Raw genomic sequence first — 60948 nt, forward strand, 5'->3', positions numbered from 1 at the left:
CCGTGCTTAGGATCGGCTATATGTGAAAAGATTAGCACATTAAGTGCATCACAGGTAGAGTTTCTAATACCCAATGATAGCATCAAAAAATTCATGTTCTTAATGCTAATACGTGAAAAGTGAATGTCATTTACACTAACTATTTCATAAAACAATTGGCCAAAGAATAACAAAACAAAAGATTAAGCAGTATGTCAAAAAATTTGACCACCCACAGCTGCTGCTAAGATATTGACGCTTTATTAACGGTCAATATGACTTAGCAGCAGCAGCAGCAACAACAACAAGCCTTAAGTCCCACTAGGTGGGATTATGAGTCTTAGCACCAAATGTGATATTTTTATGAATATATTTTCAAAATGTTGGTTAGAATACATGGTCTATTTTCTAAGATGTCCCCACATACATTATGTGCCAATATGATAAGAATTCAATATTTCACCAACTAATCAATAAAAAGATTTCAAAATTCACTAGAATTTATAACAGTTAATGCCCCCAAAATTGTGCCAAAATGAAATTGATATTCAATTTTGAAAATAGGAACTTCACATAATTGAAGTAGATTTGCACATGCATCAAGCACAGGTAGAGTCAAGGTCTTAAATTTTGATTTTGACTAGCTCAAGAAGTACAATGTCAATGTAATTTTATTTTTTTAAAAAAATAATCAAAATTGACAATAAAGTATGCAATTCTTGTACGAAACTTCAAAAACTATTAATTAGCATAATAATGCAAAATTTAGAACGTTAATAATATAAACCGAATACATCAAGGATAGGTATGTAGCGTACAAGGTGTAATAAATTTAACATAATAGTCATATTAAATATATTCAATTAATATAAATAAAATTCATGAACAGGTCTTAAAAATATTAATAATCAATATTATACAAAAACAGATAATTTAAACATAAATAGTCAATTGTAGCTAATATCTAAGTTCAATTTTTCATATAATTTCAAGTCTGAAAGCCGTTCATAATTTCATATCCTTCTTATAATAATCTTTAGTTTCAATATTCAATAAAAAAAAAAAGATTAATTAAGAGAGAAATTTCAATTCGGTTTTTGAATCTCAAAATAGAATTTCAAGGAAATTTCATTCTACAGGTAAAATTTGGACAAATAATTGAAATTTTTATATTTTCAATATTTTTTAGGTGATTTCTGGAAATTTTGTAAAACAACGATTGATTATGATTTCAATTCCCAAAGGTGGTGGAAAGCATAAAGTTTGACAATGTTGCAGAAATTTAATACAGTAGGTACAGAAGAATTGAGTGAACATCTCATAAAAGATATAAATGCATGGCCCAGTGTCACAAACCCTACTTGTTCAAGGCAATTTTACAATGCTTGCATATGATCATTCATCTTGTGCGAATAGGGTGGGTAAACACAATGTACGTACTAGTGTAGGTTTTAATCTTTGAGCACAATAATGCCTTAGTGAAAATAAAGACTATGACTCCTGGTCACAATGATGTTTACTAGTTATGGAACATAGCAAGCTCTTTGAGGAGGGGTGAGCATTCATCAATCGTTGTAAAACTCACTAGCTATTATAAATGTGCTTAGCCTATCTGCCTCCCTCGCTAAACACATATTGCCTATAGAGGTGTGATCAATGAATTGCATTACTTTCCAATATAAAGTGTGACCCATGCTTACTTTTACATTGCTTATTGATTCCGCTTCAATGTATTTGATGGTTGTGAATTTGATCTTGTGGTGAAACCGTAACTTACTTTCAGCTAACTACTTAAGTTTGTGAGCTAAAACTAGTGCAGCATGGCTCTCCATGTGGTGTGAAGTGTTAGGCCCATGACACCAAGGCTTCCGCTTGCCAAACCCTACCATGACCTAAGTTTGCATAACGAAAGCAAGCCTAAGGCAGGGGGGCGATTTGCATCTCAAGCAAGCGAAAAGGAAGCCTATGCTTTTGTGTCTATGCACCTATATGTGAAACCTAAAGTATTGCAATAGCAAGTAAGCTTAATACTCCAATTTAGAATAATTAGAATGCAGCATTGAACAGGATGGAGAAATTATAATGATTTAATTATTTGGCAATAAAAGAAAAGATAAAAGGGAGAGTGAGCACATAGCAAACTAAAATGCATTATGCTTTATATTTAGGGACATCGACTAAGATTTCCCCACAAATTAGATTCTACCAAAACATTACCACAACCTTCAATAACCACTGATGGAGCAAGGTCATGCCTCATAGCCTCCCCTACAACAAGCCTATCATGCCAAATGGCAACTATCACAGTCAATGCAACGTCACACATGAGGGCCATGATTGTGCATAACCTCAAAGGAGGCCAAGAACAATTGCTACTGCTTTTATGTACCGTGTTAGGATAGCAATGCTAAAAACATGCCGTAAATAGAATCAAACACATATATGACTCAACAACACTTATTCTACCTTTAAAGGGTTGTGATAGTACTAAATGAGAGTTTTTGGAACTAATACCTCCTTTGCTAGTTCCCAGCCAAGTAGGGTTGTGCATATGGAATAAACTGTAGCGAATTTATGCAAACTGATTACTTTGAAATTGAGTTGTGCTAATTAGGGTTTTAAAAGAACTCAAGGTAGAGAAATGGACAAATCTTGAAGACATTTTCAAGAAATTTCATTATTTTCATTTGTTTTTATCTTAGTAACTTCTGAGTAGTAATATGTATAGATCACCTAGAAAATCTTGCAAATGGCACAAAAGTGATCAAACCAGGAAAAAGAAAGGAAAAACATTAATGGAGACTGATCTGGGCTCACTATCTGGGGCGGTCAACCGGGACCCCTAGGCTAGTTGACCAACCATGGCAGAAAGGCTAGGTGGTCAACGGCCTCCCCTGGGCCAACCGAACAATCCAACCTAAGAGCTAGGGTGGCCTGGTACAAGAGATAGATTGACTAACCTTACTTTTCAATAACTCCAACCATCTATTTAGAACTCTAACAGCTAGTGAGAGGGTCAACCAGTCTCTCTCGTGCACTCCTTTTGCAAGATTGTGCAATTTAAGTTTTGAGCTTTAAATTTAATTTTTAGGTACACCAACTTCCCCCCTTTTCCTCACAGGTTGCCTTTGGGTCAACAGGGTTGTGCATATGGAAGAAACCAAACAGAATACCATCCTCTAACAACTTCGGGCAGATTAGATACTCTCAAGACAATCTTATACATTTGTTATTGAATGCCCAACACATGCCCTGCTGCAACATATTGCTAAAGCAACTTACCTTCCACAAGGTTGTGCACCAACAAGCATGTCAGGCCAAACCACCAAAAGGGCATGCCAACAGGTCTCACCCCTAGCATATAATACAGCTGCCTCACATTATTGAAGCCACTCCAAACTAATGATCACATGCTGTGTTCTTAGCCTCGTGCAAACTCACAGATGGCATAAAAACGCCAGAAAATTAATTGATTTACTACCCCACAGAAAGAAAATTAACATAATTATTTATTTTAAAGAAAAAACATGTCCCTGCATTTTTTAATACCAATTCCACTACAAAGCTTCTTAGAGATTTGAATGCTAGGATGGGATATTGAGTGCTAGGGTGAGATACACAGAAACTGATGGCCCTGCAATCAGTTTATTGTTCAGTTCCAAAGAAAGTCTAACCAAGGAATGGAAAATTGAATGTTAGAATTGAAAGAGCAGAAATGGGAATTTCCATAAACAAAAATGAAACATTTTTTTTTCCAACCCCACTCCATCCATCATCAACCATTAAACCAAAGAATTCCCACTAATTCAACAAGCATTCTATTTAACTGAATCATGATTAAACTTGAACCATATTGCTAATTAACACTATAAACAATTCTTCATGACTCATTAAAACACAACTATAGCTGACTTTCCCTCATCCTATCACCAAGCTCATTTCACTCAAATGCAGTATATGTAATTGCATGGGCATGGGGTTCCAAAATATTGTACCACATCACATCATTAACAGTCAATTTATAATTTGTTTCTCCAATTTGATTGCTAAACATCATCATTCAATCACCATTCAAGAGCAAAACAATAAAAATAACTAGTAATTTCTAAATCCAGGGTCAACACATAGTTGGCCACTTGATGTGTGAAGAAAGAAAATATTTGAGAGTTGTTTTTCACTCCCTTCCCCATTGGTTCTGCATCATCAATATTCTCAGAAGTCAGCAAAAGATTGGCATCAGCCAATACCACATGAATCAAGACAAAGTGTAGGTTAATTCTAATTTTCCAACTTTTTTTAACTTGTTCCTCATACTTTCATTTCCAAACTAGGAAAAAAAAATTGCGAAATCCTTGACAACCGAAAGAACACTTGTGACGCTTCTATTTCATGGTATATTTTTTAAAATTATATTATGTTCTTTATCATATCAAGTGTTAGGAATTTGTTAGAGATATCTTTCTTTCTTCCTTTGAAAGATACAGGATTGGAAACTCTTAAAAATTTCAACAGGGATTTTTTTTTATTTAAAGCAATATACTAGTCATAACAGCAGCAACAAAGACTGATTTAGGCATCAATGCATCATAAATTGAATATTTATCATTTCAAAAGCAAGGAATGTTTGTGCATACATGTCCAAAACAATGTTAGACTTGTAAATGGGCTTTTAGTCAAAATAGATGGCCCATGATTAATCACAAATTAGGACTTTAGGATTGATATCCCCAGCCCTCTCTAAAGGAAGATAGTAATTTGTTTTTTTTTCATTTACTTCATCCAAATATATAGTTTTATGCATTAATTTTGACAAGAGTATACTGTCTGCAAGCAGCAAATTTATAGCTATGGCACCTACTCAAACAAAGTGCTCATAAGAGGCTTAGAAGTTATTTCTACATGTGGCTTTGGGGCATTCAACCTGATTCAACATAAAAGGATAGAATTAACCACTTGAATCCAAATGGAGAGCATTAGAACATACCCAACGCACTGGAAAGTTTATCTCCTGCCCCCTGAAATAAAAGAGTTTCCAAATTCAGTAAAGGTAAAAGGAATTTAATTTCCAACATCTATCGTATATGCTACCAGTAACTGTCAAGGAAGAAACTACCTGTGAATAGATTCTCCGGGCTGCTTCCAACTGAGACATCTCTGCATCATATGTATTGACTAATTCCAAAACCTCTGGAGTACTGACAAACCGCACAAATCTGAAAACAAACATCCAACTGAATCAGAAACTAAACAATGACCACCTCATTGAAAAAACAACAATGTGTGATCTCTAATAATGTTTCACAAGGAAATGTGCATGACCTCTCAAGAGTTCCTTTTGTGAACCACACTTCGGCATTTTTACGCTTCTCTACCTCAAGCTTAATTGACTGCACTGCCAGTGCAAACTGTTCTTCTGCAACCTTTAAATGAGTCACAAATGGCTTTACTAGTCCTGATGCAAGCTTCTCAGTATTTCCATTACTAGAAACGAACAATTCACACCTAAAAAGAAGGAAATGCTGTGAATAACAGAAAATGGATAAAGGAAAATGAGCAGTACAATAATTATACACACACAAATCAAATGATACACTCACCGCGATCGCTTTGGTGACAGTTGGAATACAGCATAGTCCAAAAGCGTGTCAGATTTCATTTTTGTTGAATTATATTTACAATATCACTTCCCTGACTTCTTTCATATAATTGGGTGTGCTTATCAGCACTTAATATTCAAGATCCTTTGATTTAAGGAAGACCAGAAACCATCAAAACATAAACCAACAAAACTTCAAAGCCACAATGCAGATTCTGCATAGAGAAAATAAATGAATAAATAAACAAATCACCACTATTTCAGGAAAAATAAAAACAATGAAACAGGATTACTCATGGACATGAATTGCAAAGGATACTGAACGCAAAGATGAGAAAGAGCAGTCGCTGATACAAAAATAAACAACAGAATCTGTAATTTATTAATTCACATTTCCATTAATATGTATAACCACACAGTCGATTGCACCAAGTATATGTTTAGTAACCAGAACTTTAAACCCACCAAGTTCGACTTTAAAGCCAATCAAAATTACTCCCCAGATCTCAATTCTAAACCCCAGCATGAAATAAACTTCTCCACCAAAATAAGCACACGTGCCTTAGATTCAAAAACCAAAACTCTCTCAGATCTGATTGCATACAAAATCAATTGAAATGCAAAATCAAACAAAGCCCAGGATAGAGAAGTAGAGAACCAGAGAAAGGAACAGACTTCGAACTGTAGCAGCGAGCAAGTACACTAAAATCAAACTAAGCCCAGGAAAATCCGAAGTAGGTATTCAAGGGCAATGACGAAAAGTACTGAAAATGGGCAAATCACGAAACCGGAGTGATTCAAAAACCCTAGGGACTATCGGGCACGAAATTGGGACGAATGCGAGGGGGATCGTAGGAACGGAAACGTACCTTGAGGTGCGAAAGCGAGAGATCTTGGATTGCAGAAATGGATCGTCCGAAATCGGGTCATTTGGGGACCAACATTTCACCCTTACCACTCTTTTTTATTCGTTTCTTCCTCCGTGTGCGTCTCTCAGCGCCTCTGAGATGATAGCTTTCGAGATTTTCCCCTCTTTTCTTGATTATCTTTAAAAAAATTTTCCCCTGTTCTACGAAAACCCTACAATGTGCTCTTCGCTTTACTCCTCCATCAAATGATACTCTCTCTCTCTCTGTCTCTCTCTCTACACTCCCTCTTCCTTTCTATCTCCTGCTTGCGACTGTCTCTCTCTACTCTCTCTCTCTACTGTACCTCCAAGAGAGAGAGAGACGGGAGAGTTGGGGGCGGAGAGTGGTGTGTGCTTCAGACAAATTTTTTGATTTAAATCAAAACTGGAACGAAAGACAATGACCCAGTGGAAATGATCGTTCTGGAAATGACGAGAATGCCCTTAGGAGGACTTCAGTGGAATTACCATAATACCCATGTGCCCTTTAACCTGCAATTGTAAGTTACCATATTCTTCCCTTTCTTCCTATGTAAGGTTGGGAGCAAAGGACAAACTTTGTATTGTTGTTTTGATTTGGTGTCAACTGCAAGTCACCATTTTTCTATGGAAAACAAGACAATAGTAAGAGCCATGTAACTTTTTCTCCTACCCATTTACCCTTGGTGAAAAAAACTAAATAAGAGACCATTTGAATTGGGATCTTGTCCAACCTCGAATGAGCATAATGGCAGTAGTACATAGATAGAATTTTATTTATGGTTAAGTTTTTAGATCGAAAGTGTAAATTGGGTACTAATTTTTTTATATTATTTAACATTTCAATCGTATTAATTTATGATCATTTGTTATTATTTTTTTAATTCGAAAAGTTAAAATGAGAAAATTCGATGACTTATTTAGTTGTGTAAATAATCTAGAAACTCTTTTATTTTTGGTATTTTTTTTTTGGACTTCAATACAAGGTAGATGAAAGAGGCATTTGTTTGATCTGAATGACATTTGAAGAAAGTTTTTGTCTGCATTAATTTTCTAAATAAGTGAAACGGATAGACATTAGAGCATTTGATGACTGTTCTGAATTTTCTTAAAATTTCTCAGGTAGAATCCATTTCTAATTCAAATTAGAGATCTTTTCTTTTTCGATTGTGTCCCTTATGAAAAAAATGAAAATGATAAAAATCTCAATATCAAATTGACAAATTAAAATAATAAATTTTAAGTTTATAAAATAATGAAATATATTGTTTTTATTTTAATGATTTATTAAATATATGATAAAAAAGTATTATTTATGTTGAATTAAAAAAATAGTTTATGTAATTATTCGTTAATTTTATCAAATATTTATACTCTTAACCCTTGAGAAGGTTAAAATTGAAAAACACATATTCCAATATTAGATAGCAAATAGTTAAAATAATTCAGATTTTAGATTCAATGATCCATTCAAGCTCAATTCATAACAGTTCATAAAAATATATTTGAATTCTATGTTCAGCACTCAAAGCCTAATTTTCCCAAATGCCCCCAAGGATATTTAAGATTAAAAGATTTGTTGGTTCATGGTAATTTGTAGTAAATTTTCATCTTCGATACCTAGTAAGCTAATATATCCTCTCTTACCTTTCTTTTAATAAAATAATATTTTTTTACACAACCAAACATGCCCTAATACTGCGTTAAGAGGGTTGAAAATTAGTTATTATAAGCCGATATGGAGCTACTAGCGTAGGTGGGTAGGCAAACAAATTTTAAAAAGAATAACATAAAGTGATGAATATGGATATTTCAAAATTTGGTTGGGTGTGCAGCTAACAAAACGTCTAAAATTAAACTACCTTACTAATATGTAATACGAAGCATATTCAAATTAACGTGCATTTTTTGTACTTCATGTCAAAAGTGAATAATGTGATAATGATTCTTTAATATATATAAATTGTCGTTGACGCAATATCAATCAACTTTTAGTACAAAAAATATAATATTTATACTCCTTATTTGCACAAAAAAGTACTCTGATGTTGAAGAACTTAATTGATTTATTGACTCATAAAACTTAGGGTTCAACTAAAAAAATTTGTTCCATTTTAATCATTTCAAATTTTTTACCTCTTTCATTAAAAAAGTTTGTATGGATAATTGACTACGTAAAATTTCACCTTTCTCTGTGAAGAAAATGAAATCTTGCTCTTTGCTTAAATGCCTAAATTTAGAAGAGATAGATACATAAAAATATCCCTAATAATTATCGGCAAGCGACAATTAATTTCTTAGGTCCTAAATTGGGACCATAAACCAATAGTAAGATTTCATATAGCCCACCTACAATACTAACCTATGAACTATATTAGGTTATCAATGTCAAAACAACAATAACTATAACATTTGAACATTAACCTTCAAATAAATAAAAAGGCATGTGGGGTATACAAAAGTAATACTTTAAATAAAAAAAAGTAGTTTAGAAATATAAAGATGGTTGTGTCTGTCATTTTGTGCTTGATACATGCCTACAAAGTTAAATAGTAAGGTAACCCTAAAATCAAAAAAGCCAACACTTACGAAAACAAAGCAAAATAAAATGGAACATCCCAAACTTACAAAAACATATTAAGGGGATGTTTAGTATCATGCTCAAAAATTAGAGAAACGAGAGTTAAAAATCAAAAATAAAAACTAAAACTCAGAAACTAACAGTCTATTTAATTAATATTTATAAAATTAAAAAAAAAATTAAAAACTTAATTAAATTTCGTCTTCAAATCAAATAATATAATAAAAATTATGATTAAAATAATAAAATTGCAAATCATGTACATTAAAAATACTATAATAAAAATAATAATCATAATAATTATTTTACTTAACTATTATACTTTCAAATTTTATTAGACATGACAATTGAAAAATAGTAAAAAAAATATTTTATAATTGACTTTATTATTTTCTTAAAATTTAATTATATTTTTATTTCAATTGTATTTAAATTCATATGATCATTTTGTATTTAATTTTAATTTAAAGCTGCATAACATGAATAATTTAATCTAAAATAACTATTTATGAAATAGTTGATCATTAAAACAACTAAAAATCACAAATTTTGATTTTCAATTGTTTACAAATGGTTAAAAAAAATGACAATAGAAACAGAAAATTGACAATATAAATCTATTTGTTCGTTGTAAAAAAAAAATAACAAAGATATCAAATAGATTTTGAATTCTTTAAAATGATGATATACCTTTTTTTTTCCTCATATTAAAATTATTTAAAAAAAAAAAAAAGAGAACTACAAGAGCTATGGGGGTAGGAGGAAGCCAACCCAACCACTTTATTGGGGAACTGATAATGAAAACGACCAATGGGGGAGGGCTCTTTTGGACAGGGGCATTAGTGTCCAGTGGATTGGTGGCAGAGCACTTGATTGGCTGGACCACTCTGCATGTGGAGGTGGTTTTGGTAATTTAGGCTTATGCTTGGGGCCTGGTCAACCGACGACATTAGCTTTGGGTTAGCTTCTTAAGACGATTATTCTGAAATCTGAAATTTTAACGGTTCTTTTACGATAAAAAGTCTGAAAACGAGGTGTGATAGGTCCACACATCGTGCGGTTCAAGCTGCCCCCATTATATTTTTCTTTTGTAAATTGTGCGAAAAGTGAATTTACCATTATACCCCTCAAACAGCTATTTTACACACTTTAAAAAAAAATTGGGATGCAAATAGAAAGAAATGCGATCCACGAGTCATAAAATATATTAAATTATAATTTATTTATTTCAATGAGAGGTTCAATTAACAACATAATGATTTTACGGATATATTTTGAGCAAAATATGCAAGAAAATTTTATTTAGATTTTTTTAATAAAAATTATAGATTTGTGTATAATTAAACATATTTAAATTTAAATTTATAATTTTAGTTTATAATTTTATTTAGATTTTGATCTTGGACAATTTAATGTTTTTTTTTTTTTTGCAGTTTTTGGAGGAATGGCATTTAAAATAAATTTTGAGATATTTTCCTAAATTTCATGGCAAGATAATTTTGTATTAATTTACTCAATTATTAATTAATAAAAATTCATTTAGTAAGAAAAAAAAATGACATGGATTATGTAGGCTTTTGTTTGAAATATGAAATGTGTTAGTGAAAAATAATAAGAAAGCCAGATTTTAATTTTCTATTGTATTTTCTTTTTGTGTCAACTTGACGTAAAAACATAAATCAAAATTAATAAAATAAATTAACGACATGTAAAACGTTCATTAATTTGTTATGTGTTTTGTTTCATACCAAAAAAAATGAATTAAAAAATTTATAAGAACTAACCAAATGTTATTATACGAATAAATTAATAAATAATATAAATTAAGATACTTTATTTGGCTCTTATGAATATATATATATATATATATATATATATATATATATATCACAGCTGGCACATGAATTAATTAGATGTTTTGTCTAGAAGTAATCCTAAATCGGCCATAAATTTTTTTTTTTACATTCACAATCTCATGCGTTTTAAAAGATAAGCTACTCGATGATGGCAAGACTATAAAAAAGTATTTAAAAATTGAATCAAATCAATAATTCAAGTCCTGAAACTCTAGTTGACTATTTTCTAAAATTTTATTTCAATTAACCCTCTATGTTTTTTGGTTATTGTTTTGGTCTTGGATTTTAATCTTCATGAAACAATCATTACCCATACCAAAAATATATATACATATTAAATTTATAATGTACATATGTAGATATGGTTATAAATAATATAAAATGTGTTCCAAAATAACAAAAAATAGTACACATGATTAATTTTAAGTGCAATATTGCAAGAATCAATTCGAATTAAATAACTAAAAATTGATCTGTGACTTACTTAATAAGTTTAGTTCAATTTTAGTTCACAAAAATGCATAATATTTTTTAGTATTTACAGTTCAATTTACTTTTTGTTGAACACCTTTAATATTTTTTATTGCATCGGGTTCCTCTCATTCCTATCACCACCAGCAAACACTCACCTTCAAGGCACACGACCTAGCAGGACCAACAAGAGAGACTAATCTCACACCTGCACGCACGGCACCCTCCACACATACAGGAGTAAATCGGGAATGTGCACTCGGAATGGTAGGGTTCGAACTCTCAACCTCTCTGTCAAGCAGCGTGCGAGAATCCATTCTTACCACCCGTACTTATGCCTAGAGGCTTGTTGAATACCTTTAATTGATAGTATAACAAGCACAAGTACTTATTTTTAATAAATTATTTAGGAATTATTAAGTCAAATTTGCCTCTTCATATAAACTTATAGAGAGAAAAATTTACGTTTAACATTTTTTTTACGATATTTTTAAATTATTGTTTTTATAATAATATTTTAATAATAAAATCGTAACATATGTATATGTACAACACTTTAAAAAAAATTAAAATTATTAAATTCATCATGTGTTGCATAAGTTTTCCCTCTACTAGTTTTTCTTAATTACCAAATAAGAAAAAAAATATACTTCTTGTTATCTTTTTTTTTACTATGTTTTCAAATTCCAAATAGGACTCTATATTTATTGTTTTTAGACTTATTTTATTATTTGTAGACACACTCTTTACGAGTTTTTTTACAAAAATATTAAGAAAAAAAACACAAATGTGTACTAATGGGGCAAAAATTACAAAATTCTGCTCAATCGACTTTTGAAAAGTCGATTTGATATTTAAAAAATAAATAAATAACTTGCACAGACACGGAAAGCAAAAAAAAAAAAAAAAAGGGAAAGAAAGTCAGTTCTTTACGTTAGCATCAAAAGACTTGACATTACGAAAAGAGCACAAAAAAAAAAAACATTAAATAATCAAACCGGCTTTCCAAAATTTGATTTGATCTTGACACGACTCTCCACACTCTTTACAATAAAATAAAACAAAATAATTATAAAAGTGCCTGTTTTGTATCAACAACTAAGGTGAAATAAATGTCAAAACTAATTCTTGACAATTATTTGATAATAATATAATTTCAAAAAAAAAATCAGAACGACAAGAAAATCTCTTATATTTATTTTTCCTAAACCGCAAAAAAATAGACTTATAAAGAAGAGTCTCTGTGCATAAGATCCCAAATCCGTAAATAATGAAATATTATGTCAATAATTAAGCTCACACAAATAAAAGATATATTGTTGACCCTAACAATATGAGTTGTACATCTCTTTAGTAGATCTAAATATTAATAAATGCTATAAAATAATACAGGAATAAATAAACGTGGATAATCAGAAAGTAATGAGTACAAGTAAAATAAAATAAAAATAAATAATAATAAAAAGTTAGACCGAATTTACGTGGTTTAATTTATATCTACTCCACGGACGGATAAGATCTGAAATCCACTATTTTAAGAGGAATTACAAATTTTACCTGACTTTTGTACAAATAACTCACCTTCTTATCTTACAAAAGATCTCATTTATCTCTTTTCTCTCCAGCTTCTTTCTTCTCTATTTTTTGTACGCTCAATATTCTGCACTCTACACTCTATATTTTGTACTCTGCACTCTTCATTTTTCATCTCCTCATCTTAATCAAGTGTCCCCTTTATATAGTTGTGGGAGGAGCAAGTGGGTTTGTCTGATAATAATAATGGATTCACGTGCATGGGAAATATGAGGGGGATGGGGCAAGTATATGGGTGGTGACATCCACCATTCATTTCATAACACTTTCCCTTAGATGTCACTCATATATTAACTTATCTAACTAAGATCTTTAAGATGTCTCATTGAAATATTTTTTTCTAAATATATTTTTTAAAGGCTATGGTATCATAGCAAGGCCTCCATTAGGACCACTCTCATAGCAAACTATCCCCCAACCCTCTCAACTCTCCTCCTACTCCTACCTCAAGAAACCCTCACCCAACCCTGAGCTATTAAAATTTGGGAAAAATCCTCTCGTTGAAGGATTTGAACCCCTATCTTTCCAATGAGGAGTCAGGATGTGAACCAATGGCCAAGAGTGATACTTGTTTCTTAGGTTACATTAGTTTCTTTGCTTTCTTAGTGTAGCGACCTCAATTTTCTTAACATAAAATGTAACATAATAAATGGAAAAGTCAACCTAAATCCATGGGTAACCGGGACACCTGTCAATCACAGCGGAAACCTAGGCAGCAGCAATCATAAAAATTTAAATCATCAAACCATCAAGCATAATACTAGAGTTTACTACAACATCATAATACTGTATTTATATACATCCTCCAAAATAACAAAATAACTCTAAGATCAAACACAACATACTCCTGATCCTAATACAAAATCTTACCCTCCTAACGGGGTACCCTCCTAACGAGGTAATATTGCTGACTCAACGGCGGCCACAGCCCGCCGGTCACTCAGGGTTTCCTGAAAAATTAATTAATGTTAGGGGTGAGACACATATCAGAAAGGGAAAATAAACTAAATACAATTGTGTGTCAATATGAACATTTAATGCATTTATACATATACAGTACATTTCATATTTCTGTAAATATTCATCATCTCATACTAAATTCTCATATACTTTCATATTTATTAATAAATCATAACGTACATAGAACATATGTTATAACTGTAATACTGAAAATATACCCAGGATGAATAGCTAGCTAATGTCATGTATTATCCCCCATAACTGGCTGTGCAACCCTAAAGCGGGACCCGACAATGGCTGACCGACCACCATTGAATCAAATATGTTTGTAAGTACGATGAACTCGCCACACTCTGGTCTGGACTGCCAGGTGGACGTCCACACTCTATTGAAAGCCACATTGACTATTCATCTCCCAACCCCTCGTGGGGTGGTTAACACTAATCTGAACATAGATGTCTGATCTGTATAGCTACGGTACCAAAATCCTGAACTAAACTAAACTAACATCGGGGTTCTGATAACATATAGTACCTGATAATAGAGCATCTTTCATAATTTCATAAATACGGCCTCGTGCCAATCATACATAAATACGTCATTCTGAAAAATAGTCATTTTATCATGCATTTATCAAAATCATATTGTATTGTATACTTCCATAATTTTTCAAATCATACTGCATTCATATCATTATCATTTCATAATATTTCTCTACGTAAAATAATATTCATGCCACACATTTGCTGTATAAGACTATACATTGTATTCTGAAAATCATGATTTCTGGCATCTCATACATATATACACGTTTCAACATAATAATAGTATTTTTCCCAAACATATATTAATTCCATAATATTCAAACATCTACGTATTTTCAGAAAATCAATTTGCTCCTAAATAATAATAATGTGTGTGAAAAATAACTGCTTTAGTTTATTCCCTTACCTGGCTACTGAGAAAGCCCCTAAAATATCCTAACCTAACCCCCTGTAGGATCTCCTGATCAATACACTAAAACTAAAAACTCTCAGTATTAAATTTCAATATTTCTACGTGTACATCACTTCTTATATCCGTCGTAAGACCAAATTTAGCTTTAAAAGTCTTACCTCAATTTTGGGATGAATTCCAACTTGCTTTCATCAACGATCCGCTTCGGTAGATTTAGAGAGAACTTCCCCAGGAACGTCGCGGTGACTTCGGATTGTTCATCCGGCGTAGAACTGACCCAAAATTGATGAGAGAGAGCACCGAAGAGAAGAGAGAGAGGAGAGAGTTTGCTTAAAGATTAAGTTAAAAAATTCGAATTTTTCATATCTATAGAATTGGATTCGTCAACGAGCCACATCATTTTTCGACGAATCCTTCAATAAGTTCATCGATGAAATTCAGTCCTCGTCAACAAAATTTAGTCGGTTCAAACTCTCTCGGTATTTTTTCGTCGACGAAATTCAGTCCTCGTCTACGAATTCTCTTAAACCCTCGTCGACGAATCTCCTGTATTCATCAACGAAGCCCTGATGATTTTCCCTCAGTTTTTCCTTCCAAAATGTAATGTCGTCGACGAACGCTAAGTGTTCGTCAACGAAGTCGACTTCTTCCTTCTATTACTGTTTCCATTTCCCTTCCTCTTTATTATTTAAATCCCATTATTATTCGGGTTGTCACATTCTCCCCTCCTTATAAAAATTTCACCTTCGAAATTTACAATTTACATAATTTATCATCCCTTAGGTAAAATGGTCTACTTACTTTATTACTTACCCTTACTTATGGCGGAGGAATACCGTGGTTACAACTCAAGTTCTAGAAGATTACACATACCAAAATACCTTGTACTACTAAACATTACATGTACCTGCAAAAGAAAACTATATATTTACTCATATTTTATAATTACATCTAAACTTCCTGAAATAATTGTGGATATTTCTGTCTGATCTACTCCTCGAGCTCCCAAGAAGCCTCTTCTATTGCATGATTCCTCCATAGAACTTTTACTAGAGGAATCTTCTTACTACGTAGTTCCTGTTCTCTTCTATCCAGAATCTGTACTGGTATCTCCTTATAGACTAGTGAGTCACTGAGTTCTAACTCACTATAGCTGATAATATGAGAAGGGTCTGGGATGTATTTCCTCAACATAAAAACGTGGAATACGCTGTGTATTCTGGATAATGAAGGCGGGAAAGCTAACCTATAGGCTACCGGCCCCACTTTCTCTAAAATCTCAAATGGACCGATAAACTTAGGGCTAAGCTTACCCTTCCTACCAAACCTCATAACTCCTTTTAACGAAGCTATCTTCAAAAATACGTGATCACCCACATCAAACTCCAAATTCCTACAGCGATTGTCAGCATAGCTCTTTTGTCGGCTCTGAGCTGCATTGATTCTTTCCCTGATGAGTCGTACCTTATCGTACGCCTGTTGTACCAGCTCTGGTCCCACAACTCGCTGTACACCTATCTCGTCCCAATATAAAGGAGATCAACATCTCCTACCGTACAGTGCCTCAAATGGTGTCATGCCAATATTGGACTAATAACTGTTATTATACGCGAACTCCACTAGTGGCGTGAACTGAGTCCAACTACCCCCGATGTCTGAAACATATGCTCGGAGCATATCTTCTAATGTCTGTATCGTCCTCTCAGTTTGTCCGTCTGACTGAGGATGGAATGTCGTACTGAACGATAACTGAGACTTTAGAGCCTCCTGCAAGCTCCTCCAAAATCGTGACGTGAATTATGGGTCTTGATCTGATACAATAGACACAGGTACCCCATGAGAACAAACTATCTCTTGAACGTAAATCTCTGCCAATCGGTTGAGGGAATAGCTAATCTTGATAGGGAGAAAATGGGCAGACTTGGTCAATTGATCTACTATCACCCAGATCGCATTCTGACCATGCGATGTCGACGGCAGCCCTGAAACAAAGTCCATGGATATATGATCCCACTTCCACTCTGGGATAAATAGTGACTGCAACTGGCTCGCTGGTCTCTGGTGCTTAGCTTTTACCTACCGGCACATCAAGCACTGGGCTACATAGTCGGCAATCTCCCTCTTAATTCCACTCCACCAGTAAAACTCTCGCAGATCCCTATTGTAGTGACCTGAATAATAGCATGTTAATAATAATAAGAGGGAGAGAAAATAGATATTGAAACAGAAGAAGTTCGTTGACGACATTGCATTTTGGAGATAATATTAAATAATAAAAAATACAAGAAATTGCCAAAGCTTCGTCGACGAACACAGGGTTTCATTGATGAAGGCCTTCAAAATTTCGTCGACGAACACAGGGCTTCATCGACGAGAAAGTACCGAGAGGGATTTTGGGATAGTCTGAATTTCGTCGATGAATTTAATGAAGAACTCGTCAACGAGGTGACGTGTCTCGTCGATGAGCTGGGCTGTATAAATAGTGGAAAGACGGGATTTTTATTCATTCTCTCGCCGCTCTCTCTCTCTTACGACTCTCTCTCCCTTCTCTCTTCATTTTCGGCCCCACCAGTCGCCGGATCGACGATCAGAAGCTACCACGACGCTCCTGGCGGAGTTCTCTACGCATCTACCGAAGCGGATCGTCGGGAAATTAGAGTTGGAAATCATCCCAAATTCAGGGTAAGACCTTTTAGTCTCCTTTTGGCCTTGTGATAGTTATATGAAATGATACAGGCAAAAAAATATTGATGTTTAGTTCTGGAAAATATTGGTTTCAGGGTGTTTTGTAGGAGGCCCTGAGGGTATCGGGTTAGAGTATAGTAGGGGCTTTTCAGAGATAAGGTAAGGGAAATATGCTATGCTAGGAAAGTTCTGAATATTATGCAGTTTATTTATTTACGAAAATTATGTATTTTAGTATGGTGTGGCTTATGATTATGTATATGGTACGGGGATATGTTTATGAATTTTGTTTCATGATTTTACGAATTTCAGTATTATGATTATACGCATTTCAGTACCATAATTATATGAATTCCAATACCATGATTTTACGATATTTCAGTACCTTGATCTTATGAATTTTAGTACCATGATAACACAAATTCCAGTATTACGAATATGCAGTTCCATGTTATGATTATTCAGATTTCAGTACGTTATACAGTATCATGGTTATTTCAGTACTTCAGAATCATGGTAAATTATATAGACATGTATATAGAAATATATTATACGATATCAGACCCTGTTAGACTTGCAGCTACAGAGCACGGTACCGTTGCTATAGATACTATGTTACTTTATGAGTGCAACCACCTATTCAGATACAGGTGGTACGGTCGACCACCTAGGCCCTAGAAGAGGTTAGGCTCCCCATCCAGATATGGGTTGAGGAGGGCAGGTCGATTGACGGAGTTCAGTGATTTATTCCTGATTGGCTAACCAGGGTAAATCCAGCCTACAGGCCTCACAACCTCATCATGAGGGGCATGTTATGACACAGATAGCCACAACGAACAGTTTCAGTTTCTATTACTTACTCATTGATTTACGAAAACAGGGATCCTACTACCTACACTAGAAGTATTTTAAATTATAACCATAATACTGATATGTTAAACAATAGGGAAAAGGGGTGTTGTGCTTTATTATTTATACGGTAATTTTGTACTCAGTTATTCATGTTTATATGAAACATATTTCATGATATATAGTAGCTCATTTGCCACACACTAGTAATAGCATATTTTCTCTTACTGAGCGTTGGCTCATCCCAGTGTTGATATATTTTTCAGGTGATCCAGGTAGGCGAGGAGATCAGACTCGCAAATAGAAGGGCTTCAGTAGTGCCTGACAGAGAGTGAGTATCGTTTTTGGGGAGCATTTTTGCATTACCCTAGCTAGTTGAGGGCAATTTTGGGAATTTAGTAACACATGTATATATTCTTTTGGGAAACATGATAGCACTCTGGTATTGTACAGTGTGGTATATCACTATGTATGGAATTGTTTGTTTGTATTATGATTCTCGCTGCTTAGGATAATGTTATGGTATCAGAGTATGATAATTATTACAGTGGAAAAAAAATCAATTAATTAAGCAGGTCGTTACACCTATACATTTTCGTACTGCTGGGATGAACTGTATACAAAGATCTGTGAGCCTCATCTAAAATAGTCCTCTTAATATCAGCATCAGTAGGAACACACAGTCTGGAACGGAACTGCAAAGCTCCGTCATCTGAAATACAGAATTCATCTCCCTGAGCACTCTACACTTTGTCCATTACCTCTACCAATTCTAGATCCTCCTTCTGAGCAGCTTTAATTCTTTCCTATAGCATAAGTTGTACCACTAGGCTGACGATACATACTGGAGTATTACTCTTTATCAATTCAATGTCGATTCTCTCCAGATCCATTATGATCGGATGCTGGATCTCCATAGTTGCCAACACAGATACCCCCTCTTCCTGCTCAATGCATCAGCTACCACGTTTGCTTTCCGTAGGTGGTAACTGATAGTACAGTAAAAATCTTTAATCAACTCTAACCACCTTCTCTATCTCATATTCAATTCCTTCTGGGTGAAGAAATATTTTAAACTCTTGTGGTCTCGAAAATCTCAAAAATCTCACACTACTCACCGTATAGATAATACCTCTAAATTTTTAATGCATGTACCACTGCAGCCAACTCAAGATCATGGGTAGGGTAGTTCTTTTCATATTCTTTTAACTGTCTAGACGCATACACCACTACCCTGTCATGCTGCATCAACTCACAGCCAAGTCCCTTTAAGGACACATCACTGTAAATATTGTACCCTTCACCCCTAGATGGGATGATCAGTACTAGCGTTGTGACTAGCCTTTGCTTCAGTTCCTGAAAACTCTGTTCACAGTTGTCGTCCCATTCAAATCTAGCATTCTTTTTCATCAGTCATGTTAAAGGCCCTGACAAAGCTGAGAACCCTTCGACAAAACGACGATAATAACCGGCTAACCCCAAGAAACTCCTAATCTCCTGAACGTTTCTTGGTCTAGCCCAGTTTACTACCGCCTCAATCTTACTGGGATCTACAGAAATTTCGTCTCCTAAGATAACATGCCCCAAAAATACAATTTTCTCAAGCCAAAAGTCACATTTGCTGAACTTTGCATACAACCTTTTCTCCTTAAGCATCTGCAAGACCTGCCTCAAATGTATCTCATGCTCCTTATAGCTCCTCGAATAGACTAGTACATCATCAATAAAAACAACAACAAACCAATCTAGGTATTGGTGGAAGACTTTATTCATCAAGTTCATAAATACCGCAAGAGCATTTGTTAGACCAAATAACATAACAAGAAACTCGTAATGCCTATACCTAGTCCTGAAAGCCGTCTTTGATACATCGTCCGCTCTTACCTTTACCTGATGATAGCCTGACCTGAGATTAATCTTGGAATACAACCGTGTACCCTGGAGCTAGCAAAACAAATCATCGATACGGGGTAGAGGATACCTATTCTTGATTGTTACTTTATTAATTTCTCTATAATCTGTGCACATCCTCATAGACCCGTCCTTCTTCTTCACAAATAGCACTGGAGCTCCCCACGGCGATACACTAGGTCGTATAAAGCCCTTATCAAGCAAATCCTGCAACTGGTCTTTCAATTCTGTCAACTCTGCCGACGCCATTCTATACGGTGTTTTAGAAATCGGCACTGTTCCTAGAAGTAGATCGATAGGAAAATCTACTTCACGATCAAGCGGAAAACCTAGTAATTCATCTGAAAACACATCTGTAAATTCTTTCACTACAGGCGTATTAATAAGTTTTAATTCATTTTCTGACTTTTCCTTCACAAAAGCCATGAATCCCAAACAGCCATTCTGGAGCAGTCTTCTTTCCTGAACAAGCTGAGATCATCTGAGATACAGATTGCACTCGCGACCCTATAAATCTAAATTCTGGTTTCCTTGGAGGTCTGAATATCACGTCTCTAGCACGATAGTCTATAATAGCATAACTAGTTGCTAGCAAATCCATGCCAAAGATAATGTCAAACCCGTGTATATCCAGCACCACCAAATCAGCGGATAAAATTCTTTCCTGAACATCAACTGGATAACCACGAAGCATTCTACTACATCTTACTGTTGACCCGGTCGGTGTCGCCACTAATAACCCGATATCTAATGATTGCATTTCCACTCCACATAATTTACCACACCCCAATGACGCAAACGAGTGTGTGGCACCAGAATAAAAAAGTGTAATAACTTTAAATGAAAACATATTAATAGTACCTGTCACCACGTCACCGGCTGCCTTAGCATCACCCTGCGTCAAAGTGAAAGCCTTGGCTGGGGTCATATTCCCCTGTTGGCCTCCACATGGCGCCTGGTAACCTCCTCGATCAGGTTTAGGGGCAGGAGCAGCACCAAACTGCGTCGGACACTCTTTCATCATATGTCCTGGCTCCCCGCACCTGTAGCAGACACCTCGCCCGACACGAAACTCCCCTAGGTGTCTCTTCCCACACGATGAGCAAGCTGGAAATGGTTGCACACCCTATAAACCGCAATTCTCGGTCCCCTATCTCTGGTTTCTATAATAACCACCTCTCTTCCATGAACCACGTCCAACCCCCTGCTGGGAATCAGAAGGTATGGATCTTTTCTTCTGCCTCTACTCCTCAACCTCCAATCGCTCATCAATTTCTGCTATAGTGGCTCTATCAACTAGCTCGGCAAAATCCTGAACTTCAGAATCGATACCTGCTTGTATATTTCTCTCCTCAGGCCTCTTTCAAACTGTCATACCTTCTTTACCTCATCTGGAATGATGTACGGGGCGAAGCGAGATAGCTCGATGAACCTCGCCGCGTACTACTGTACTAACAGCTGTCCTGGCTTCAGATTCAGGAACTCCTCAATCTCAGCCTCCCTAGAAGAGGCTAGAAAATACCTGTCAAATAATATTTCTTTAAATCGTTCCCATGTCAACTCCACAGGTATAGTCCTCTGCTGCTCTAAAAGCCTCACTGTTGACCGCCATCTCTCGGCCTCCCTAGTCAGTCTATAGGTGGCAAACAGCACCTTCGGCTCCTCTGAAACACTACAACACTGCAAATATTTTCTCTATCTCCTGCACCCAGTTTTCAGTAACTGCAGGATCTGTCCCTCCTGAGAAAGCCGAAGGACTCATCTTAATAAACTTTTCAATTGAACTACCATAGCCTACCGATGGACCACCCGATTCCCTTGAACTCTTGGCAATTTCCGCCATAACCTGCTGTGCCACGCTGCATCTAAATCACTACCCGCAACGCCTGAGGGTCCAGCACCCTCACTCCCACTGGCGTGGGCACTATTGCCACCAAGTTCCATCTTGAAATTCATGTAATTTAACTCAAAATCCCTTCACTATACATATCACTCAACTCATATAGTATATTCTCCTAATTAACTCATCACTCCTGATCTTAATTCAAGATTCAATACTACAACCTAGATATCCAATCCCACGATAGTTTACAATGAATTTCCAAAAATTGTCACCCCAGGAAAATCATATAAACCACCACGGAAGTCCTACATCTAGACTACAAAACTAGACCTCAAATCCCCTTATCCTATACTCTGGTATTATTACTGCTACACTCTAGAGTCTACAGAACCTATTATCCTAGGTTCTGATACCAAATGTAGCGACCTCAATTTTCTTAACATAAAATGTAACATAATGAATGGAAAAGTCAACCCAAACCTGTGGGTAACGGGGACACCTGTCAATCACAGCAAAAACCTAGGCAGCAGCAATCATAAAAATTTAAATCATCCATCCATCAAGCATAATACCAGAGTTTACTACAACATCATAATACTGTATTTATATACATCCTCCAAAATATCAAAATAACTCTAGGATCAAACACAACATACTCCTGATCCTAGTACAAAATCTTACCCTCCTAACGGGGTAATATTGCTGACTCAACGGCGGCCACAACCCACCGATCACTCAAGGTTTCCTGAAAAATTAATTAATGTTGGGGGTGAAACACATCTCAGTAAGGGAAAATAAATTAAATACAGTTATGTGGCAACATGAACATTTAATGCATTTATACATATACAGTACATTTCATATTTCTGTAAACATTCATCATGTCATACTAAATTCTCATATACTTTCATATTTATTAATAAATTATAACGTACATAAAACATCTGCTATAACTGTAATACTGAAAATATACTCAGGATGAATAGCTAACTAATGTCATGTATTACTCCCCATGATGGGTTGTGCAACCCGAAGACGGGACCCGACAATGGCTGGCCGACCACTATCGAATCAAATATGTCTGTAAGTACGATGAGCCCGCCACACCCTAGTCCGAACTGTCAGGTGGACGTCCACACTCTACTGAAAGCCACATCGACTATCCATCTCCCACCCCCTTGTGCGGTGGTTAGCACTAATCTGAACATAGATGTTTGATCTATATAGCTACGGTACCGAGCTCCTGAACTAAACTAAACTAACATCCGAGTTCTGATAACATATAGTATCTGATAATAGAGCATCTTTCATAATTTCATAAATACGGCCTTGTGACAATCATACATAAATACGGCCTCGTGCTGATCATACATAAATATGGCCTCGTGCCGATTGTAAGTAAATACGACCTCGTGCGATCATACATAAATATGTCATTCTGAAAATAGTCATTTTATCATGCATTTATCAAAATCATATTGTACTGTATACTTCCATAATTTCTCAAATCATACTGCATTCATATCATTATTATTTCATAATATTTCTCTATGTAAAATAATATTCATGCCACACATTTATTGTATAAAACTATACATTGTATTCTAAAAATCATGATTTCTGGTATCTCATACATATATACATGTTTCAACATAATAATTGTATTTTTCCCAAACATACATTAATTCCATAATATTCAAACATTGTACGTATTTTCAGGAAATCAATTTGCTCCTAAATAATAATAATGTGCGTGAAAAGTAATTGTTTTAGTTTATTCCCTTACCTGACTACTGAGAAAGCCCCTAAAATATCTTAGCCTAACCCCCTGTAGGATCTCTTGATTAATATCCTGAAATTGAAAACTCCCAGTATTAAACTTTAGTATTTCTACATGTACATCACTATAACTGTCGTAAGACTAAATTTAACTTAAAAAGTCTTACCTCAACTTAGGGATGATTTCCAACTTGCTTTCACCAACGATTCGCTCCGGCATATTTGGAGAGAACTTTCCTAAGAGCGTCGTGGTGACTTCGGATTGTCGATCCGACGTAAAACTAGCCCAAAATTGATGAGAGAGAGAGAGCACCGAAGAGGAGAGAGAGAGAGGAGAGAGTTTGCTTAAGGATTAAGTTAAAAAATTTGAATTTTTCATATTTATAGAACTGGATTCATCGACGAACCACGTTATTCGTCGATGAATTTTTCAATAATTTCGTCGATGAAATTCAGTCCTCGTCGACGAAATTCAGCCAGTTCTAACTCTCTCGGTATTTCTTCGTCGAAGAAATTCAGTCTTCGTCGACAAATTCTCTTAAACCCTCATCGACGAATCCCCTATATTCGTCGACGAAGTTGACTTCCTCCTTCTATTACTGTTTTCATTTCCCTTCCTCTTTATTATTTAAATCCTATTATTATTTGGGTTGTCACACCTAAAATTATCATAAATTAAAAGTGGAGTTTTGAATACGGAGAAGGTCTTTGATTTTACAATTTTTATATGTACAAGTAAAAGGTGTGTATGATGTCCTTTATCCTATATCAACTTAATGTCCTTAGAACTCTTTTATCATTTATCCTATATCAGCTTAATGTCCCTTAGTACTTAAAAAAATATTTGTCACTTATCACTTTAAATAAGTACTTGTAAAAAAAATGTTCTTTGGTTTAAACAAAAACAAGTATTTACTATAAGACATAAATAAATTTCCTCAAATAAAGTTATGATTATATTTTTTTAAGTAATATGAAAGGTTTTAAATTATGATTATATTTATTTCTTTGATATGAAAGGTTTTTAAATATAATAATGTTATAAGAATATTGGTTTCCCAAATGTGAAGAGTCTATTTATAATAATGACTTCTAATGACTTCTCGGAATTTAAGGAGTCATAATTATGATAAGTTATGAATGTTAATTAATTACTTGATGGAAGTGATTAGTATATAAAAGTAATTGGGGCTGGTCCTATCTCATCTTAGGAAGCTTGTGCTACTTTTCCATCAAATTAAGAAAAGCACAAGGAAATGTAAGGAAACACAGCCCTAGGATATTCACTTGGAAGCATGGATCAAGGTATGAGTTTCTTGTTTGTTGTATAAAATTATGAGTTTTGAATATCCAATAATTAAATCATGTTTATATTAAACTTACATGTGGTATCAGAGTTAGGTTTTAGAAACTCATGATTTTTTTATTATGATTAAAGGTTCAGGTTTCGTTAAATTTTGGTTTATGACTCAAGGTATTGGTTAAATTTAACGATGCATGCTAATATGAGTCTATATAAATATTTTGACAACATGTTTACATTACTCACAATATTTTATCATTTTAATGTTATAAAATAAGTGATTAAATCATTACGTAAAGTACTCATATGTTTGATGCTAAAATGATATTAAATTATTATAAGATATCAAGAATTACCCAAAGGTTGATTAATTGTTCTTATAATATAAGGATCATGTTAGGGTATTATTATTATTATTATTATTATTATTATTTTATCTATTTATCCAAAGATAATAGATACTTATAATGATTGCATATAATGTTACCAAAGTAATGTTAAAATTAAAATTTTAATTAGCATCATTTCAAAGCTCTTTACATTAGTATTTTTCCCAAAAAGGAAAACATTGATATATTTATGTTTGTGATCTTATAAATGTTTCATTCAAAGCATTAAGTATGGTTAATTTTTACAATACTTGTGTCTGGATCGTTATATTTGCATGCTTCATCTGTTCCAATGTTTAATGGGTTGAATTTTGCTTATTAGAGTGAACAAGTTCAATTTCACCTCGGTGTATTAGATCTTGATTTGACACTTTTAAGTGATCAGTCTGCTGCTATTACTAATTCTAGCAGTGTTGAAGAAATAACCTATTATAATAATTGGGAAAGATCAAATAGGTTAAGTTTGATGTTTATGTGAATGAGTGTTACAAATAACATCAAGATAGTTATTCCCAAAACTGAAAGTACTAAAGAGTTTTCAAAGTTTTTGGGAGAGTATTCCCAAACAGCAGATAAGTCTCTTGCTAAGACATTAATGGGTACTATAACACCCTGAACCCTTAAACCCGGGTTCGGTGCGTTAAACCTGATCATATCCTGATAAATCATAATCCATAATATACGCAGAGGAAAACATAATCATAATCTCCCAATTATTTAATACCAGAGTTTTCTAAATCCATCTACCAACCATAATAAATTAATCATCCACCTGTATTCAAATATATACATGTCTCCAAAACATTATCCACATATACCAGTATATTTCACAACCATCCATATCTTATAAAATTTAAAACATAAATCATAAAACATAAAATATACATATCAATATTAACATAAAAATATACCATTTTCTCTTTCTATTTACCAAAAATGCTATAAAATCTCGAACTCTCTAAGCTCGATCTCGAGGAAATCCTGAAAAAGATAATTTCATATTCGGGTGAGACACATCTCAGTAAGGGAAAAAACAATATATTAAAAAGTGTGTGGCCAACATGAGTTTATATAACAACATAATATTTAACATTTAAAAATCGTTAACACAATTTTGAAATCATTCTCTGATCCTAATCAAACACATGCAAAAGATTTATCCCATGATATTTTTCAAAGATAGGAGTGATTACCCGCCCATACAAGTAGCACCCCTCTACTCTGATATTTAGGCAACCCAAAGGTCGCAGCTAAAGCATACCAGCCTACCAGGGCACTCACCTTACTCAGTAAGCCCTCAAGTGATAAATTGATCTCGTACTCACATAGTTCATTCAAAAGTTTATCGGCAAAAGTCCTAAGGATAGGAAAATCTACTCGCTCATACGAGTAGGTTCCCTCTGCCCTAGTACGTTATGTAGCTACTGCCACATCTGTAGCTATTAGTGCACTCGCCTTACTCTACAAGCCCTCAGGTGAAAGGTATGCCTCGCTCAATCGTAACATGTTCTACGTACATACATACTTCTAATATCATAATACATCATTCTTTCTATCATTATTCAATCATACACATCCGTTCATATTCATGACTTAACATTGCATTACATTTCACTTTCAGTGACTCTTTCCCATTTTACATTGTTCACATTTTACATTTCATTTACATTTCATTTATTTCCCTTTTCATTTCATTTCATTTCATACCCAGCATCTTTCAGCTGTTTTACCCAACATTTTGCAGCTATCATACATTTACCCAACCACTTTTAGCTGCTTCACATTTACTCAGGCACTTTCAGCTGTGACACATATACCCAGCCACTTTCAGCTGTTACACATTTACCCAGCCACTTTTAGCTGTTTTACCTAGCATATTTCAACTGTTTACCTAGCATATTTCAACTGTTTACATGGTTGCATTAACACACACAAGCAACATAGTCCATGTCATGTTTTATTCACAATACATTACTTACTTAACCTACATCTCATACATTTAACATATATTTTCACACAGCATTCTATTTACTCATGCCACACAATTTAGTAATAAAATTCATACACTGCCTGTAAAATAAGCCAACCAACATTTAATATTTATATACTAAAAATACCTTTCATTTCTTACGTAATTATCCTGAAAATATTTCTCGCTTTCTTCAGTTCATTTTCGCATATACATATCTAATAAACAGTCAAAAACTCAAAAAATATAATTTAAACAGTTGGCATTTTACCCATGTCAAAACATATACACGTACATATAACACAATTTATTTTTCCATTAAATTCATAAAAATTTTGATTTAATATATATTTTTCCCCTTACCTGATTTCTTAAATTACGCCAACAGGGATCCCGAAAAAATACCTGCGGCGCTCACCCGGACCCTGAATCAAAAATTCTTAACTCCAATAAATTATTTCGGAATAAAATATTATTTTAATATTTCTTATGGTCATAATTCCTAAATAAATAAATATACCCTTAAATTTAGCCAATTTGCCAAATTTTCCAAATCTCACTCTTGCTTTGGAGTAAGACCTAGAAAATTTCAATTGAAAAATTACCTACGCCAAAATGATGACTACGACGACTAGGACCCCATGGTGATGTCTGATCGTTGATTCAATAGTAGATTTAACCAAAAATTGAGAAAATGGGAAAAAATTACTTTTCCCCAGGAGCAGTGCCTAAGCCGTTCCCACGACGAATCTGCTCCAATAAAAATGTCGGCAGTAGAACCAGGAATCCAACAGCACCTTTCGTTTCCCGATCCGTTGTAAAGTCATCGACAAATTGAGAGAAGGAGAGAGATGGAGACGGAGGTGGCTGAGCGTGTAGGAAACTCTTTCGGGGGGGGGGGGAAATTTTTCTCCAGACTTCTTCTTCTTCTTCCTTCATTTACTTTACATATATATATATATATATATATATATATATATATATATATATATATATATTTATTCCTTTTTTTTTTACTATTTATTTATTTATTTAATAACATTTAATTAATTTATTAATTAATTAATATTTTTTTTCATACTATTTATTTTTATTTGTTTATTTAATACATTAATTTAATAGTGTTTAACCAATTAATTAATTAAAATAATTTTTTTTAATTTTTTTTCTCAGGTTATTACAGGTACGTTACCACCACGAAATTTGATGGTTCACGTACTATGCATGAGCACGTTGTTGAAATGATAAATATTGCAGCAAAACTTAAGACTTTGGGAATGGATGTGAATGAAAATTTTTTTGTTCAGTTCATTTTAAACTCATTACCAACTGAGTATGGATCGTTTCAAATGAACTATAACACCATGAAAGATAAATGGAATATGCATGAGTTGCACAGTATACTAGTTAAAAAAAAATAAACACGACTGAACAATAAATGAATTCACTCTATTCATTATGTGGACAATTAAGGAGCTAAAAAGAAAGCAAAGAAACATGGAAAGGGGAAAGGATCTTTAAAGGATAATGAATCCTCTTCTCATATCCAAAAGAAAGTATCGAGTAAGAACAAATGTCGTTTCTGTGGAAAACCTGGACATTACCAGGAGTAGTCCTTGAAACAGAAAGCTAGTTCAAAAGGAAGGGTAAGCCTAATGCTCATGTATGTTTCGAATCAAATTTAGCTGAAGTTCCTTATAATACTTCGTGGATTGATTCTAGATGTACAACTCATGTTTCTAATATGATGCAGGAATTTATTACAATTCAGAACATAAACCCAAATGAGAAGTTTATCTTCATGGGGAATAGAATGAAGTGTCAGTTGAAGCTATCGGGACTTATTGTTTAATCCTAGACACTGGTTATTGTTTGGATTTATATGAGACTTTTTATGTTCCTAGTATTTATAGGAATTTAGTTTCATTATCTAAATTGGATGTTTCTGGATACACTTGTAATTTTAATAAATATTTTTTCAATTTATTTAAGGATACCTGGATGGTTGGTTGTGGTATGCTTTGTGATGGATTATATAAGTTAAAACTTGATAATCATTATGCTGAAACACTTTTAATCTCGCATCATAGTATTGGCACTAAATGAAGTTTAGTGAATGAACGATCTGCTTACTTGTAGCATAAACGGTTAGGTCATATTTCCAAAGAAAGACTGGAAAGATTAGTAAAGAGTGAAATACTTCTAGATTGGGATTTCACTAACTTTGACATTTGTGTGGATTGTATTAAAGGAAAGCAGACAAGACACACAAAGAAAGGAGTCACAAGGAGCACTTAGCTTCTAAAAATTATACACATTGATATATGTGGACCCTTTGATGTAAATACCTTCAGCAATGATAGATATTTTATCACCTTTGTCGATGATTTTTCACGTTACGGATATGTTTACTTGCTACATGATAAATCTCAAGCGGTAAATGCTTTGGAGATTTATGCAAATGAATTTGAAAGGCAATTAGACAGAAAGGTGAAGATTGTTAGATCTGATAGAGGAGGTGAATATTATGGAAGGTATAATGAAATTGGACAACTACCTGGTCCATTTGCTAAATTCCTCAAAAAACGTGGTATTTGTACTCAATACACAATGCCAAGTACACCATAACAGAATGGTGTATCAAAAAGGCGTAATAGGACTTTGATGGATATGGTTAGGAGCATGATAAGTAGAAAGTCTTTACTCAATTCATTGTGGATGTATGCTTTAAAAATTGCCATGTATATAATAAACTGTTCCTAGTAAAGCAGTTTCAAAGACACCATTTGTGTAAGAACCCGACCCAAGATAGGTGTATTATATAAATAAGAAAAGAGAAGGAAAAATTAAAAAGGTAAAAATCAGCAGGGCTCGTCGATGAGGTAATACTGAGGAATTTTGGGAAATTATGAAATCTCAGGCTCGTCAACGAGTCCACCTTGACGTTGATGAACTTACTGTTGTTAGGTATCAGAGTTATATTTTGGGTATATCCCTAGCACCCACGGGTCTAGGTTGATTATGTTTTACAATTGTACAAGATTATTATATTGAATGTTATTATGGAAAAAAATGGGTAAATTAGGCAGGTTGTTACAACAAGGGTTTCCAGACATAACTTAAGAGTTTCACAGCTTTTTCAAAAATATTGCATTTGGGAAACCTATTCTTGATTGCTCCTCTATCGATGCACATGCCCCAAGTGTCATTTTTCTTGGGATTAGGGAAAGTAGGGTAGGCTAGTGGACCTAAACACTTTTGAAAAAAGTCATGTTCCTTCAATTTATTCACTCGGTTCAGCTCCTCATGTTCTATCAGTTTCACTTTATGATGTGATAAATGGGGTGGAGATGAATAAGGAACAAGGTTGGTGACATGTTGATTGTCTCTCATGGGAGATGACTCATTCGGTGGCTCAAAGATGACATCCTTAAACTTAGAAGGTAGGGATGATACTTCTAAGGGTGTTTCCTACTGAGAAAGGGCTGTTTCAGTTTCCTTAAGGACATCCACATTCACTTCCTGTGTATCTCGACTTTCATGCTCATGCGGATTTTTACTTATGGTGTTTAAGGATTCACCACTAGCTTCTTTCTTTTCCTGCTTATCTTTCTCACATTCTTCCCTATCAAGTGCCAAGTTCATGGGTGCTTTTCCTTTGTCCATAGATTATTAGACTGGGGAATTGCTTTCTCGGGAGGTGACTAGACTTGATTGCACTGGTAAAGACTTTTCATAACTCTAAATCTGGTGAGAGTATGACTCATTGGAAGAGGTACCAAACCGTTTTCCCTTGGGCTCTTTATTCCTTCGCTCAAATTTATAAGCTAAACTGTAGGCATGTTCAAGGGACTCCGTGTGATATGGCAACAATTTTCTCCTCAGTTCAAGCTTTAGTCCTAGACAAAATCGGGAGGTATTTTGACTATCAGTCTCATAGACACCACATCTTACAGTTAGCTTATCAAATAAATTCATATATTCTGAAACAGTCATGCTACCTTGATGCAAATTGTAAAGTTGACCTATAAAGTTCTCTCTATAACTAAGGGGGTTCATACTTCTCCCTTAATCTATCCTTCATTAGATCCCAATGCTCAATGGGTTTATGGTTTAACCTCGTTTCTTGCCTCTTAACATTTATCCAATGGAATTTGGGTTGCCCGGTTAGTCTCATTTTTGCAAACCTCACTCAGTGTGAGTCATTCATCTTACAACACTCAAAATAGGCATCCATTCTAGTCAACCAATCTTGGAAGAATTTAGGATCCTTTTATCCATCAAAGGTAGGGGCTTCTATCCTCATTTCATCATTGTAAGGATCATGGTGGTCCCTATGGTAAGGTCTCCTAATATGAAGGTCATCAACGTCATAGTCTTCATTATCCCAATGTTGGACGTAGGGCTCATGACGCAATGGTCTCCGAGCAAAACATCTTGACAATTCACTCGCCTCTGTGAAAGAAGGGGTGGTGTTTCTCTAGGAGGCATAGGAAACTCTCCTTCATCACAAATCCTACGACCTAGGTAACGAGTACCAGCTTTAGTTGCCATTAAATCATAACCGCAAGGACGGTTTCTCACAACAACAACTTAGAGAGGTCAATTCAGCCAAAGGAGGATGAGATTTGAGGGTTCAGCCTATTCTAAACCTAGGCTCTAACCTAGGCTCTGATACCAAGATGGTGCAGGACAAGATGGTACACCCTAGTTGTTTATGCTCAAATGATGTAAGGCGGGGTAGGGTGACCTAGTCCTACTTGTGTTCAACCCTTAATCAATACACACATGATAAAGACTTTAAAATCAGAATTTAATCAACCAACATAAACAAAATAAACCATGCTTTATCATGCTGTTTAAGGATTTTAAAAAAAGGTATATAAATAGATTCAAATTTAGTCCTAGGTGATTCTTTCATAAGATAATCAAGTTATATGTCATGAACATGCTCTTCAATCACTCAAGAAAATAATTCTAAGCTACCACAATCTGTTGACCTTATTGGTCATATCTCGTTTTAATTATGACAAATACTCTAATATTTAATGGTTGATGAGTTTGTGTGTAGGACAAATCAGAAGTATCATATGGTGCACGCACATGAGCTTAAAGAAGACGAAGATTCGAAATGTGTATTCATTGTAATTTATATTTATCATTTTGGGTCTATAATAGTAACATAGGAAAATGGTCTGTAATAATTAATGTCTTACCTGCATGGTAGGATGGATAAGCTCAAGACCATAGATGAACCTTAGGGAACACCTTTTCGGTGTCTTCAAAAAGGTCTAAAATGACCCTAGGACACCCACACATGCATATATATATATACATATATATGGCTAAATGTAATAAGTGATTATATAAGTGAAAATAACTGAAATGCTCTTAAGTTGCATGTTCGGTCAATCGTACTGCTTAAGTACATAATCACCTGGTCAACCGAATTGGAATCAGCTCAACACTTTGACCACTGCCTGGTCGACCAAGCTCGGCTCAGTATATTCCACCCAGTCGACCGAACTCCCTAGGAGTCAACAAATTGATTGTACGGTCAACCATGCCCAAATTGCATGCCAACGCCCTAGTCAACCGAGTTCCCACGTGTGAAAACACAACGATCTGGTCGATCGAACTAGTTAGTTCAAAAGCTCCCTGTCGACCGAACCACTCTAAATAGAAAAATTGCCCTTGGGACATCAGGTTCAGTCAACCGAACTTCTAGTTCAATTTATTCCCGGTCGACTGAACTTGCACAAACTCAGTCAACCGAACTTCCTTCGATCAATTGGTGCTCTCAGGTTGCCTTATGTTTTTACCATGGTTAAATGTTTTAAACGGGGTTAATTGGGTTAAAATGGTTTAAAACAATTATAATAATGCCCTATATGTCCCCAATGGCTATAATTCTTCCCATCTCTATATATACCCCTTCATTTGCAAAAATTAGTACGAGATTAGCAAATATAATTAGCAAATATCCTTTGAATATCAAAAAGCCTATTTTTCATATTCAAACTTTATACACCCATTTTTACTCATCCATATTGCAAGTACCACTTAGTAAGAGTGCTCTCGTGTTCATCTTACCAAGCTTAAACTCTCACTTGCTCATTTTGATTAAGATTAATTTTTCTTTGAGAGTAAGCTTCTAGTTTTTCTAGGAGGCTTCGAAAATAAGCCTTTCGTAGAAAAACTTCTTAAAGCTTCTGAGTCTTGCATTTTCATTGCAATACTCAAGAGTTCATACTGTGTTTTGGTTGCAAAAATATTTTTCAAATATCTCTTGTGCTTTAACATTTGAAAATCTTGTTTGCGATATTTGATTTTCATATTGAAGGTTAAGCAAAGATTTCTCCAATGATTTAATTTGATAAATCTTGTGTGGGAAAAATCCTATAGTTAAGTGGCTCTTTGCATTGTTATTGCAAGACTCATTTTGGCTTGTATTTTGTGTGTGCAAAAATATTTTACAAAGTTAGATTTCAAACAACTCTTGTGCTAGATACATTTGAGAAAATATTTTTGAGGTTGTTTGAATACTCTGACTAGCATCTTTGAAACCCTAAACTTGCATTGAGATATTTTATATTGTATTTCAAAGAAAACCTTGTTTTTACACTCTTGTGCATATTTGAGATTATCCATAATATTGAGTGTAGATTGCACACATTCACATTACTAAGCTTATAGTTCCTATCGTGTTGATAAGCATTGTTTAGTGACCGTGTGTAGTGGTACAAATCTGCTTGTTGGAGAAGTACTGAAATTGTACACGAAATTTGTATTGTAAATCTGTTGTATTCCAAGCACGACCCTGAAGAGGGAGATTAGCCCTAGTAAATAGTCTTGGATTGGCTTAGACCAAGTTAGGAAAGCTAGGCGTCCCATCCGGGTAAGGCGTGTTGGTTGAGGTTAGCCCCTTGAATTGACCTGGTTGTTTAGGTGTCGCTCCACCCGTTCAATAAGCCTATATAGGTAATCCTTGTGGTTGTTAGCCAAGACGAGGACGTAGGCAATTTGGCCGAACCTCGTTAACGTATCGTGTGTACTGTTTACCTTTCCGCACTTTACAATTACTGCACGTGTATGCTTATTTATTGATTGCATAGATTGACCCTACGCTTGTGTAATACTACTGTTAAACCGATTGACCTAGGCGATAATTTTTAAATACCAATTCACCCCCCCTCTTGGGATTGCACCAAACTTAACACAATCATATTCCCATGGTTGACATTCAAATATATGTTCAAATTGAGAAATTTGGGGAATCCCGAGAGTAGCTAATGGATTTTCAGTCGCGAACACCCTTCGGTATTTGAGGCATAACATTCACTACAGAACTCCAAATAAGGTGATCTAGGTCAAAAGAAAGCTAAGAAAATTTATCACAACTTTTGTGTTTAAGGTTTTTGAATTTGGGGAGGTTTTGACAGTGAAAATTTCACATCAAGACGAAATACGGACACTATCAAGCAACTAGGCAGCGAAGGGTTGGCTTAAAAACGGAATTTTTATGGGGTTTTGCAAAACTACGGTTTATGTAATCTAAAAAAAAGATGATACATAAAGTTATAGATGGGTAGGGATGAGTTTTACTGTGTGGATCCTCTGAATAACTTGCCAATGATCAACGAATATGAATCATACCAAGGAATCCGTCAAGATCGCGGTGAACCGGTGTTGGGTAACCAACACTCCAACGAGTTCTATTCGGTAAAGCCGTGCACACATCAACCTTGGCTTGGATTAGATGACATTTCAACGAGTTCGGCTCGACAAGCCGAATATGCAGCAACCTTGGCTCGAATCAGTCGACACTTCAACGAGTTCAGCTCGGCAAAGCCGCACACACCAACCTTAGCTCGACAAGCTGCATATGCAGCAACCTAGGCTTGGATCAACGTAATTAATAGTAACTGAAACTGTTCCTTATGGTTATCTGTGTCATGACATGCCCTTCATGACAAGGTTGTGCGGCCCATAGGCTGGATTTATCCTAGCTGGCCAACCAGGAATAAATCACTGAACTCCGTCAGTCGACCTGCCCACCTCAACCCATATTTGGATGGGGAGCCTAACCTTTTCAAGGGCCTAAGTGGTCTACCGTACCACGTATTATCTGAATAAGTGGTTGCACTCATAAAGTAACATAGTAACTGTAGCAACGGTACAGTGCTCTGTAGCTGCAAGTCCAACAGGGTCTAAAATCATATAATACATTTCAATATATATCTAACTGATTTACCATGATTCTGAAGTAATTATAATAACCATGATGCTACATAACGTACTGAAATCTGAATAATCATAACGTGGAACTGCATATTCGTAATATTGGAATTCGTATAATCATGGTACTGAGATTCGTATAATCATGGTACTAAAATCCGTAAAATCATCATGTTGAAGTTCACATAATCATAGTAATTAAATCCGTAAGATCATGGTACTGAAATTCACATAATCATAGTACTGAAATTCATAAAAATCACGAAACTACAATTCGTAAAACATATCCCCGTAGTACATACATATTCGCAAGCCACACCATACTTTAATACATAATTTTCGTAAATAAATAAACCATATAATATTTAGAAATTTTCTAGCATGGCATATTTTCCTTATCTTAACTCTGAAAAGCACCTACTGTACTCTAGCCTGATACCCGCAAGGCCTCCTATATAACACCTTGAAAATGGTATTTTCTAGAACTAAACATCAGTATTTTTCTGCCTACATCATTTATTATAACTACCACAAGGCCAAAAGGAGACTAAAAGACCTTACCCTAAATTTGGGATGAGTTCCAACTTCGTTTTCCTAACGATTTGCTCCGGCAGTCTTACAGAGAACTCCGCCAAGAGCGTTATGGTAGCTTCAGATTATCGATCCGACGACTGGTGGGGCCGAAAACGAAAAGAGAAGGGAGAGAAAGTCGTAAGAGAGAGAGACAGAGAGAGGAGAGAGAGAGAGCGACGAGAGAAATGAGAAATATCCCGATTTTTCTCCTTAAATACTGCCAGATTCGTCAACGAGACACGTCACTTCGTCGACGAATCCTTCAGTAAATTCGTCGACGAAGCCCTGTATTCGTCGGTGAAATTTAGATCGCCTTAGACCCTCTCTTTGTATTTTCTCGTCGACGAAGCCCTGTGTTCATCGACGAAATCCTTAAGGCCTTCGTTGACGAAATCCTGTGTTCGTCGACGAGGTCTACGACCTCTTTCTGTTTTTGTATCTATTTTCTCTCCCTCTTATTATTAACATACTATTATTCTTCGGGTTACTACACTCCAAGCCACTCTTATTTGTCTATTTTCAAATAGTTGTGATTAGGGATCGATTCGTGAAGGTCATTCAATTTTTGGCAGCAACATATATATATATATATATATATATATGTATGTATGTATGTATGTATGTATGTATGTATGTATGTATGTATGGATTTATATTAGAGAGGGAGTGTGTCTAGGTACATTTTATTTATGATTAATCTTGTTTATTTTGTTTTTTTTTTAAGACTCTCCGTCATTTTAAAAGGGAAAAAATTCATTGACTTGAAGGCTCGATTATATTTTTACACACCTAAAAAACTTCTAAGGGCAAAAGACACTCACCTCTTCTGAGATTTGGAAAAAGAATAGAAACCTCCCCTGAGATTTCAAAACTCTTAGGAACTTCCCTTGAGATTTGTCAAAAATGAAACAAACCTCCACTGATATTTCAAAAATGTCATAGATTGCCCCTTAAGTTTGCCAAAAAGACACAGATCTCTCCTAATTTTTTATTTATTTTTATTTTTTTGCAAAATATAAGGGAAGATTTGTATCTTTTTAACAAATCTTAAGAGAAGTTCCTGAAATTTTGAAATTTTATGAGAGATCATTGTTTTTTCGTCAAATCTCATAGAAGATAAGTGTCTTTTGCGCTACTTCTAATTTTAAACATTTAATTTAATGATAAATCTTGAGTGTATATTAGGATTGATCGGAGAGTCTTTATAAGCATAGTTGATATATATGGATGAATGTCAATTTAATTCAAAAGTTTAAGTCATCAAAAATTGGACATAACCATGTATATAAATACCTATTTTCTATTTTATATATATATATATTCAATTTGGGACAAATTCTTAACAATCTCTTATTCATGTTTGAGTTCCAATTGCTATCCCTTGAGCGGAAGTCATTATTGATCATTTTATCACTCCTTCACATAGAAAAACAAAACCATGGACTACCATGGGAGTCCATCCTGTGAAGACCCAAAAATATATATATACGATTAAATAATAATAATAATAATAATAATAATAATAATAATGGTCATTAAGTTAATATCAATACAAAAGTGTTTTTCTGTAAGATCCGTGATTTCATGTTTGATACCTAAAAAACACCTTATCTTAGCAAGTGCTCAAAGACCATTGCGGCTCAATCGTTTCCTGGAGGTTGAACTAGTCAGAATGGAATTTCATAAGATAAACAGGATAAATACTGTTTGTACACATAAATAAATACATATACATAAAATAATATTTTGAAAGACATAATTTGTAGAAATACATAATAATAATAATAATATAGGTATCTTATAATAGACCCACAAGATTGTGTGGGGTCCACATAAGTCCTAAAGTTGTATAGGACTCATAAAACTGCATGAGAATGATTGAAATTACGTAAGACTTACTTAGGTCTCGAAGTTGTCTGGGGCCCAAGAGACTGTATGGGGCCCACATGAGTCCCAAAATTGAGTGGAGTCCATATGAGTCTTGAAACTGTGTAAGGCTCATAAAACCGTGTGAGGACTATTGGAGTTACGTATGACCTACTTGGGTCTCGAAGTTGTGTGGGACCCACATGAGTTTTTGAAATTTAAATTTATTTTTTTAAAATAAATAAATAAATAAATAAATACTAAAACAAAACTTAAAAGTAATAATAATGATTTAAAAAATAAAATAATTAAATAATTAATTAACTAATTAATTAATTAATTAATTAAGTAAGTAAGTAATTAAAATTTTATTTAATGGGAGTGGTAGCAAGCACTCCCACATGACCTCCATCTCCATCTCATACTTAACCCATACCTAACCCATCTCATGCCTATTTCTTAATTTTAAAAAAATTATAATTTCACCCCTCTCTTCACACTTTTATAAATTCAATTTTCTTCCCCAAAATTTTCCTATAAATTGGAAGCTCTTAATCTTCATTTTTTACAAAAATTTTCAAAGGAAGATAAGGATTAGTGAGTGAAAGAATTAGTGGTGGAGAGAGAATTTTTGAGAAAATTTTCACTTACCCATTATTTCCGATCTCATTTTTTAGAGATATTCATTGTATTCAGAGCACAAGACAAAAGAAGAGGTAAGTAAATTTGATTATGTTAGATTTTTATTTAAAATTCATACCCGAATTTATTTGTAAGTAAATTTCGATTATGTTAGTTAGCTTCATAAAATTCTCTTGAACTTGTTTTTACGCATATTTAATTATACTAGTTTTATCTTTAGTATACTTGCATTTATTTTTTGAGTTCATAAATGTTCTAAACCCCTCAGGTATTTTACATCATTAATTTCTATTCAAAAAAATATTTTTAACATGAAAATTATGTGACATGACTTTATTTAAACGTTACATATTTCACGAAAATATGAGTAAATATTACATGAGTTGATTTTTTTTACGTTGCGTATTTCACGAAAGTATGACTAAAAATGGGATTTTCATGATATTATTTTAATTATACAAATTATATGATAAAAATATTTTTAAAATCTCTTATGGTAAAGAAAGTTCAAAGTTACCGATATTCGGTATCGCAGTTTAAAGTTTAAAAGGATGAGAGTACACCCACACTGTCTATAAAGTGGTTTTATATGATAGTAGATTTCTCCTGAGTGCACACCAGAGTTGGACTAGGGTTTAATAAGGAAAATCTCACTTAATGATAAAGTACGTTGATTTAGTTTGACCGGCCAGCCAACTAAGTCTAGTTTTCGGACCGCACAACCCAATCATGGGGGTAAACATGACTTACGATTAACAGGGCTAAGGGTGGTTTTTGGAGTACGTGTATATACATATTAATTACGTATACAGAACTATTGATAAATTGAAGGAAAAGTATATGTTTATGTGAACGGGAGCATTTTTGTGCTTAAATAATGATTTAGTAAGGAAAAGTATATTTATATATATATACATGATTGAGTATTATAGTTATATTTTTAAAAGTTAAAAAAGTTCATTTTAACAGTTATAGTATATGATTATAAAATTTTACTGTTATAAATGATAGTAAAAGTTTTATATAGAAATTTTAAAATTTTTATTTATTTTTAAAGCAATTTTAAAGTTATAATATTAAATATTATTTTACGAAATTAAAATATTTTGAAAGCTCATTTTGGCCACATACTAATAATAATTTTATTTACTTACTGAATTTCATTTCACCCCAATCATTATTTTACATTTCAGATTATTTTGAAGAGTGTACCAGAAATCTGGTATAGTAAGTGCATGAGTGGGAATAGAAAGAGTAAAGAAGAATAAAAAAAATTTAGTATAATACAATTTAAAATATGTTTGTATATTTTAGAATTTTAGAAATTTGCATTTTAATAGTTGAGACATATATTTATAATAAAGTTAATTAGTACTCTGTTAAAAAAAAATAAATTTAGATTTATTTACATCCGTTGAAAAATTTATATGTAAGAACTCACTCGGGTTCGGGTCCTTACACATCCATTTATAGAATTGACATTTATAGGAGTTGCAGGAAAAAAAATACAAAACCATGAGAGTCCGTCCATTTACAAGATTAGCATTATTCACAACTCTTCGTCTATAGAATCAATATTTATAATAACGCATACACAAATATTTGAGCACAATTCAAATAGCCAGCTCTAATAGTGCTTATTAGGATCGAGAGAGTATTCATGGATAGACTTACCATTAGGTTTTTAGTCTAATCATGTACGTAAGTACCCATCCTTCCTGTTATATCTTTTTAATGTGAAACAAAGTGAAATTCTCAACAATTAAATCGATCAAACCTCTCTTCTCTTGTTAAAAAAATAAATAAATACAAAAAAATGTGGTCATAAATAAAGTCTAATTTTCTATCTTTTTGTCTGGCAAATTGCTCAAAGCCTGAAAAGAATTCCCAACAATAGTTGAAATTAAAAATAAAAAATCCAAAAACGTGGCAAAGAGACAGCCTCTCACAAGAGAAGCATCCTTAGTAATGTTGCTTGTCTTGGGTGGCCAATATAAATGATTACGTTGGTTGGTACAAAGTTGACAATTCTGCCCCTCCAATCTCTGCCCTGGGCCCTATGGGGTACTATGTGTCTCTATCTCAAAAATGGAGTGCCCCATCTCCCACAAAACAAAAAGAAATAAAATCCAGTACATTATTATTATTATTACAAATTAAAATTATTAGCCCTTTTCTTTTTCTGTCTTTTTCCCTCACCACGTGCCTTTAAATTTCCCATATGAAATTATAATTATGCAATGATTATTACCATCTGATTGGATTTACCATTCTAATTAATTAATTAATTACAGATATGGTTACTTTTATTTTTGGGATTCTTTTTCAAGCTTATGTTTTTCACATGGCTTTTAGGATTAAGACTAATAGTTGAATTTGCGTAGATTTACAAAACTGAACTCATGTTTTAAGAGTATACATTTTTTAAGTTTTTCAAATAAATTTGAAAAAAGTAAGTATAATTTTGTGAAATTATTTTATTTAAATCTATACTAAGTTGTGTTTGGGTGCATAGATTTCAGACCTTGGATTTTAATTTGGATGAATTTGAACAAATTTTAATATAATTTTGTATTACTTTTATCCAAATTCAAAAATTTTCCAAATATAGGGTAAGTATAAGATTTTAACTTCAAACTTATTCAAACATGGTGTTAGTATAATTTTGTATTATCTGCTTTGTTTACTCAAATTTGCACAAATTTAAATTCGAAATTAGAATTCCAAGCTCTTGAATTTAAAATTCAAGAAAATGGGTTTTTTTTTTTTTTTTTTAATCTATAACTCAAAACAAACTAGAGTTTTATTATGTAATACTCTGACCTACAATTAACAATTATGTTTTATTATGAGTCTCAATACTATCAATCTTAAATCTATCATATAGATTCCAACACCATTATAACAAAGAAATATGATTTCTACAAGTAAAATTTGAAACTCACTAATTATATAATGTCATATTAATGCTTAAGCACACGCAAATAGAGATAAATTGAGAAGTTAGGTTAAGCTATCTAACCATATTAAGTTTTACAAAACCGATTATATCCTTGATTTTAGAAAAGTATAATTCAAACCAAAATTCGAAATCACATGACGTGTAAAAATCTAATATTTCATTGTGTAAAATGTAACATAATAATATTTTTTTTTCGATAATATGAGGACTCCAACCACCATCACACTGCTTTAGATACTAGGTACGATACCAAATTCAGGGGATGAAAGTCGTCTGTCCATTGACGCATCCCTGGTAATTCACCGAAATAAACTTTTAAAGGTAAATCCTTTTACAATTTTACACAATGAATTTTATGATAATCCGAAATGAAAGTCGTGAGATGGACGTCGTATCATTCTTTTTGAATTTTAAATATTAATATAATATTTTACGATTAATAAAATCCCAAAATTTCCGTTTGTTTATTGATTTTAGGTATTAGGTTTGATCGAAGATTTGTGGTGTTGGCAAGGCCATGATCAGCGGGTTGGACGGTTGTGATTAAATAACATGGCGTGAAGAAGATGAAGAACGAAGAATGGCCCACAAGGAGATGAGATGAAGTGGTGGTGGGGGCACTGAATCATTTAGATCTGAGAATCCTAATTGGATGATCATGATTTCATGAGTGGGCTTTCTTCCCAACGACTACCCTTGCATTTTGAATTTACAGGGTAGGGGTACCCCACCACTTGCGTAGTCGGTGGAGGTACGTGCGTATTTATATGTTCATACGTGTTCACCTTTGGAAGCCACATGAGAGCTATAAATTTCTTCTTGCTTTCCTTCCATGCAACATCAACATGTTACAATTCTACTCGTGTTTGGATGCTGGGAAAATTCGGCAACATTCGTTTTTCTTTTCTTTTCCTTTCATGGGTTCTCGAGAAAGCTTAAAGAAAAAGATATTAAAAAGGCATTTGGTCAGGAGCAAAATAATTACTTTTGTGTATTCTAAAGTTTTAAAATTTATCGTAACTATGTTAAATTTTTTTTTTACGTGAATGATTTTTAAAATATTAATTCTTCTTCACTTCAATTCATAACAAATTCTTATGTCCAAAAATATTTTTTCCACCAAAACCCTAAAAGGAGAATTAAGCTTTGGTTCCTATTCCATGGTATTTATTATTTTCTTTTTATTTCTAGTATTCCTTGTTAGAGTTCCAAAATAAAAACGAAGGTTTCACATATTACATACCCTAAAAGTAAATATTTCCTCTCGAATGGATGCGATAAGGAACTTATCAACTATATGTTAGGGTGTGACTCATATGGGTTTGGCAGTCGCATCACCCAACTGCTTATGTTGATATTGTTGAGAAGACCAGCAGCCCTCCACCAAACAGCTACCTACCATGTTGAATTGCAGCTGCCTTGTTTGACTTCTTCCCCCTCCCATATGTGTATATATATGGGTGAGTTGTGTGACTGTGTGTGTGCAGCAAAGGGTTGTGTTGTGTGCGTGCAGAGAGTTGTGTGTTGCAAAGAGGTGTGGTGTGTTATGTGTGAGGCAGAGTGAATCCTTGTAGAGAAAGAGAGAAAAGAGTTGAGGCCAGTAGCCTCTTCCTTCTCCTTATATAATTCTCCTGGCGGTTATAGTGGATTTTGTACTCTCTCGTGGACATAGGTCACAATGGACCGAACTACGTAAATCTAGTCACGTAATTTTGCTTGTGCGATTGTTGCTCATGGATCACTTCTCAACAAATGGTATTATAGCGAGGTTGGAGCAAAATCATCGAATTGAAGCAGAATTCCCAGATTTGAGCCTCTGCCCAATAGCTCGAAACTCGGTTTTAAGACCACAAAAACATTCCTCTCGTCGAGACGAAGCCAACGACGGTAACCAGAGCTCAAACGGAGCTCGGACAATGACCCACGCGCTCACACATGCCACCAGAAGAAAGACCACTCGCCACGCGCTAGCAACTGATCGGGAAAGAGCGTCACGCGCTCCTACACGCTAGCGAAAGTCCGACGCACATTCGGAGGTTGAAGACGTTGTCGTCAGCGGCCACGTAAGCACTAAGTTAGCGCTACGTCAGCACATGTCAGCCACGTCAACGGGGGACCAGCGACACATCAGCAGCTCGTGCAATGCTACATTAGCAGTCGAGGACCCATAGACACGTTAGCAGATGGAACCCGATGCCACATCAGCAAGTGGGCCCCATAGGAGGTGGACCCTAGTGCTATGTCAGCAAGTGGGCCCCACAGGAGGTGAGCCCTAAGACACATCAACAAGTGGGGGCTGCGGCGCCACATCAACAGACAGTGTCAGTGACCGTTAACGTCATTAGGAATATTTTGTTAAGGAAAGGAATATTCCGTTCAAGTCAACGGAAAGTTGCCTTTTTAAACCGATTTGACCTGAAATTTGACCATGCTTTTTGGACCCATTTCGGGTCAATTTTTCAAACGGGTTGAACCATTTTTTAGGTTTTTGGCCATTCTAGAGCCATTGGCGGTGTTTGTTTATTGAGATTTGAAGCAGAATGGCAGGAATTGACACTTCAAAGTTTGAGGTGGAGAAGTTTGATGGGAGGAACAATTTCAATTTGTGACGGAGCACGGTGAAGGATATTTTGGTTCATCAAGGCTTAATCAAGTCGTTGATCGGGAAAAAGCTAGATGATTTCAAAGATGGTGATTGGATCGAATTGGAGATGAAGACAGTCAGCCAGCACAATCCGATTGTGTCTAACAAATGAAGTTAAATATTCAGTGTTAGATGAAACCTCCCTTACCAAATTGTTTTTGAATAAGAAACTTTATCAACTTCGAATGAATGAGGGAAGTAGTCTTTTTTATCATATAAATGATTACAACAAGATTTTAACCCAGTTGTTGAGTCTCGGTGTAAAAATTGACGAAGAGGATAAGGCACTTCTACTATTGTCATCTCTACCAGTTTCATTTGTTGGTCTGGTAACTGCATTACTCGTGGGGAAGGATACCTTGAAGTTGGATGATGTGATGGCATCGCTTCAAGATTTTGAGACGTTAAGAAAGTCAATTGTGACGTCTCGTGAGCAAGCTTTGGTAGCTAATAGTGAGAGACAAGCGAGTAGTAAAGATTGAAAGCTCGGAGGTAAGAAATGGCATTCAAAATCAAGAGGACGAGATACGAGTGAGGTCGTATGTTACTGGTGTGATAAAATAGGGTACTTCAAGAGGGACTGTGAAGATCGAAAACAATACGAAGAAGAAAAGAAGACACGGGATGGTGTCAATGTATCTGAACATGCCACATGACATGGTAATGACAAGGTCCTTGTAACGGCGAGCAGCTCACATCGACAAATCAATCAAAGGAAGGTGCAGTGTCGATACTGCAAGAAGCACGACCATATGAAGAGAGAGTGCTGGAAATTGATGAGAAAGAACATGAATGCTCATAAAAGTCCAAACGATAATGAATGGGTTTCAGACCCTGGGAGTTCAGTTCATGTTTGTCTTAAGAAAGAATATTTTTCATTCTTTCAAAAAGTTCGTCGTACGGTATCACTCGGTGATGGGTCTTCATGCGATGTCAGAGGAATTGGATCTGTGAAGCTGAAGACGCTTGGTGGAGCGGTATGTATTTTGGATGATGTAAACTTCGTTCCAAGGATGTGAAGAAATTTGATCTCCCTTAGTCGGTTGGATTCTAAGGGTTGCCAAATTTCTATTGCAGGTGGAGCTATGGAGGTGACCCGACGTGACTCAATGATATTTACTGGGAAGGAGTCTCGTGGGATGTATCAGTTGATGGGAACCACAGTGGTTAGTGGTTTAACCTCAAATGATGATAACGGTACATCGTCAGAAACGAATAGACGAGTTCGGTTTGCTGATGAAGAAAGCGGTACTTTTTGCATGGTTCAGATGTTTGAACCAAGTTATGAAGAATTGCCTTGATCAAGTTCGTATCAAGGTGGAGTTGTGGACTAGGGAATTGATACTCACCAAGGTAGAGATTGTTAGGGTGTGGCTCGTATGGGTTTGGCAGCCGCACCACCCAACAGCTTATGTTGATATTGCTGAGAAGACCAGCAGCCCTCCACCAAATAGTTGCCTACCGTGTTATTGTAGCTGCCTTGTTTGACTTCCTTCCCCTCCTATATGTGTATATATATGTGTGAGTTGTATGGCTGTGTTGTGTGCCTGCAGAGAGATGTATTGTGAGAGTGCAAAGAGCTATGTGTCTCGGAGAGGTGTGGTGTGTTATGTGTGAGGGAGAGTGAATCCTTGAAGAGAAAGAGAGAAAGGAGTTGAGGGCAGTAGCCTCCTCCTTCTTCTTATATAATTCTCCCAGCGGTTATAGTTGTAAAAACCCCAAAAAGAAATATAAAAGATTAATAGAATGATTCAAAAAAAATAAATAAATAAATAAATAATTAAATTAAATTAAAAATTTTAAAAAAATATTAATTAAAAAAAATATTAATTAATTAATTAATTAAACGAATTTAAAAAGAAAAAGAAAAAAAATTAAAAAAAAATATTATTAATATTAATTAAATATTATTATTATTATTATTATTATTATTATAATATTTATCCTCCTAAAGCTTCAACAAGCTTCAGGAGATTCAAGTATATTTGTTATTATTATTATTATTAGTATTCTTCTTCTTCTTCTTTTCTTTTTCTTTTCTTTGTAACTCTCTGCATCTCTCTCTCTCTCCTCACGTTCTCTCTCCCTCTCTCCTCGATTTCGTGACGGATTTTCACCTGATCGAAAATCCAAAAATACCACTGGACTCCATTCGCCGCTGCCGTCATTTCTACAGGAGCGAATCGGTGGTAGGAGCGGTGTAAGCGTATTCCCTAGGGTAAGTCATTTCCCCCTTTTTCTTTAATTTCTTGCAAAATATAAACCCAATTGACGAACTGACACTACCATGAGAATCTAGGGATGATTCTCTACAAGTCTAGTGGGACGGAATTCTCGTGGGCGTATCGGGCCAAAACTCCAAATTTGGGGTGCGGCGATTATTAAGTGGCTTATTTTTAATTAATTAGCATTAATTTAAAAATGCTAAAATATTGAGCATTTTGGGTTGAAGTAGGATTTCTGAAATTTTGAGCCCGGGTGAGCCGCGGGTGTAATTTTGGGACCCGCAGGCAAAATTTAGAAAATTAAGTGGGGGTGTTAAATAATAATTTAAATATTAATTTGAGGTATATGGAGTCTAGGGAAGGCTAGATGGGTAATATTTTGGAGAAATAGATTAATTAATTTGGGAAAAATGTAAATTGCAGGAGTTGAATTTCAGACGCCAAGGACGTAGAATTTGGGATTCTAGGGAGACTCTCAGTAAGTCAGGTAAGGGGAATAAATTATAGCAGTGTTTTTAAAATTATTATTTGAATGAATATGTGAAATTGAGCATATGAGATTTTGTCTGAAAATTATTATGATATAAATATCAGATAAATTGTGTGGCATTTGAGTAATTGTAAATTGTGATATTTTGGAGTGTAAAATATAATAATGTATAATTTCTGAGAAAATATTGAAATGAGAATTACTGATTTGATTAGTGAAAAATAATGTAATATGGTATTATTATATGAGTAGAATTGTTTTGCTTGGAAAATGGGATTTTGTGAATTATTGATATTGAAAAATAATGAAATGTGGTATTTATTTGCGAGTGGAAATTATTTGCATGAGAAATTAGTATTTTGGGAAAATGTGAAAAATACATGAAATATGATATATGATATTACGAGATGATAAAATGTGCACAGAAAATGATGAGAATATTTATATTGAACTGAATTGTGATATACTGGAATATAAATGATGAAATGTCAATACCGCATAATGATTGCGGGTATGTGATGGTAAACCCTGTTGGATGGTTATGATATTTAGCACGGTACCGTTGCGAGTGGTGTTAGTGCAACCACACGGACTCTTGGAGCGTGTGGTGTGACAGTCGACTGTGCCATTGTGTAGGGTTGTTGGGCCCCTGAGTCCGGATCAGGGTATTAGGCCGGCCAGTCGTACTACAGACGCGATATGTGATATAATATTTGATCTAACCGGGTTCGCCAACCGCGGTTAGATCCAGCCTTCGGGCCGCACAACTTTGACCATGGGGGGAAGCATGGCGTGTATAGAAAGATCCTCAGGGTGGCCATGAGTTACAGACGCGATGTTGGTATTTGATACCGAGGATACTCATGAGCCGGAAAGTAAAGTGGAAATGAAAAGTGAAAGAATGATAAAATTGGCTAAAGTGAGAAATGAAAGAAAGAATGGAAATTGAGAAATAAAGAATGATAAAATTGAGAAATGGAACAGTGTGAGTTAATAATATAAATAATTAAGGCGAAGTGAAACTCTCCGCCTGAGGGCTTACTGAGTAAGGTGAGTGTCCTGATGGGTATCAGATGTGGCTATACCCGGCTGCATGACGTGTTAGGGCAGAAGGAAGCTACCTGTATGGGCGGGTAATCTTCCCTATTCTTAGGAACTTCACGTGTAAATATGTGTTGGAAATCATTGAATTTGATAAATAATTTTTAAGCTTATAAAAGCTTGTGTTGTATATCTATATGATTATGTGTATGTGAATATCAGTGTATTTTCTCAAATGAAATGGTGATTTGAAAAGTAAAGTGTATTATAATTGTACTCATTTGGCCACACACTGTAAATAATCTATTCCTTCTTACTGAGATGTGTCTCACCCAAATTATCTAAATTTTTCAGGGAACAAAGATAGGCCAGGTGGTAGAGCTCCGTGATCATAGGGAGCTGGGACCCTGAGATACAGGGTGAGTTTTGACTAGGGAGGTGTGGTTTCCTAGGATTGTATTATTTTTGGGTATGAGATAGTGTTGTGTATTTATGTATGTTGATACTCTGGCTATTGTATTCTGACTTATGTGTATATACTAGCTTCCGCTGTTAGGTTGTTTAATAAAATACTTTTTACCCGGTATCCAATGCGGGTCGGGTCGTATGAATGGTACTAGGATTGTTGACGTGGCCGATTTGTGGATGTTGTGGATTTATGACGTGATTATTTATTTATTAAAAAAAAAATTGTACGAAAATCAGGGCCTCACAATAGTGGATTTTGTACTCTCCTGTGGACGTAGGTCACAGTGGACCAAACCACGTAAATCTGGTCTCATAATTTTTGTTGCGTAATTTTGCTTGTGCGATTCTTACTCGTAGATCACTTCTCAACACTATAGTCATTGTAGAGAGAGACTGTGTTGTTTTTTATCCCACATTGGTAGAATAATTTCACATTAGTATAAAAAGTTATTTTAAATTTTTTTGTATTATTTGTCCCACATTGGTGAGAAGTGTGTTTTGGACTTGAGGTTGAAGCTATATAAAGAGCTCAACTCTCCATTTGTAAAACACAATTCAAAGTTGTACTTTGTCAAGAAGTAGTAGATTGATCGTCGGCGCTCGAGGACGTAGGTAATTCTGTACCGAACCTCGTTTATTTCTTGTCTTGTTCTTTTTACTGTCTTTTATTATTAGTTTCTACACTTGATTTAGTTCTTTATATTTTCAATACCATTAGTTGTAGTATTGGTGTTTAACACAAGTGGTGCGTCCGACACAACAATTGGTATCATAGTTAAGTTGAATAGTGTCGATACGGAGGTGTTCCTCCGTTAGGATCCTTGATTCCATGTTTGATGCCTAAGAAAGACCTTGTTTAAGTGAGTGCTCAGAGACCATTGCAGTTCAGTCTCTCCCTGGAGATTGGACTAGTCAAAGTGAAATTTCATAGGATAAAACAGAGTAGACACAATTGGTACGTACTATTCATCCTAGGCCTTTTGTTTTGTTGGTTGCTATTGAATATATAGAAGATGGCAGAAACTAGTGCAGCAATAGAAGAAACTCTGTCAACATGAACTCCAACCCCTTCGGCTTTGACATCAAAGACGATAACTAATGCTCGGTTTGAGGTGGAAAAATTTGATGGTGCCAATAATTTTAGTATATGATAATGTGAGGTGATGGACATCCTATATCAGCAAGAATTAGATATTACTTTGAATGATAAACCAGTGGATATGGGTGACAAAGATTGGGAAAATATCAATCGTCAAGCATGTGGTATGATTCGTTTGTGTCTCGTTAAAAATCAGAAAGATACATTTATGACCAAGAGTTTGGAAAATTGGCTCTATTTGAAAAAGAAATTGTTTCGCTTCCAGTATCAACTAGGTATTTTAATTAATGACCACATAAATGCTTTCAATAAAATTTTGGTCGATTTGTTAAATTTGGATGAAAAGGTTAAAGGTGAGGATAAAGTCATATTGCTGCTAAACTCTCTCCCTGATAATTATGAACATCTGACCACCACTTTATTGTATGAGTAAGATAAAGTTGTTTTTTATACTGTTTGTATTGCATTGATTAGTACTTAATGTAGAAAGAAGAATCAAAGGGTCCATAAGGAAATAACAAAAACACTAACAACATGCGAATTAAACAACAATACTATTTCAAATAGATATCACTGCTTCAACCCACATTACATGATATCCAGAATTTAGACTTTGACTTTAGATTTATGTACATTCGAATGCTTTTATTCTATTTTTAACTTTTTTCCATTTAACGAACCAAGCATTACATAATAGTTTACCTCCTATGTATTTTGAGCTAGTCTACCATGTTTAACGTCGATGAGATTTTAAATTAGTTTCAAGGGTCTTCGCTTTCTCTTTGAATTTAATGAATTAAAAATGTCATTGTTGTCTTTGAGAGAGCGGGTGTGACACATTGCATGATAGGGCTCCAAATGATGACACCTTACATGGTAGGACTCCAAATGATGTGTTAGTTCTATAGCCGGATTAGCCTAACCTTATATTTGGATTGCCTTTGAATTTAGATTTATATTCAATTGATAAGATGTAATACAAAATTGTATTAAAATTTGTCCAAATTCACTCAAATATAAATTTAAGATCCGATATTCATGCTGCCAGATGTAATATAAGGAAACTTAAACCAATGTTTGATGGAGCATGGAAGTACGAAAGGGCTGCCAAAAAGGGACGCATAGCCCATTTATGTGTGATAGAGTTGGCTCGCCCTTCCCTCCAGCCAACCTTCCCTAGCTAAAGCAATCTCTATATGAGGGCATGTTTACCCACACGAGATGCTCTTCCACCCTTACAACCCTAGCACACAAAGCTCTCACCATACCTAGTCTTCTCTAACAGCTCACCATCATCTTTCCATGTTCTGTTCATCTTCTCCTACAGCTCATCATTGCATCTGAGAATTTCTTCATGCAATCAATCTCTAACTCACTTGAGAATGAGAGTTGAGATAAAGATCAAGTTAAGTTGAATAAAAAGCCCAACCAATAGTCCTGTACTCCCTAAGATGATATTCTCTAATTTTTCCAATCTTTGCGCATCTTTAACCTCAACCTCTGCAATTACAGCTCTGATTCTATTTGGGTGTTCAGAAAAAGAGGAAGGTCAAAGCAAAGACAGATGGGTTTTTGAATCATGAGTGTATTTTGGTCTTTTTAAAAACTTAGCCAATAGGTACTATGATTAAAATATGCGTTAGGATAAAATTTATAGTCAATTAGTCTGACCGCCAAAACAAAAGCATTTGAAAGTCAAACTACAACTTTAAATTAATTCACAAGAGTTCTATTAAATAACAGTTTAACTCCTTAAAATTTTATCTGTGACAGTTAAAGCTTCTATATTTAATATTTGAAGTATTCAAGCATCAGAAAGCCTAATAATTAAAATGAGGCTACTAAGCATTAAGTTCGATTTACTATCTCTCTCAACACGTTGAACAAGTTTTATTTTCTCTTGAACCGGCCTTTGGGCCACATGTGGTTCACTAGGGACAGGGTCATATTGCTTGTTGAGGCATTTATCATTATTTCCTGGGCCTTGTGCATAGGGCCCAAGGTGGTTGGTGGGTTGTGGGAATATGTGCCGGCCTTGCACTCTTGGCCTTTGGGCCGGATTCTTGATTGTACATAAATAGGGGTTTCGGCCCAATCCACAACTAAGGCATTCAAAAACAAAAAGTTTTAGGTTAAATCTTATTGAATTTAGAGTACTTCTTGTTATGAATTTTTAGACAAAGCTCAATAAAAAGATGTATTGAGTTTTGTTCTATGCTTCCACATAGGATCAGATTCATAAAAAAGATTCAAAAATAAAATTGATCTCTTGTGAAAATAATAAAAATTATAAGCCGTTTAGCATGCAAGAATGAGATTTATAATTTTATGTGTGCCATTGCCCTATGAAGAAAAATAGGCGAGTGCATGTGTTTCAGCACTGCAGTACTAAACATGGAGAAATTATTGTGCAGCATCGATAAGATTGTCCTCGAGGAGAGCCACGGAGAGGTGGTTCACCAGGAACCATCAGAGTTCCAAAGCTCACTAGCTTTCTTCTCCGCTTCTCCTAGAAAAAGAGGGTCTTGCACCAAATGAAGCCAAAGCCCATCCAATTATCATTCCAGAAGGAACATTGATGGCTTGAGTACAGTGTTTAGTTGTGAGACTACTTTTGTTTCATGAGCTGGGATTGACTAAGCTCCCTTTAGTCCATGCTGGTGCAGTACAAGTGCAGGATTCTATAGGTTAGGGAGGGGTTTCAGAGTCTCCACATGGACTAGAGCTGACCAGCCGCCACCCAACGGGCCTCTACACCAATATCCTACCCATTTATATGTGACAGAACAAACACAAAATACAATAATTATCCTATCCAATCCGGTGAATTCATTCAAAATCTTAGCCTAGTGTTTGGCTCAAAAGGATCCTGCTATTTGAAAAAAAAAACAATTCAACTTGTGCTCTTTTTCCTTCCATCAGTGCTGAGGCAAATGCACATCCCTTCAATATTACTCGCTCGGTATAGAACACTTTTGTTTTCACACACTATTTTTAGAACCATCTGGAATAATCTCAGTTTTCATTGGATGAGATTCTTAAAAACACTGATGATTTTGGGACCTTATGCCTTATCTTCCAGGTCTTTTTTTCATGAGGCTTAATGAACTGACCCATTTTATTTCCCATCTTCCTCAAGATCTCCCAACTGTAACATTCCATGGAAAGCTCATGTTTGAGAAGGTAAGCAGTTTTAGCCCCCCTTGAATTTCAGTTCCTATATGCTCTAACAATGAGATAATGCACAGTGATGATCAGAGCCCTCCATTGACACCTCTGGCCCAGGAGAATCTCAAAAGAAAGAAAACCAACCCGTGGTCTTAAACTCCACTGAGGGGTAGAAAAAAGTAGAGCTAGTGTCCTAGCATGTGAGTCACGATATTTTATTCCATCTCTATTGTAACCATCTATTGTCAGTGTCCAAAATCAAAACATAACCTAGTTTTCTTGCTACGATCTATGGCATACGATCCCCTTGCAGATTTCTCTTACCAATCCTATGTAATGGGAGCAACTGTCACTTGTTTGCAGCAAATGACCTTTTCCTTGACTAGTTTTTCTTGATTTCTTTTCAAAAGTAGGTAAACTAGATGTGATATAAAAATGAAAGCCACCTATATTAACATTAATGCAATGTTTGGCTTCTCATAAGTAATTATCGGAAAACTTCAGAAAATATTTACAATATTTCTCTGACTTATTTAACTGAGAATTGAAGAGCATGTAACATCACATTATTGTAACATATCACAATTTTACAATACAATTATTATTAAAAACCTTATAATATACTTTTAATCAAATTAATACTAAGTTTCTAATATTGCCAACACTACTTTCAACTTTTCAATACTTACTAATAACACATACTGACAAGACTTTTTCCGTTTATTGTCCACAATAATATATCTTGTTTTATTTGCTAATATAGAAGGCCACACGCATAAGTACCTTATTATCATAATCAATCTCTTCAAGAATCAGATAGTAGTTCCCATAGAGTCAACCCAAAAGAATTTATTTGTTTATCATTAAAATATCAGTTCCCATTGATTTAATTTATTTCTTTATGACAATAGATATGGTCGTAAGTTGTCTTATTACCTATTATTACTAGGGGAAAATAACCTCCAAACATAATCTGTGTGGTATAAACATGCAGCAGGCTAGTCTTCACGATATTCTACTCAGCAATATCAAACTTATTATGGCATGGATCAAAGTAGCTTCTTTATAATGCGTATGAATATAATAAATAATCTTCAGCAGAAAAAAATTGGAGAATAAATCATCCATACATTAAGCACATCTTAAGGCTTGGAGCGCAGCTAACATGTCACGTAACATAGTACGACTACAAAGGATTGTAGAAGAAAATTGGAGAAGATTTTAACTCTTCTGAGACGATCCATTTGACATGTTCAGGTATGTGGGGAAACCTACGTCAAACTTCCAGTCACCTTCTGCTCTCCCAAATATGACACATAGAACCCCAATACTATAATGTAAACCATAAAGCATAGTCTCAGTTAGAACTTAAATGGTACCTCAAAAGAAGAATTCCTTGGAATAGATCCATCTGAAAGGCTCTTCATCTCCAAAAATATCTGATATATAATCTATATGACTATATGACATAACAACAAAAGCCGCAACAGTCAAATTGTGCAGTGAAAAAGGGGACTTGTATCCTTCTGGCACAGTGGAGGAATGAATTGAACCTAGAGATAGAGAGAGCAAGCGGACAAAAGATGTCCAAATGCACCATCAGAGGCAAACCCAACAAACTAAACTGCATTTTTCTTGTTTCTGAAGTTCTCTTTCAGCAATGTAAATTTCTTCTTGCACTGATTGACAGTCTTCCCAGGAACTGCAGTAGCAACTCGTTCCCAACGCTGACTGGTTTCCTTTGGGAAGGTTTTTAATGCTTGAACTAGTGCCCTTTCTTGAACTGCAGACCACATATCTTGCTCCATGCTCGAAGATACCCCATTTGGAATAGCCAAATCATCAGGATTCCCATGGTTCAAACTTCTGCTTGAAGACTCTTTTGAATTATCAACTTTAGCAACACTAGTGCTTTCAAGCCCACTAACTGTTGACACTCCCTTTGTTTCACTTTCATCTCTAGTAGTAAGTGGAGATGCAATTGTCTGGGCGGGTTTTCTCTTCTCAAGGAATGAGTCAAAAGCTTTGGCAGCATCAGGCTTCTGGAGAAGAACTGTTTTGGTAGCCTTGAGAATTTCTTCCACAGACCTTCCCGTGCCAATGTACTCAGAGATTACCTCCCACCTACGGGATGTTCCTTTTGGATACTTCTGCATCCCTTTCCTCAAGAGTTCAATCTCCTCTTTGCCCCAAGGCTTGTCCTTTCTCTCACAGCTGCTTAATGAGACACTTCCGTTGGCATTCACAGAAGCTTTTTGCGATGAAATCTTCTCAACTTTTTTCTCATTCTCCATTTTGTTATATCCGCATGCATCTCTGAGAAGCTCAGCTTGCTCTAAACCATGTTTACCCTCAATCTTGTCACACAAATCCCTAAGTGGCTCAATATCAAGCGACATACAAAGACTTTCCACATCATCCTCATTGAGATCGAGTAAACGCTGGGACAGAACATGTGCAGAAAGGGTTCGAAGACGAGTCCGCTCTTTCCGCAAAAGCTTTTTCTCTTTCTCCTTAGTCTTCTTCTGACGCAAAGCAGCTTCTGCAGCCTGTCTTTCTTCCTCCTCTTTCCGTCGTCTCTCCTCCTCAGCAGCTCTGGCTGCTTCTTCCTCCTGCAGCTTCTTTGCCAGAAACTTGGCTTCCTTTTTTCTCTGTTTTTCAGCTCTCTCCTCCTCCTTCCTTCTCAGTATTCTTGGGTCCCTTTTATAGGCATTGTCAACAAGAGCACGTACCCGTGCATATTCTTCCTTTCTTGCCTTTTCTGAAAGTTTTGCATTCTGTCTCTCCATCCACCTCTTATGGTCACGGGACTCAGCTTGCTCAAGATCAAACTCATCTGCATGGGGGAACTCTCTCCAGCTTTTAAAGCTGTACCAAAAATTATAGAAGTTATCCACTTCGTTTAGTGGCGTTTTATCATCACCTAAAGAAGGGACTGGCAGGTTAACTGACCATCGCCCATTCCTCATAAAAGCTGGACCAAATACCTTGAAGAAATCCTGGGGAGCACAATGAGTAGGAATTTCATCGTCAAACTCATCTGTGGAATCATAAATCCTTCTCTTCACAGGATCAATTAACACCTCATATGCTTCTTGAATGGACTTGAAATGACTCTCAATTTCGTCTTTCTTTGCTTGTTTTGCAGCTTCAGATTCCTCAGCAAGAAGAAGAGCAGCCTGTTTGTCAGGATGATACTTAAGTGCAGTCTCACGGTAGCTTTTTCGAATCTGTTCTTCGGTGGCAAGGTACCTTAAATGGCTCAAGCCCAGTAATGCGTAATGATCTTGTTGCTTACCTCCAGCACCAGATTTCTTTTTGCTTTTAGTGCTATATGACTCAGATGATGGCATATATGTCTTGTCCTTATCATTGGACACGCTTTCATTATCACCATCTGTATCTTCTTCCTCGCTACAACCAAGAAGTTTTAATGCGGCAGAGTGGAAAGCATGCCCAGCAGGTTCAAAATTTAAAGCCTTCACAGGAAGGCTGTTTGATGAAACAAGGATTGGCTCTCCATTTACAATCTCTTCAGAGTAGGAAATAAGCTGAAAGGTCGTGTGAACTCTCATAATGTTTCAGGAATAAAAATTGCACACCAGAAATATGTAATTTTCAGTACCCAGGCACAGCTTCAGTCCAATTTTCTCACCTATTCACCTGTAAAATTTAGAACCGTAAATAAACTGTTGCTGCACTTAGGGTACAAATAATACAAATAAATTATAGTACCTGCAACAGATTAGCAGTTGGCAATAAGTGCATATAAACAGAATTTTTGTAGATGCAGCCAAAAAAATTGTCAAAATTGTTTTTATAACTAGCATCAAATAGAGGGCCATAAAATTGGAAAATGAGTTCAAGTAGTAAAATCCTGAAACTTTGAAAACTAAGAGTCAAGTGGCTTTAAAACTTATAGATATGCTTGTAAAAATTCATAACAAACTTTATACACCTTACTGGGTATAAAATTATAAATTTCCAAAATAACAGCTAGGAATATTGCAAATAAAGTCATTGCCACACCCATCAAAGGAGTAGTTCCCCACCCAGGAGCTACTTTACCATATTCAGAATTCAATGGTTTTAATAAATCCCATATACTAGTTCATTTTGGACCATATTTAGAACTACCCTCAATGGTTTATGTAACCATAAATCCTATTGTATTCATTGAGATCTGTGGACTTTGTATACCATTCCGATGTAAATAAACGATCTTATCAGAGATATATTGGACTCTTAAAATTTTATAATAATGGAAAAAGCAACCCTACTCACCATCTCTATAATTAGTTTACTTGTGAGTTTTATTGGGTACGCCTTATATACCACTTCTGGGCAACCCTCTCAACAACTAAAGAGATCCATTCGAAGAACACAAGGACCAGTTGTTGAAGTAATGAACCTCCCGATATATTCAAATAATACCAAAAAGTAGCATTTCCATCACTCCCACCCATAAACAAAATTAAACCCATAACTACACATTTTTTTTAGTATAAACCACACTAGTTGAGCCTGAACACAATAAATAAAAGGGGAGGGAGCAGAACAAAGCATAATAACATCTACAAACAAATCCACTACAAAAATGCAATCAACAGCAGCTTGGTACCATATCAGGAAGCAAAGGAAAACAGAATTTTTTGGGTCTAGCTAGTAGCATAAAAAGCACTGCAGAGGTTGTAAGAAAAAAATATGGGAATGGATATTGAACAGTAATAAGCTTGTGTTGGATGTAATTACTACCAAGCAGCTAAAAAGGCCAGACTTTGTTCAAGCATGTGTTGTTTGTTTTGCATGTGCTCACGCTCTTTTTTATGGTCAATAAAGGGATCTATTTACCTACACACCCATCCCACAACACCTCCCCGACTCCCCCACCCAAAAAAAACATTCAAGTCATCCAATCATCTAGATATCTATTCTTCCTTCGACAAGCTGACGTAATTATTAAACACAGAATTCTAATACTATTGTCTTTAATAATGGCATTCCAAATACTAATGCCTTTAATGTCTATCAAAATAAGGTTTAGATTAAGTTGACAGGTTGATGGAATAAACCTTGCCTGCATCAATAATTCAAAATCAATCAAAAACAACCAAGAACATAGAGATATATAGAAAGATAGTGCACCTCATTGAAACTAAAGAAGAGGAGGAAGGAATAAAAAAATAAGGATTGAGTCCTTCAACATTGTCACATATGGAAAGACAACAAGAAAGTGAAACCTGGGACCCTCCTGCTGAAGAAAAAATCTCACCATCTAAATCTGCTGGAAATTTATCAGCTAAAAAATTGGATCAAGATTTTAATAATTTTAAAAGCAATTTTACCACAAAGTTAATAGTTTCCGACTTTGTTCACAATTTTACGACTTTTGAGATGTTTTGGATCATGAAATTATAGAATTTTATGAATTGAAAATTAAGCAATTATACTGTCATGCATCCCGGCCAATTGCATCATACAATTACAAATTGAAAACAACAGTAGTTAGACTCCTTTTCATCTATGCAATTAGCATCTTTTAATTTTAAAGATAAACTAACAATGCCAAATACTAAGCACATAAAAAAGTACTAAAAATAAATACTAAGCAGAGAAAAATCATTTGTTCCAAATTCTTGCAATTAGGATCTGTGTAATTTAAAAGACAAATAAGCAATGTCGAGTACTAATGACATAAAAACCATTTATAAACAATGCTAAAAAAATACCACGAACATAAAATTCAGCTGTTCATAGATGATGCAAGCAGAAGAAATATATATAAAATGCTTAAATTTCAATATTGGTGTGGTCTCAGAACACTATTACAATTATTTTTTTAGGGGGGGAAAAAGGCATTATTTTGATCTCTTTCTTAAAACATGGCTAATACGCGTATATGCAAATAACATCTAGGTCAAATGGTGATAACTACAATAACATGAGGCAGTTTTTAATAATAATAATAATTAAGAGAATTTATGGGTAAAACCCAATTAAGCAGCAACTAAACCAGTCTTCAAAGCTCACCCAAACAACTCCAGCTCAAAACGAATATCAAAAGAAAATCACATCCGGAACCATGGGGTTACTATTCAACAATACTAAAAAGAAATTAATCGAACAAATCCATGCAATACTACATACACAAAGATTCATAAAATTGGTAGCAAACAGTTACTGAAAAGCCCCTCTGATCAATCTCACTCAAGATCGCAAACACAATCAAAGCGCAGAGAATGACCAGCGCAAAAACCCAAACACCCAAGCACATAGGCTTCCATGAATCTAAGGCAAAGATGAAAATTCCGAATTAAACGAATCAAAAGCTTTAGCAAAGTCGTCGGAACAGAAATTTACCTCATACCCCAGAGCCGAAAAGAATCGAATCCCCAAATATACCAAGCTCGTAGCAGGAAAAAATGCAAGTAGAGAGAGAGAGACTATGTCGTCCGTTCAGTAGCAGTTGGGGTATTAGGGTTTCCGGGTCTGAGAAGAAGTTACAGAGAGCAGACACGGAAACCCAACAATGGCAGAGAGGGCAGGATACCCAACACCTCACATGCGGAGGTTTATATATGTATGAGGTACACTGCGGGCACAGATTTGCATTTGGAACCAAGGGTGGAGATTTGATGAGGAGTTATCTGAGGGCTAAGATTGAAGCTCGAATAAACCCGTATAAACGCTGCCGTTTGTTAAGGTGCTTTTGCTTCCTTCCCTAGTTGGGGGAAAAATGTAAAATTTAAGAAGCTGTTGGTATAAATCTCAAAAATTAGAAAAAAAAAAAAACATAAATCATAAACAAAAACTAAAAATAATCAATCTATTTAGTTAACATTTATAAAAATAATATAAATTAAAAATATTCATTTTTACCTTTAAATCAAATAATATTATAAAAATATTATTAAAATAATAACATTACAAATAATACACATTAAAATATTATTATAATAAAAATAAAATTAATTATAATTATTTTTTTTTCAAATTTTATTTTATAATAAAAATTTTATTGTACATGACAATTGAAAAATAGCGAAAGTATTTTCTAAGTGGCTTTATTATTATTTTTTGAAATTTATGTATATTTTTCTTTTAATTATGTTTAAATTTATATGACCATTTAATTTTGATTTTAATTTAAAAGTGTGTAAATGAATAATTTAATTCAAAAAATATATTTATGGATACTAAAAATTCTGGCAGCAAGTTGCGAAAATAACCGAAAACCACAAAATCTAATTTTAATTTTTTTTGCAAACAACTAAAAATCAGCAACGAAAATAGAAAATTGACAACATATACAAACACATTTTTATAATATGTTACTTCAAAGTGGGGAAATAAAAACAAAAAATGTAATGCCCCGAATCCGAAAGTGGGGCCCGAAGTGTTATTTAAACTATCTATGGTCTTTGATACCACAATTAGCAAATAAAACAGTGGAAGTAATTAACACTATCCTCAATACATTATCAGAGTTCTACACAATCACACACATAAACATAAGTGTCTCCAAATAGTGTTATTACAACTCAAAAATTAAAAATAAAAACATAAAGGTTCCATATCTCACAGCCCCACTTACAATGGCTACCAAAAACTACACCCTTTCCCAACACCCTCTAAGCTCGGTCCACTGCAGGTCCTGAAAAATGAATTGTATAATGGGTTGAGACACCTCTCACTAAGAAGGAATAGATTATCATCAATGTGTGACCAACATGAGTTTTCGTATCGACAAAATATAACTTTTAACTTAAGTCTAACATAACTGCATTTAAAACTGTGACTCGCGCCTATATAAATAGATAAACAAACTTTCCATTTCATTCATAACATAATTCTATAATTGTACATAGAAGAACCATTCTGTCTGTTAATTCTGAACCATCATGAATTCACCCCACATGATCGAG

General features: G+C 34.8%; 2 protein-coding genes across 3 annotated transcripts in view; both read right to left on the bottom strand.

Moving 5' to 3' along the window:
* Positions 1 to 6842, bottom strand: part of LOC131163611 (uncharacterized) — a 21186-nt gene extending 14344 nt beyond the window's left edge. For both annotated transcript variants that reach the window (XM_058120217.1, XM_058120215.1), the window contains exons 1-5: positions 6445 to 6842; positions 5577 to 5790; positions 5299 to 5481; positions 5093 to 5192; positions 4964 to 4994 (exon numbers count right to left, since the gene is read on the bottom strand). In XM_058120217.1, coding sequence (XP_057976200.1) covers positions 4964 to 4994; positions 5093 to 5192; positions 5299 to 5481; positions 5577 to 5635 — 373 coding nt within the window. In that variant the 5' untranslated portion in view covers positions 5636 to 5790; positions 6445 to 6842. The remainder of the gene's footprint in view (positions 1 to 4963; positions 4995 to 5092; positions 5193 to 5298; positions 5482 to 5576; positions 5791 to 6444) is intronic.
* A 47226-nt stretch (positions 6843 to 54068) lies between these two features.
* Positions 54069 to 59597, bottom strand: LOC131163618 (uncharacterized). The gene is made up of 2 exons (XM_058120233.1): positions 59384 to 59597; positions 54069 to 56686 (listed from the first exon to the last, which is right to left on the bottom strand). The coding sequence occupies exon 2, from the start codon at positions 56596 to 56598 to the stop codon at positions 54643 to 54645; it is 1956 nt and encodes a 651-aa protein (XP_057976216.1). The 5' UTR covers positions 56599 to 56686; positions 59384 to 59597; the 3' UTR covers positions 54069 to 54642.
* Positions 59598 to 60948: the final 1351 nt, after the last annotated feature.

This window comes from Malania oleifera, chromosome 9 (assembly GCF_029873635.1).
Source record: "Malania oleifera isolate guangnan ecotype guangnan chromosome 9, ASM2987363v1, whole genome shotgun sequence".
Lineage (NCBI taxonomy): Eukaryota > Viridiplantae > Streptophyta > Magnoliopsida > Santalales > Ximeniaceae > Malania > Malania oleifera.

Excerpts from the sequence above, each read along its gene's own strand:
- LOC131163618 (XM_058120233.1), bottom strand. The coding sequence starts at position 56,598 with ATGAGAGTTCACACGACCTTTCAGCTTATTTCCTACTCTGAAGAGATT.